Source organism: Nannobrachium achirus (assembly GCF_963921795.1).
Source record: "Nannobrachium achirus genome assembly, chromosome: 20".
In the NCBI taxonomy this organism is placed as follows: Eukaryota; Metazoa; Chordata; class Actinopteri; order Myctophiformes; family Myctophidae; genus Nannobrachium; species Nannobrachium achirus.
The window spans coordinates 32,092,159-32,164,247 of record NC_137827.1 but is presented as its reverse complement, the minus strand read 5'-3'; the positions used below and the strand labels follow the sequence as shown (position 1 = coordinate 32,164,247).

The 72,089-nt window shown below is 42.2% G+C and overlaps 3 protein-coding genes across 4 annotated transcripts; 2 read left to right on the top strand and 1 right to left on the bottom strand.

Moving 5' to 3' along the window:
- Nucleotides 1-18,938: 18,938 nt before the first annotated feature.
- LOC308305752 (glycogenin-1-like) lies at nucleotides 18,939-28,662 on the top strand. Its single transcript, XM_080750609.1, has 7 exons — nucleotides 18,939-19,072; nucleotides 21,201-21,339; nucleotides 22,022-22,196; nucleotides 24,403-24,565; nucleotides 25,399-25,525; nucleotides 26,586-26,796; nucleotides 27,295-28,662. Exons 1-7 carry the CDS (start codon nucleotides 18,940-18,942, stop codon nucleotides 27,460-27,462), a joined length of 1,116 nt encoding a protein of 371 aa, XP_080606735.1. The 5' UTR covers nucleotide 18,939; the 3' UTR covers nucleotides 27,463-28,662.
- A 565-nt stretch (nucleotides 28,663-29,227) lies between these two features.
- LOC308306086 (helicase-like transcription factor) lies at nucleotides 29,228-46,984 on the bottom strand. The gene is made up of 25 exons (XM_080750986.1): nucleotides 46,915-46,984; nucleotides 45,037-45,242; nucleotides 44,546-44,712; nucleotides 44,268-44,413; nucleotides 44,054-44,139; nucleotides 43,785-43,856; nucleotides 42,530-42,721; nucleotides 41,927-42,001; nucleotides 41,725-41,767; nucleotides 41,556-41,622; nucleotides 40,838-41,010; nucleotides 40,687-40,728; nucleotides 40,323-40,433; nucleotides 40,146-40,234; nucleotides 39,474-39,617; nucleotides 38,429-38,561; nucleotides 37,394-37,529; nucleotides 36,564-36,743; nucleotides 36,263-36,378; nucleotides 34,994-35,175; nucleotides 34,447-34,563; nucleotides 33,312-33,424; nucleotides 32,254-32,434; nucleotides 31,542-31,622; nucleotides 29,228-29,755 (listed from the first exon to the last, which is right to left on the bottom strand). Exons 2-25 carry the CDS (start codon nucleotides 45,229-45,231, stop codon nucleotides 29,612-29,614), a joined length of 2,985 nt encoding a protein of 994 aa, XP_080607112.1. The 5' UTR covers nucleotides 45,232-45,242; nucleotides 46,915-46,984; the 3' UTR covers nucleotides 29,228-29,611.
- Nucleotides 46,985-52,390: 5,406 nt separating this feature from the next.
- LOC308306366 (serine/threonine-protein kinase PAK 2-like) lies at nucleotides 52,391-70,429 on the top strand. Of its 2 annotated transcripts, none has more exons than XM_080751323.1 (15): nucleotides 52,391-52,474; nucleotides 60,544-60,719; nucleotides 60,813-60,919; nucleotides 61,648-61,795; nucleotides 62,061-62,077; nucleotides 62,266-62,379; nucleotides 62,578-62,698; nucleotides 63,025-63,088; nucleotides 63,207-63,255; nucleotides 63,522-63,634; nucleotides 64,283-64,400; nucleotides 64,565-64,664; nucleotides 64,908-65,104; nucleotides 66,837-66,974; nucleotides 68,789-70,429. In XM_080751323.1, exons 2-15 carry the CDS (start codon nucleotides 60,560-60,562, stop codon nucleotides 68,873-68,875), a joined length of 1,533 nt encoding a protein of 510 aa, XP_080607449.1. In that variant the 5' UTR covers nucleotides 52,391-52,474; nucleotides 60,544-60,559; the 3' UTR covers nucleotides 68,876-70,429. The 2 variants fall into 2 exon arrangements, with proteins under 2 accessions (XP_080607449.1, XP_080607448.1); XM_080751322.1 differs by lacking the exon at nucleotides 52,391-52,474 and adding an exon at nucleotides 52,506-52,546.
- The last annotated feature ends 1,660 nt before the right edge of the window (nucleotides 70,430-72,089 follow it).

Genomic DNA, 72,089 nt, shown 5'->3' with positions numbered 1-72,089 from the left:
TGTACTTGGTCCGTTCTTTCCCCCTCCCTCTACAGCAAATCTCTGTAGAGGGAGGGAAAATAGCTGATCAACAAGTTAACAACATGTTGTGATTATTTTCTGCAAATGCTCGCTACAGAATAGGGATGCCAGGGTTCAAGTGGTTAAGGAAGTATGGAATGTATGTTAGTATGGAATGGAATACTTTATTAAGTAGGCAATTAGTAGTTTAACAATCTGCCACGCTCATAAAGAATTGTTCTAGATTATAATCCCGTTCTGACATCACAGGTAGATTAGATAGACATCATGCTGAGTAATGCTAAATTCATACTTGCCACTCACGGGCCAAAAGGAATCAGTTCTTTTTGGCAGGCAACACTGTTGTACTATGGGAGTATAATGAGGTTTAAGGCTGAGCTGGTGCTCAGTAGTAAAAGCCCCAGGAAAGATGACAGGGTGCATGCGTGTTTCTGTGTATGTAATATGGAGTTAGAAAAAGAGCATGAGAGATTAATTGCGCACACACTCCACAAAACCTGATTAGCGAGTACCTTCACATGAGCACACGTGATGTCACTCAGTCCTGTCCTGTCCCTGCCAGTGATACAGGCCTCTCAATGTCGGTGTTCTGGCTGCGGCTCCTAGTGCAGGTCTGGGCTGAGACCAGGACTCTGTCAGAGCTCCAGCAAGCTCCAGAGCGGGGCTGGGAAGGGAAACGGGTCAGCTGGGTCTTGTAGTGTTAAGGACCTGGGTCGCAGTCAGGTGGAGTTAGCGAGGAGAAGCATGAAGTGGACCTTTGGCCAGCCTGGACCCTGGGATAGGCGTAGCCAGAGTTAACATTTAACACTTCAGCTGTGTCATGTGTCTTCCTTTCTGATGACACCTAATAGCGCACGGCGCGCACACACACACGCACACGCACACACACACACACACACACACACACACACACACACACGCACACGCACACGCAGGGTTGTTAAGTAACGGATTACATGTAACGGGATTACGTAATCAGATTACAAAAAACAGGTAACTTGTAAAGTCTCAGGTTACATTTTAAAATGAGTAATCTGGATTACAGTAACGGATCTGAATGATGGGGGTTACATGCTGGATTACATTCTCCCCTTGCCCTCATCAATTTTACAAATAAGTTATAACGCCAAACAATAAAATAATCGAGTCGAATCAGCGTAAAGTACTACTTCGCTTAAGTAAAATTTGGTTGTCCTTTTCCTAATTTCATAGGCTCAATATTCTTGTCTAGTTATCAAATGGTAAAACTTGTTTTATTTAATTAAAGAGAGTTTTGCTAAAAAGTAATCCAAAAGTAACTGAAAGTAACTAGTAGTTACTTTTTAAATTGTGATAATCAGATTACGTTACTGACTACATTTTCTTTGCAAGTAACTTGTAATTGTAGGGGATTCCTTTTTAAAAGTAACCCTAACAACCCTGCGCACACGCACACGCACACGCGCACACACACACACACACACACACACACACACACACACACACACACACACACAGGAACAAACACATACATGGACATACAGTATATAGCCTAGTATAGTACACATACATCATTCAGGAACATGCACCTCGACTCATGAATGCATTTGATTCTAACATGCATTCTGCTCCGTCTGTGGGTGTATTTTGTGTTTCCAGCAGACATGTTTAAAATATGAGGCCTCTGTCTTCCTAGTCGCCTCCCCTCGTTACCTCACAATGCCTTGTAACCTGAGGCATGAGGCCAAGTGGCCAACAGCATCACTTAGATTAAACAGCCCATGCACTTCACAGCAGTCACACCGCCTTACCACAAATGTAAGAGCTAATTATTGTCATTATGAGGAATTAGATTATTAAAAGGGGCATTTCACTTTAAAAACACTTCTGGGGTCATTTTAATGTCCACTCTGGCTTTTGTCATCCTTTTTAAACGAAAATGTTTAATTCAATTAAAATTAAAATAAATAAATAAGTAAACAACAAATTAAGGGTTCCGAATGAATTGAAGGATGATATCAGTCACCAGAAACAGTCTTTTCAACACGTTTAACATGATTAACATGGAGTTTGAAGTTGAATTTGCTAACAGTATGGGGGGTGCGTCATTGTGCGTGTCTGGTCAATTGAATATCAAATATCTAAATATTGAATCAAGGGACTGAAAAACTGTCTGGGGTACCCGAGTAGACATTAAAAGGACGTGCTTTAAAGAGAAATAACCGTTTTGATTGATTGAATACTTTAGTGATGTTTTATGCAGGCAGTACGAGTTAGAAATGCAACAAATGGATGACATAAAAAGCCAGAAGCTTGTTTACATTGAGGTTAATTGAGGTTAAAATATTTAACAGACAAAAATGTAGAAAATCTAAATATACAGTAATGTACCTGATTAATTTCATGATATGGAGGATGCCACAATTTGAACGTTTGCGGAGCCTTTAGGTCAACCTTAAACCTATTAGTTCTGCTATAAAATCTGCCATAAATTCAATGAATGAGAAATTTGCAAATACTATACCGATACCATTACTATAATATATGTTTAGGGTCAGACAACCACCAGGTGACCAAGCTGGACATCCACGCAGCAACATTCAGTGTGAGAGTTAGAAACGGTGATGCAGCTGTAAAGTAAGACGTTTATTTTCACTCACAGGCAGGCTGAAGGATTTATACCCAAACACCGGAGCTGGGTGGTCCAATGCGGGAAGGTGGCTTGCTGCTAACCGGCTTCAGGCCTCTTGGTACCTTATTCTACCTATTTCCACCCCCTCTTCCCTCCACTCCGTTTCCGTTATGCCCTGTCTCCTACCTCAGCTCACCTTTTGCCTTTCCTTGCTCTCCTTTCACTGTGTCCACTCCTCAGAAGCACACACAGGGTCCCATAATCAGCCTAAGCCAGGGAAAAAGACTCGCTGAGTGGTACAGTACTTTGCCTTCAAGGCTCAAGCACATACAGAGATTTATATAGTCTGGTTTAGAACAGCTACCTCCTATGCAAACCTGAAACATTCTCTACCAGGTCAACTCTTAGTTTTGTCTCTGAACAAACACAGAACTGTCTTATCGGTAAGTTATCGCTCCATCGTTCCTTCAGATCTGCTGTTTCCCCGACACCTGATCCTGTGAGTTTCACTCCAAGGCCCTCTGGGGCTCTCTGGTTACCCTCTCTCACCTAATCACTGGCTCTACCTCCAACTTCCTACGTCATCCCATGTTTGGGCCCTGGGCCAGAAACTGGGGTTTAAGGGGTTAAGGTCGCAGTGGGGGAGAACACTAGAGACTTTCCCATAAGCCCTATAGTCTACATAATCGCCCAACAGTAGAACAGTAGAATAAGTGATGCACATGCATATGCATGCACACACTTGTGCAAGTGTGACACACACACACACACACACACACACACGCACGCGCGAACACACACACACACACACACACACACACACACACACACACACACACACACACACACACACACACACACACACACACACACACAAAGTAAAACACATCCTGTGGCAGACACTGGATGACCTTAAAGGTGGTGTATAAAAAGCATACAGTATTTGAAATGTAGACTTACATGTAGCCTACTGAAAGCATTTGGTTGTGAGACCGGAAAACCTTGAGGTTGGGGTTGAGGTTGAACACAGAGGATTTGCAAGCTCACAACTGCGCACGATAATATTTCTGAGACATTTCGCCTATAATGACGTGCCCGGAGAGAGAAGAACAGCAGTGTTAATGTGGTTAAATACATTGTAGACAAATGGCAAAAATGTGTCCCACTTTGATAGTGACGAAAGGGCCCTGCGATCACTAGGGCTGTCACGATTATGACATTTTACATAACGATTAATTGTCACTCAAATAATTCCGATGAACTATTTCATTGTGTTTTTATCGTTGACAATTACATTTCTGTTTGGCTTTTAGGCTTTGAAGTTGCACTTGGCAGATATGAAACATAACTTAAACATACAAAGAAATGATTGACATATTTTACAAGTTTATACTTTAAAAAGAACATTGATAGTGGAAATAGCTCAGTGGATCTACAAGCTCACAACGCATCACATTTTTTAAAATGTTTGAAAATATATGAACATCTTTCAAAATGTAAATGACGATCATGTAATAATTGTGACATCTAACATGCATAGTGATCACTGGATTAGAGCGTGACTGGATTGGATATGAACACACAGTTCACTCACTGGAATATTATGTTAACACCACACATGCACAATGATTAGGAATGTCCACTCTCTAGACTAAACCAGGTTGGCCCAGGCCGCTGGTCAGCAATCAGAGACACTGTGCCCTCTAACCTCAGTTACTGGGGACTGCATGGTCTGGTCCCACACCCGCACACGCACGCAAGCACGCACACAACACACACACACACACACACACACACACACACACACACACACACACACACACACACACACACACACACACACCAATACCATCTGCAATGTACTCCCCTTTGCTCTGTCAAGGAACTAAGACAAATGGACAGAAAGGAACAGTGAGTCTCAACAAAATCCCTTTTGGATATCCCAAACAAGACATTAAACCTCGTTGTGACCTTTGAAACTGCATATCCGGATGAACGGTAATAGCCTACTACTCCTTCCAAATAACGGGAACCTCTCTGATACCAGCCTCTCTCAAGAGTCTTTTTCTCACTCCCTGCATACATGTTTTGATAACTCTTATCAAACAGGTGTGTGTTGTGTAAATGGAACATTGTTTTTTGAAGTGCAGTGTAATTACAAATGTTATGGTAATACTCGCTCTAAGGTCGGTCAGACACTCACTCACTTGCTCTCACTCTCAGTCAAAGTGAGCATTCAGCAAACATTACATTAATACACTGTGACAGTCCCAAAAGAAGATTGGATGTAGCCAAGCCAACTGAAGAAGAAAACTTAATTAGTGGTCTTCCTCTGGAGCGTGGATTATAGTCTACTTGGATTCGTGGAGAAGGGCTGAAAGGCATCGCAAGGTCTGTGCTTGTCATTAGGCATTAGGCAACAGGTGCACTAAACTAAACGTCTTGTATTGATGAAGTCTCTTCTCTTCTCTTCTCTTTCATTCTTTCTCTCCTTCTATTCACTTCTCAAAGCTCACTATAGTATAATCAGCCCATAGGCCTATTTATCTCACATAAAATAATCTAATCAGAACACAACGGGAATTATATCAACATTGCTTGTAATGACTTGGTGTTAGGCCTATTCTTGTTCAGAATGTTCACGACACACACGTGCGGTGTGAACTTATGTCATCTTATTTCTGTGATTGAATTTGATTCTTTTGTCATAATTATATGTCTGTTGAATGATTATTGACCCTGCCTTTGAAAAGAACTGTATTTCTATTAGGTAAATGAGACTGATCTATAAATTCATATAGATCTAACATTAATCAAATGATAAATTAGGCTATCCTTGATTTCTAATTAGGCTAATGGTAATTAAGGTGGTATAGGCTAATAATGGTATGGTTGCTACATTGGTGCGGTCGTGCGAAGCAAAGGTATATTCAAACATTCAACATCATATAAACTTTATATTATCCTTATATGTCCTTTATATTATAAAGGATTGACATATTGGTGGCCACTTGAGTAAGACTGAGGTATTTATAATTCATGTAATAATAATTCTAGATACATTTCCCTCCGAGGCAAGGCAGGTACTCCCTGACGCTGGAGTTACCTGTGCCTGCCCTTCAGTGTTTTGTCGCCCTCTTGTGGACAACTAGGGAAACTGCAGCCTTAGGATCTCTCTCCGGCTTCTCTGACCTGCTTTATCTTAAAACATTTCAAGTTGTGCTTGCTTGTTGTGACTTGTGAGTTGTGAGCCCTATTAGTACTTTACACTCCTCTTAATCAATGCATGTAATCTAAATATCAATTTACACGATATATTAAGCAAAAGAGTATAACCACCTTTGTTTTAATCACTGTTTGTTCTCTGTGTCAACTCATAACTTGTGTAATCCTAGCTAAGCTTTACCAAAGCAGCAATAATTAGCCTACTTATCAATACCAATAGCTGGTATTAATCTACATTGCTGCTTGCTAATCTCTTTACTATTACTATTTTGATTAACAGTAATTCTCAAATTATCAGCAGTGTACTACATTTATTCAAGGGACATTATAATATCTGTGCTCCTGTTTAACCAAAGTGATTTCATTGTTCTTGCCACTGTATATTTAACACATAGCACATATTACACCAAGCTACTTTAACTAAATTTAATTTGAACCCTTACCCATTTTCAGCCGCTTATTCAGAACCATGCCACAATATAACGTTTCAACTAATTCACATTTGGAATTAAATTAACATTTTGATTCAATCTCATAGACAAATGACTCTCCCATTGCATCTGCTCTATCAACCAGGGGACCTAAAAAGGGCCACCACGTACACTACACCAGTGGTTCTCAACCTTTTCAGGCCGCAACCCCCAAAATAATCATATTTTAAATGGGGACCGGGACCCCCAACCCTGATAAGCAAGAATTGAGGCATTACATTTTGTTCTAATCTATTGTGAATCTACAGATCTATGCGTTGCGAGGCGTTGTGATAGATCGTCTATTTTCACAATTTCCGCCTCTAATATTTGACAATTTGACCAATGTTTAATTTGTCATTAAAAAGTTTTAAAATGTCCTTAAATTGCTTGTCACTTTAGAAATGTGCAGATACCCTCTGTCACTTAAACTTTATTTTGGTTTGTATACTGTTGAGTGAGAAAACAATGTTGCACATTAAGTTAATGATCTGAGGACCCCCAAAATAATTTGGGGATCCCTCTGGGGGTCCTGACCCACAGGTTGAGAACCACTTGCACTACGCAGCAATATTTGGACGATCTGCATGACCACATAAAATACGCATTCGCGCGAAAACATCTGGAAGCCTCTGCAATCGGCTGTAAAACCTATTACTACAAACGAGCGTCCTATGACGAGCTCCAGATCCTTGCCCCACCAGTCGGCTCCCCAAACCAAACCACTGGCCGGGACCGTATGAGATTGTAGACTAACTGTCACCCGTAGCCAATCGAATCCGTATCAAGAAAGGCCAGAACGAGCCAGTGATCAAATGGGTTCACAGGAACCAAATCAAGTTGCATAAGGCTCCCAAAAGGTTTGAAAGAACTGAGACCCAAGCTCAACAGTCCAAATAGGACCCGGCCTAGAAGTCAATCCGACCTACATCAGGTTTCTTAAGCTATAGTGACCCAGTCTTAGCATGAACCACTAACCTGAAATGGTTTATATTATCCTGTTTGTTTAAATATAGTGTACTGTACATTAATATGGCAACTCCACTAATTGGAGATTATTTTGTTTGGTTTTGTTCTAGGATGGAACGCCTTGCCTTGCATGCAATCCTTTGCATGGCAACCTTAATTGCGGCTCAACCCCAGATCGAACCCGGGCCCGACGCGGGTATTGCCCTACGTGACCAGCAGGGTTTGCTTATCACCAACTGCCAAACCATCACCCAGAAAGTCTACGTCCAGCTTCAACCACTGGAACTGTACGGGAAACACCTCAGTAATGCTCTGACAACCCTCAAGCTCGAACCTGAAGGCCAGGAATGGGTTTTATTAGGAATTATCAAACATGCTGAGGCTGATATCGCTCACATGCTAAGCCAGTTAGAAAAGTTCACACTGACACGCGAGGACCTCACCGGGTATGCCATTCATTCACGAACACGCTCAGATCTGCCAGAACGACGAAAACGCTTTGTCGGCTCCCTGTTCACCGTAGCCGGTGCCCTAACCTCCCTGTTCAGTATCGGAATGTCAAGTGTCAACATGGTCAGCATAAAAACCTTGAAAACACAGGTGGGGGAAATCCAACGTGACCTCCCCCTCCTCCGGCAACAGATCAATGCCCAGGCCTCCCAGATCCATACCCTAGGTGGCACCCTTAGGGACACCATCCTCATAGTCAACTCACACTCCGAGCTTTTGAATAGAACAGCTCGCACCATGCAGTCCCTCCAGAAGTTGATGGGGGTTGACTATGCTCACTCCCAGATAACAGGCATGCTAATGGCTGACTTTCTGAGAGAGATCAGTTCATCTATCGACTCTCTAGCACTGGGACGCATCCCACCTTACCTGACCCCTCTGAGCTTGGTCCAAAAGATCCTCACACAAAGTACTGGAGAAAGCGTTAGTGAAACACAGGCACATCTTGCCTATTCCCTAGGTGGGGCCATCCCATTGGCTGTAGATCCCATGAGAAGAGAATTAGTTTTCCTCCTTACCCTTCCGGTAATTCATAATCAGAACATCTATCGTTTAAAGGACGTCGTTAATGTTGGGTCCTGGGAAGGCGACACCCATCTTAAGATCGACACCCCCGCTGTCGTAGCTTATCATGATACCAGTCCAGATCTGTACCTAGCTCCCAATCTCAAGCTATGTACCTTGACCAAGGAAATTCACTACCTCTGTCCTAGCAAACCGTTTATTCAGGACAGTACCAACGGCATCTGTGGGATCCAATCCATGCCAGACCAGGCACGCTGTCGTGCCCAGGCCATACCAAGGCAACACGTCTCCCAAACTCAGGCTGAGATCTTGGGCGACCAGTGGCTGGTTAATACCCCTTCCCGGACTGCCACCTTCCGGTATGAGATACATGACAGAGCTAGCAACATTGATCTGCCTGACCAGACCTTTCTGCTCACCATCCCCGAAAACACAATTGTCCAAATAGACGACCTCGTACTTTACCACTTGCCTTCTGATGTGTATGCCAGTGACATTGAGATGTCCGACTTTTTCCAAAAGCACAAAGTCAAGATCGACCCCGTCACCTACCAACAGATCCTATCTGGAACCCAGACAATTGATTTGACAGCTCTCGATGAAGTCCTTAAGACCACTCCCACTGTTCGCAACGGCATGTACACCCTGGTCGACTCATGGTCCACCCCTGACTCTGTGTTGTGTGTGCTTCTGATCCTAAGCTACACAGTCGTCATCGTTGTCACGTGCTGGGTCGTGAAGCGTTTCGGTAGAGTCCGCGAAGCCACAGAGAGACTGGTTAATTGGCACACCCTCCTCAATCGCGACAAGGCTCCTACAACAACGCAGACGCTGTCAATTAGCAAGGCTACACTTTCCAGAAAAATATCTAGCGGCCAAATCCGCCATATTCTGCCACCAACAGAGAAGTAAAAGAAAACTCTAGCCATGTTCTCTGTATTTAGCATGCACAACTAAGTTTGATTGATATAGTTTGGTTTGCTTATTTGCGTTTTGGTTCAAATCCATTTAACCTCTCTCATATCACCCTATATCTACCTCTTCTCTCGTCTACCTCGAACTTTCCTTTCTACCTCTTAAGTGTTAGGGTAAGATATCAAACACCATCATGCCATGTCACACATGATTAATGGTTAAACAGCACCTGATGATCAACCTTGATCACCTGCCCTCCTGCGGTCCTGATAAATTAAAAGATGCTTTTCGAAACACCTTTTCATTTAGGGGGGAGTTGTAGCCAAAGGGCCCTGCAATCACTGAACTAGAGCATGTGACTGGATATCAAACATATATGATACACATAGACATTTCTCTCATTGGAATATATGTTACCACATGCACAAGGAATGTCCCCTCTCTGGACCAAACCACCCAAACATGACAAAAGACAACTTTGCCATCAATTTGTTGCGACCGTCAGGGAGCAGTTTACTATGAAAACCTCCACCGGCCGTCCGTCGGTCGGTCGGTCGGTCGGTCGGTCGGTCGGTCGGTCGGTCACACGTCACACGTCACACCTTTGCCCTGCTCATATCTCCGCATCAGTATATAGGGCTTGTTTGTTTATTGTATGACATCACGCCACATCATCAGCTGTGGACTCTGTGATGTCATCGTATCGCATCAGTATATAGGGCTTGTTTGTTTATTGTATGACATCACGCCACATCATCAGCTGTGGACTCTGTGATGTCATCGTATCTCCATATATGGCCATCTCCGTATATGGAGATATAAGTCGTCCATGCCCAAGTATGGGCTGGTGAGGTCAGACTTTGTGTGATGCGTAGGTTATCTCCATATATGGAGATTCAACATTCCAGGCAATGCTCTCTTCCCTGGTGAGAATTGCCCCTTTATATAGGGCTTGTTTGTGTATTGTATGACATCACGCCACATCATCAGCTGTGGACTCTGTGATGTCATCGTATCTCCATATATGGCCATCTCCGTATATGGAGATATAAGTCGTCCATGCCCAAGTATGGGTTGGTGAGGTCAGACTTTGTGTGATGCGTAGGTTATCTCCATATATGGAGATTCAACATTCCAGGTGTAACTATGGCTACCCGTATGACGTGAGAGGTGGAGGTTGTGATATTTGTGGAGATAAGCGACCAACGGTCGCTTATCTCCCGATTAGGGAGTCTTACTGGTTATTAATCTTGATAAAAGAACCTTGTTAATTGATAATCACATGGACAATCTGAAAGGAACTTTCACCGTGACAGTTTGCAAGATCAACAGAAAACAGACTACCTCAAGAGATCAAAGCTAAGGCAAGCTATCACCTAATTACAAACGTTGTTGTGATACACGCTCTTAGCGTTGACATTTGCTCTCAGTCAAACGTCAAAGTGAGCAAACTCTAATACACTATCCCAAAAGATCATTGGATATTTCACATTCAAAAAAATGTTTGGTCATTTTATCGTCTAATCAGGCTTTTGTGACCACCCTGGACAGATTTTAAGTTGATTCAGTATTTAGATGTTTAATATTCATTTTATCAGGTCTGTGATTGTCATTAATTATTATTAGTAATTATGGTGCACAGTTTTTAAACAAAGTCTTGTATTGATGAGCCTCAGCCAAAGAACCTGCATGCAGCCTTTCCTCTTTCATTCTTTCTCTCCTTCTATTCACTTCTCAATCATAGGCGGACTTTGCCATTTGCCCTAGGGGGGGCAGGCTTGAGCAGCAACATGCCAATTGTCAACCAACCCCTCAACACTAACTTATCACACTGTCCAACTACTGTTATTTATTGTGTCCACCAGACCACTAGTGTACCAAATAAAACACAAGTACAATTATGTGTGGTTAGAGCAGTGTCATTTTACAAATTGTGTTCATTATTAAGTAAAATAGCTACTTTCATTATTGGAAACACAGTTGCAGCTTACAAGAAATGCCAATAAGAATAAACCATTTGATAATCTCAACTATAATTTCTAAATGGCTACAAAACATTTTGTTTGATGCAGGACAATAATTATTGTAATTTAATTTATTTTAAGTAATGAACAATAAGGGAATATCAGTGAATAATAACTTAAAAAAATAGATATTTTTACATTTTAAACCCCTTTTTAATTATGTTTCAAGCCTAATATGTGTAATATTTGTGTACAGTTTGGATATTGCAGGTATGTTCAGGTATATTCATAGTCTGACAACCCCCATTCTTAGCAATGCTATCTTCAGAGAGAAATCACTTAACATTCCAATCAATCAACTTATTGTCGCCAGCTGGTCTCTGTGTGATGGGGAGAAACCAGTGACTATTAGTTGGTTAATTCTTTAAAAAAATCATAACTCTTGACAGGAATGGGCTAGAGACGTACTTTTTTTTCTAAATGCTCAGAAATGCACCCCCATAAAGTCCGCCCATGTTCTCAAAGCTCACTAGTATAATCAGTATTTATCTCACATAAAATAATCTAATCAGAACACAATGGGAATTATATCTGAAACATTGCTTGTAATGACTGTTGGTGTTATTATTCTTGTTCACGTGTGGTGAACCTATGTCATCTTATTTCTGTGATTGAATAATAAACTTTCTTGATTAAAAATAGTTCTTCTTTTGTCATATTTATGTCTGTTGAATGATTATTGACCCTGCCTTTGAAAATAACTGTATTTCTATTAAGGTAAATGAGACTGATCTATACATTCATATAACATTAATCAAATGATAAATTATCATTGATTTCTAATTAATGTTAATGTATTATTAAGGTGGTATAAGTGGTAAAATTGCTACAACCCGAAACCAATGGCAAAACAATGCTTTTTAAGGTTGTTGCGTTGCGTCTTCTGTCATGTAGGCCTACAACTGTATATGTCCAGCGATTTAGTGCTTGTGAATCTTATTGATGACATACTGTATATGATATAGCCTGGGGGATGGTTAATCTAAGTTCAGCCTTAAAGGAGTAGTTCACCCACAAAATGTCGTTTTTTTCTCTATCGATTACTCACCCCATGGAGACTTGAGTTCATTAATATTGTTTTATTTTCATTTTTGTCGCATTCCTATGCCAATAATTTGGGGAGACTCTTTGTAGGCCCATCTATTCCCAAATGCATTTGGGTCTCCATCCGGACTCAATATTGGCATAAGAATGCGACACCAATAAATATTATTGAACTCAAGTCAGGGAGCTGTGTGAACTCAAACTATGAACAGAGAACCTTTCCTTAATTGTCATGTCAGTCTCTTTCACACTATTTACTTTCACTTACAGGCAATCCAATATAGTGTGGGCCGCAAAGACCAACAGCGTCTGTCCAGTGAATCAAAGCGGCTTGTTCAGAACAAAAATAAATAAACAAAAATCACACCCAATGTGAAGTGAGCGGTGGTCGTGCTTGCATAACGTCTTCAGACTAGGATTTGAGTCTAGGATGTACAGGCTATTCTACACACACACGTTTTGCTATGGCAAAACGCTGAGGGAAAAGGCTACAGACATACGACATATGACATCACTAGACAAACATGATGCTACGTACACACATTTTCTATGGCAAAACGCTGAGGAAAAAGGCTACAGACACACGCACAGCCACTAGGAGCGGTTTGCACCACTCAAAAAATAAATAAATAAATGAACACACACACACACACACACACACACACACACACACACATACACACGATGCAAGCCACATGCAAGTATATGTAAACATAGTACATATTTTTCACCTGTCCGATTTATTTTGTTTTACTTGTTGCATCCCCCCATCTTTATTTTAATAATGTATTATTTAGAGATTATTATTCCTTATTCCTTTTCTATTGTTGACAGGATAATCGGGACTGGATCCCCACATTCCACAAACCCAGACAGAATCTCAATTGTATCTGGAAAGTTAATAAAGGAAAAAAATAAAATAAAAAAATCCCCCACTTCGTATGGTATCAGACACGACACACATGCATTGCATATCTCCTTGTATGGGCCGTTCTGTCCATGATGTTAGTTATCTCCATACATGGAGCTCCGTGCTCACACACATCCACGCTCATTCCGAGCCCATACACACAAAGCCAGACGTAGGAGCGGTTAGCACCACTCAAAAAAGGCTGAACAATTATCTTGGAACATCCTGCATGGGGTGCTAGCCCCTGAGTTCCCCTCTCCTGCTTCTCTGGAAGACATTCACAAAGCGATCCCACCTATGGCGCAGCCAAGGTTTGCATTTGTGACCGTGGACACCGTACCATAGGTCTCCTCCACCATGACATTCACCCTCGACTGAAGGGGCCAACAGTGGCGACTCCCCCACCTCGTCTAAGTTAAGTTTAGGTTTCTGCTCTGCAGAGGGGAACTTTTCCTCAGCCTCCACAGGAAGGTCTTCTGTATGTTCATTATTCATGATTGCTTTGGGGGCTAACTGATGTTCCTGAAGCTTGGTGATGGATGTTGCTGTGGATTCCTGGTGTGGAACATCTAGGTCTAGAGGACACTTACTGTTGTTGTCTTCTCCTTTGTCCTCCACTATGGCACGTTCGTTCTCAACTGAAGGGGGCAACAGTGCCGACTCCCCACAGAAAGACTGTGTTTTTATATTTGCTTCATCTCTATTTGGCTCTATCTCAATCTCCAGAAGGTCCTTGAGGTCAACAATAGAGCTGTCACGGATCAAGGTGATCAATGTTCTTAGTGACACGAGTTCTTCTTGCTTCATCTGCTCCAACGTTTTCCACAGGTCTTCCATTTGCTCACTTTGCTTTTTCCAGGCTTTCTCCTTATCATTCAGCTTCCTGTTGTACCTCTCAGTCTGAATGCGGAGTCTCTCTCGAAGGCCAGTGATCTCTTCCTCCTTCTTCTCCAAACTCTTTTGAAGTTGTAGGATGGTTTCTACCCTTGCCTGCTCTTCCAGGAGGTCCTCTGTAAGAGTATTCATGGTTGCTTTAGGGGCTGGCTGATGTTTCTGAAGCTTGGTGATGGAGGCTGTTATGGTCTGGTGTGGAACACAGAGGCCTAAAGGACACTTACCTTTGTCTTCTCTTTTCTTTTCCACCACAGCACTGTCATTCTCAACTGAAGGGGGCAACAGTGCCAACTCCCCTGAGAAAGACTCCTCTTTTTTTCCATGTGCTTGATCTCTATTTAAATCTACCTCAATCTCTTTCTGGTCATTCAGGTCAACAATAGAGCTGTCACTAAACAAGGTGATCAGTGTTCTTATTGACACAATCTCTTCTTGCTTCATCTGTTCCCAGGTTTTCCACAGGTCTTCCATTTGTTCACTTTGCCGTTTCCAGGACTTTTCTTTCTTATTCAGAATTCTGTTGTACTCCTCTGTCTGAATAAAGAGTCTCTCTTGAAGGCCAGCGATCTCTTCCTCCTTCTTCTCCAATGTCTGTTGCAGTTGAACAATGGTTTCTTCACTTGTGTGCAACTTTGTTACAGTTTCCTGCTCTTCTGTGGCTTTAAGCTTCTGCTCTGCAGAGAGGAATTGTTCCACAGCCTCCAGACCCACCGGAAAGTCAACCGCAAGATCATTCATGGTTACTTTGGGGTCTGGTTGATGTTCCTGATGCTTGGTGATGATGTAGGCTGTGGTCTCCTGGTGTGAAACACCTAGGCCTAGGGGAAACCAACTGCCATTTCCCAATGGGGGTGACAGCGCCGAATCAAGAGCAAAGAAAAACTCTGCTCTTTCATCTTTATATAGCTCTTCCTCACTCTCTAGCTGGTGCTTCAGGTCAAAAGGGCTGTCACCCATCAAGGTGTTCAGTGTTCTTCGTGTCATGTGCTCTAGTCTCATCTGTTCCCGAGTTTTCATCAGGCCTTCAATTTGCTGACGTTGCTCTTTAAAGGATTTCTTTTTCTCATCCAGACTCCTGTGGTACTCCTTTTTCTGAATGTAGAGTTGCTCTTGGCCAACGATCTCTTCCCCATCATCCTTCTCCAGCCTCTTTTGGAGGATGGTTTCATTCCTTGCCTGCAACAGCTTTATTGATTTTCTCAGCTCTTCTGCGGCTTTAAGCTTCCGCTGCTCTGCAGTAGAGATTAATTCTTCTGCCTCCAGAGCCACCTCTCGTTGTTTAAGAGCATCTATGGGGGCTAATTGATGTTCCTGAAGCTTGGTGATGGAGGCTGCTATTGTCTCCTGATGTGGAACTGTTTGCTGCTGATCCATGTCCTCATCTGTTGAGGGATTTACCCTCATGTTGTGTCTACTAGACAACAAACGTTTCTTGCCCAGCAGTCTGTTGAGATACATTTTAAACGAACCCTCTTTAAACCAAAATGAAATGAAATAACTACTCAACATCTAAATTAATTATTTTCCTTTTACAACACCTTATGTGGACTGAGGAGAGCTTTGGTCTGACATCACACAACACAAAATGTTGCCATGCCAGCTGATTTGGCAGTCCCCTGGCAAGTGCGTCAAGTCTGTGATTTTGTTGCCTACAGCCTGCCCAGCAGCACTTGTATCGTATAATAAGGAAAGATCTCAAAAGGTTAAAATAATATGATTATTTTAATAAATATAGGCTACTGACTGACAACAACTATAAAGGTTGACTGTGGTGGCTGTTCTTGTCATACTGTGCATAGTGATCACTGATGGGGAACTATATTTGTATTATGGAAGATGATATTAGGACATAGTGAATGTACTAACTAGGGGAGACTGGGGTTAAAATACTCTTCCATATGCAGAGAGAGGACCCTACTGAGCATGTTCAGAAGTCTCATCTCTCAAGTCTAGCTTTCTGATTAGAATTATTGAGTGTGTTACATCTTCTGTTACATCATAAAGCACAAAAGAAAACATATTGTGGGAGTTGTGATGGTTTCTGATGGTGGTTGCCCCTCTAGGCGCACCTGGGCACACATCCCCAACAAGGTGGACACGTTTTTTTGTTTGTTTGTTTGTTTATTTGATTGATTGACTGATTGATTGCTTTGTTGATTAAATAAAAAAAGCTCTGTCCCAGTATGGGCATAGGAAGAGAAGAATACAATATATAGGCCTACAGTAGGGGCCTGTTGTTCGGCACAGCAAACTCCGCTGTGATATACACAGAGCTTCTGTGTCGATTGGTCATAATGGTTACTTCTCGAGATGTATAATAATAAGGGAAAATATCAGCGTAATTAAATGTCAAGGTAATAGGAGCTGGCATGTGCTACTCAAAAGCATGTGTTTTTAATTATAATATGATGAATTATTAGCTTTGGATTGTTAACTTACAAGTGGATTAACACATTTACATTTGTTTTTCTCTTCTAAAATAACATGTTCTTTTTTTAAACAAAAGTAACAGAGTTCTCTTTTTATTGTTTTAATCCAAGCTAAAATGTGAGAAACTCTCTCTTGGTTCTTTCTCAACAAGTTGTATAAAGCTTCCTCTATGTCAGGAGTTCTCCACTAGAGGTCAGAAGTGTGCTACAATTCACAGATCTGCAACCAATGGATAGAGTTGTTACTTCAATGTCTATATTCAAGCCTTCCTTGGCTTGGGGAAGCATTGAATACTCTTCTATTTGTATCAATAGTCTGATCTTCAACTATGACAGGTAGTACTGAAAACAGATCATTGATAAGCTGAAACCTGTACCCAGTGGTTTCTATCAAAATCACTCATTCATTGGTTCATTTACCCACAGCATCTCCCTCATCCTTCTTAAACAAGGTCAGTCAGATGGGTGGCTGAGGTGGCCCCCACGGAACCTGATGGGACTCAACCTATTGACCCAACAGAAGAGTAGTAACCCTTACTGAATGAATGAGCTCAGAATGGATATATTTGAAATGGATAGAGTAACAGATCAGGTGGAGACAGTGAGACACACACACACACACACACACACACACACACACACACACACACACACACACACACACACACACACACACACACACACACACACACACACACACACACACACACGCACACACAGAGGCTGCCCCCCAGCAGGTTTTTGTTCAATCATGCCAAACCTGTATACATATACACCTTTCCAGCTTATTTTATTTCTTCTTTTACAGTCTAGCTACAGAGACATTTTACAGTTACATTGAGGAAGTTGAATAACAAAGCTACAGATTGGATTTCAACATCCAAAAAACATTTTTATGTTGTACGGATTGTGGGAAAGACAGATTATTTGCAAAATAGTCTTATTATATACTTTATGTATTGAAAACATTTGTTTTGTGTGCTCTTACTGACAGTATGTGCTCTTAATCGGTGAGAGGGCCACCTTAGATTTAAGCCTATACCACTTGTCCTGCAGGGCTCTTTACAGCAATGAGACTACTAGTTTTACAGGCCAGAACTCCTCCCTAGCAATCGCTCTGAGACTGATGAAGATTCTGGTGACTCTTAACAGAATACATCAGGTGATAGTGTTTTACTATGCTTCTATCAGGTCCATGCTTCTTATAGTGCATGCATCAATTTGACCTTGAAGAGCAGTGTACATCATTTCATAACCTTGGTTGTTAAACATGGATAACAAATAAATTGGAACATCTTTATCCTGTGAGTAAGGCAACCAATGTTTCCTCAAAAGGTGTCCAGTTTCTGGAATTGGTGAACTGTTATTGTGTGTCTCTTTGGATATGTTGTCACATGTGATACGTTGTCACAAACAATGTTTTGTGATTGTACAAGTAGTTTTATTCTTTATCCATCTACTGCATAGCCAGCTGAGAGCTTTCTCACGTGTTTTGATGCTGAACTGCATACTGTGAAACTGATTAAATAAATAGCCTATAGCCTGTGTAATTAATCCAATATAATCATAGCACAAAATCATAGATTCCAGGATTATATTTTGATAATATGTGTATGGTTTCGTCCAGCATATCAAATTAATAAAAGAAAAGGGTATTGAAGTAGAAAACATTTGAAAGCAAATTGTTTATGCTAATTCAGTGTATACACATCACAGGATTGGTGCTGTGTGTACACAGACTTGACCCCTACCTTGTGTCCAGCAAAAGCATGTTTAGGATGTTTGATATTTACCTGGTTTAGGTGAGAACGGGGTAAGAAGATGACCCAGTGGGTAACTTGACCCACCCTGGCTGTGAAGTTGTGAAGCACATGGGAAAAGTTATTTTACACACAAAAAAAATGTCAAAGCAAATGTATCCAGTGTTGGTGGTGATGGTAGGCATGTGTGGGGCAAAATGAACCAAATGCTCTGGGTTAAATTGAGCTAATCAGAGCAATTTGAGCCACATGACCTCTTTTCGTTTTAGAACTTTTTATGGGCCTTTGTCATATTCAATTTCAATTGATAGCAGACATCCATCAAGGAGAACTTGAACAAAGTGACAAAGTGAAAAGTGTTTCTTTTTTTTGTTAACTCTTATTTACTTTACCGTTTTCAATCCATCCAAATTTTGCACTTTTAGAAGCTCTGGATAATAGAGAGAGAGAGAGAGAGAGAGAGAGAGAGAGAGAGAGAGAGAGAGAGAGAGAGAGAGAGAGAGAGAGAGAGAGAGAGAGAGAGAGACATACAGAGACAGAGAGAGAGAGAGAGAGAGCAGACGCGACAGGAGAGAAGTGAACACATCAAGGGGGGCGTGTACGTAGCTGCCAGTGGTCACGTGACCCGGAATATGAGGGACTACTTCATTATTCCTGACTGCTTCCATCTGCTGAACCTCTGCCCGTCGCCCTGCTTCGGAGCATCAAACCACCCTTCCAAAGAAACACAAACCTGGGCCAGATCAGCTCCAAACACCATGGCGGGTAAGAAAGCCACCGTGGCAGCCTTTGACACGTTAACGCTACGATGACAGCGGGCCTGGGAGAGATGCTGCAGCACCACTAACCGCACGCAACGTTTTATTTCACCTCCAACAATGAATCCACCATTAAATAAAGCCAAAACACTGCTTTCGCGAGTGTACGAATGGCATAGTGGGTTTAAATGACTAACGGATGGAGATGATGATGATAGTGGCCAGACTAGACCTGGCTGAACACAGTGTGCTTTTAATGACAGAGTTGCTGCAGCAGGACAGTGCGTACGTGCGCTGTATAGTGCGCTACGGTACGGAGTGGCCATCATTCTGACTAGACTAGAGCACCATCTTATTTATGGGTCCCTTAATATTTTTGTTTCCTACATTTTGTTTTTAATATTTAAAAAAAACATTCCCCATAAAGCTAATATTTGCATAATAAAACGATTAATTCGTGAGTAATTTTTTAAACAAATGAAAGACTAATCTAAGAAATTCCATAAATTTGAAAAAAGTTTAAGAAGTAGTGAAAATAGCCGATCTACAAGCTCACAACGCGGCGCGATGAGACACGTTGTGAGCGTGTAGATCTGCTATCTGCTACTAGTTTGAGTCCCGGGCAAATGTCTAATTTCTCTTTTGTGTCTGGAGCTAAAATGTTTGGGAAACACTGATTTAGAGAGCTTTGTTTGCACATAGTCCGTCTTAATGTCCGTTAAATAATAATTAACCTCAAAGACCATGAGGCACGTTTGGAAAGTTTGGTTGTAATGTGGCGTAATGCGCTTCCTTGCAGCCTTGCTTCACATTTTTGTGACATCCCCCTAGCAGCCTTACAACACGACGTGTTAGGTCAAGTTTACCGGAGGAGCAAGTGCATCATCATCATTCTAGCGAAAGTCTAGCGAAAGGAAACGCGGTGGAGCCTCGTCTGTTGTCTATATATAGAAAATGATCATTAGACGCACATGAGTTGACAATCTGTTTGTAGCCTACCATTTAGACTGGGGCTGGGCAGTGGTCACACGTTGATGGTGTTGACTGTTGAACTGTCACACTCATTCAAACTAGGTGATGGTGAAGGATGCTTCCAGTTGATTGTAGGCAGAGCTGTTAGGCCTTGCTTTCTATCTATGAGATTAGAACATGGCAGCATTTACAGGAAAGCATGTACACACACACACACACACACACACACACACACACACACACACACACACACACACACACACACACACACACACACACACACACACACACAGGTAGTCTGATTTAGTCCTGTTTTTGATTTGTGAGAAGATAACAATGTTCTTAAAGGTACACTCATAAGCTAATACAAATCCCCATCTATACTATAATTTTGCAAATGTCTGTCTGTCTGTCTGTCTGTCTGTCTGTCTGTCTGTCTGTCTGTCTGTCCCAGCGTTTCTCCTCGGTGGCTGGAGCAATTGATCTGAAATCGCATCACCATAAGCATATGAACACACCTGACATAACTGTGAAGGCCGTTTGTCACTTTCACAAATCGTATGCTGTATATTAGCATTTTTATGCTGTATCTACTATCTATTCTGCATCTAGCATGAGGCACATCTATTCTGCATCTAGCTTGAGGCAAAATGTTTAACCAGCTCTGTGTGTGTGTGTGTGTGTGTGTGTGTGTGTGTGTGTAGGCGGGGGGGGGGGGGGGGGGGGGGGGGGGGGGTTGTTGTCTGGCCCTGTTACAGATGTTGTCCAAAAATCATGCAGATCGGTACACAGTATCTCTGTAGCCATTAAACGAAACGGGTATTTCTTACATTGATGCTCCAACATATTATCATGCAAGCACCAGTTAAAGTTACTTTCCATCCCTCATATACTGTGTGCACAGTGCACACCCCATAACCCACACACTGCACATCATTTCGGAGCTCATATCTTTGAACGGGTAAGGACTATTAGTTAATTAATTGAATAGAATACTGTAGATATTAGAATAGATAAACCTACTGTGTATTGCCTACCATGAAAGTACAAAAGTGTATAGTGAGCGAAGAGCCCATAGAGAAAATAACAGCCATGAAAAGTGAGTGACAACATTCACATGATGACAATCATGAGATGACGGATTCTTTGTGTGTGTGTTCTAGCTGACCAAGCATTTGTGACGTTGGCCACTAACGACCACTATGCCAAGGGAGCGATGGTCCTCGGTCAGTCATTACGCAACCATAAGACAACCAAGAGACTGGTGGCTCTCATAGGACCACATGTTGCAGAGCAGTGCCGGTAAACACTTTCATTCTCTCACCTCTTTTGTCTTTACACGCACACACACATGCAGCACACAATACACTGTACAACATGCTCATCTTTCCATATGTAACGCCTGGGACTCCAACGCGGTTCTCCCATGTGGAAGTCTAACATCTTAACCACTAGACCAGGGGTCTTCAACAGCGGGTCCTCAGAGTTACTACAGGGGCCACCAAATCTTTGTGATAGGATAATTCTTTTAAAATAACAACTTGAACCCTCGCATCCATATTGTGAGGAGAACTTTGGCCAAAAATAGCAGATCTAGCGCGAGGCGTTGAGAACTTGTAGATCTGCTATTTTCGGCATATAGGTTTGGTGTAGAGGTAAAAAAGAACAGGCCAAGTACAGAGTGCAAGGTCAAGTTAACTAAAAATCCAATCCAACATAGACTGATGACAGTGCTGTCAAACAAGTCTATGAATCTATCTATGAAATCGATGAATCTGCATCACACATTTATACAATATGTAGAGGGGTCCCTGCTTCATCTCTCTCTCAGCTAAGGGGTCCCTGGCCTGAAAATGTTGAAGACCCCTATGTACCCTATGGACCGGGGGAGATAGACTTTTGAGCCCCTGCTAGCATCTGCTACACATACACTACATACTCATCTTTCCATCAAAAGTAAATCATACTGTGTGTGTTTTTTCAGGAGTGTGTTAGATTCCATCTTTGACGAGGTGTGTTTGGTAGACGTGAGGGACTCAGGCGACACGGCCCACCTTGCGCTGATGTCGCGTCCAGACCTGGGAGTGACCTTCACCAAGCTGCACTGCTGGACGCTCACACAATACAGCAAGTGTGTGTTTATGGATGCAGACACACTGGTGAGCAACATTACTACTGCCTCTTCTGTCCTACAAGCACAACCAGCTGTCAACTCAAGGATGCGCTGAATTTCATGTCAGTGTTAACTTCAAGTTAATACTTACGGTACTAAATAAAAGTAATTCTTATGCACACCAACATAAAATGACACACAATTGAAAAGGTTTCAGGCAGCTTGGCACTTGGAACACCAGGCTAAGACTACACTTTCCCGAAATCAGAGTGACAGAAGTTGGCTTTTCCGTTCACAGAAATATATTTGAAAATATCAATTTCTGCTAATTGGCAAGCTATATATATATATATTCTTAGACGATTTTGATTCATATTCAGATACATTTTGCGCGACTGTAAAGACGAGACAGAAGTGGGGAGGAGGCTTCACATCCGTTTTATATTTTACTCGTGATCAGAGCTTCTGTTCTCCAGACTGTATGACGGAAGCATTTGAAAATTGTGGGAGGCAAAAGTCTGGCCATGCAAGACTACTTTGACTTTGGCTCAACACACACGCCACGTCTGTCTATATCCATCTGTATTGACATGAACACATGGTAGCAGGTTTTGGTGACCTAGGTCACAGGTCCAGGCCACAGGTCACTAGGTAGAAGTTTATTTCAAAAATAAATTTGATTAACTACACACTGGTTAAGCTGGCTACACATCACCAAGTATGTGCTTTGTGTTCATATTGCTGAGCTTTAATTGGCATTGCAATGTCAGCTGTGTGCTAGTGTTGCTGAGCTGTGATTGGCATAGCAGCGTCAGCTGAGCTGTGTTGTTTGCTCTATGCACAGGCACAGCACACTGCAGCTTGAGCTGCGCTGTGATTATTCTATTTTGGGGGATGTTCAGTACAGATGGTCTGCTTTTGTGGGGACATACCTGTACAGCACATACCTTAGGCACCATGCTGTAAAAGGCCTTTTGAAAAAGGTGGCTTTGTAAATAAAGTATTTAGAATTAAATGAAAAATGTGTTTTTCATACGATTCATTTTTTGTGTATTATGTTAAACAATGTAATTTGTGATGACATCAGGTATGAATCATTATTTAATTCACCTGCGTGAATCCCATGTTACTCTAGAATAAATTTCCAGATTGGTCTGGAACTCCTCTGTGTGAATTACAGTTCGCTCACCCCAGAGTTGCGAGTGACCAATCAGAGCCCATTATCCACAACTTTCCAACATCCCATCGTGCATTGCGCAGAATGTGCAGGCAGCTTCCGGCGCCGCAGCCGAGGGTGATCTACAAGCTCACAACGGTTGCATCTGCGACGCGACGTGAGCTTGTATGTCTGCTGTTAACCAGAAGTGTCCCGCAAATAATGCTACAGTAAATTCTCGCGGAAACAGGTGAATAAAAAGTGGGATCCCTCCCCCCCCCCTTTTTTTTCTGTAACATTTGAATCGGTTTTCTTCCACACCAAAGTTCCAGACTAATAAACATTATGTGTAGACATGAAACAAATTAGAAGCTGACCAGTGCTGAACTTATTTACTAGTAGCAGGGATTTTCTTTTTGAGTCAAAATATCAAAGTGTGTTATGGATATGCAATGTGATGCGAGAGTGCATATTGTGATGCAAGTGACTCCTGGATCTCAGCTATCCAACATTGGAGTCGGGAGCGCTGCAGTGTTGCTAGCTCCACTATCACTCTAAAGTGTGTCTACAGTATACTGTTGGTGGTTGGCTCCCACAGTTTGCTCGCCATCAGTTTCAGCTTCCAGCCAGCCTCATCCTATCTCATTGACCTTGTCCATGTGGGAGGCCTGCATACAAGTCACAATTTTCTGCCCATTTGACATCAAGTGCCGTTCGTAACATTCTTGTGTAGACGCCACCCAAGACCTTTTCCTTCTGTACTGTACAGCAGTAGTGATTTTACTATAGCCACGAAAAGTCGCCTCATCCCGTACAATATATTCTAGGCAAGTGTCCTCTTCCGGACATTCAGATCATGTTCCATCATGGCAGTCCAGGCACAGAGATATTTAAAATCCTTGACTACCTCGAGCACCATCCTGCTGGCACTGTCAGAAGCAATGGTCCCCCCCCCCCCCCTTTGTGTTGAATGCCATTACTTTAGTTTTTTTTTAAACCAAGGTTATTTATTAGTAAAGTGATACACAGAGCCAAGGGAATTGTATTTTGAGATATTTGCATTACATTTAAGGATGTCTTTATAAATCTTGTACAGGTTCTATCAAACATAGACGAGCTGTTTGAGAGAGAGGAGCTATCTGCAGCCCCTGATCCTGGTTGGCCAGACTGTTTCAACTCGGGTGTGTTCGTCTTCAGGCCATCCAATGAGACATATCAGAAGTTGCTCACATTCAGCAGCGAGAACGGCAGCTTTGACGGTGAGATAACTAGGACTGAATGTATACTTAGGTGTGCGCGAGTGTCGCACACTGAAAATGGCAGATCTAATCTACAAGCTCACAACTTGTCGCATTGCTTTATTGTTTGTACTCCGGTTCACACCAACTACCTTGATAAAGGCTATAGCTGAGGCCCATTATGAGAACTTTTGAGAAGGGAATTGTATGGAAAGCGTATATATTGCACAATGACTGATGACATTATGACCCATTTTCATCTCCCAAGCCCTATGTAAATATTGTTTCCCGGCCATGTCTTTGTCTTCTAGTAGATGTGATAACCGTGGCCACATAGGTCAGTTGCAGTCAACTGAACTGGAGACTTTGTCCTTGGAGGACCCCCACACACAGACAGACACACCTGTGTAGACGCCACCCGGTTGCTTTTATGGTCTGACACGACCTAACCTTGGCCTGCATTTTTCAGCACTGGTTCACCCCTACCCTTCGTATTCATTTGTCGCAGTATATCACACAAGACTTCCCGTGTGAAAAAGAGACAACCCACCGCAGGGAACAGGGAAGCCTGAGTTCTACTTGGTAGCGATGCATTGTGAGCGTGTAGATCTGCTATTTTGGGTGCATCACACCAATGCTAAAACACCCTCGATTGCATTTCGGTCTGTGGGTATTATCCAGTTGTCGTGGTTCCCCAAATAAAGGGGAAGAGGGATATAATATGTGTTTGCCAGTTAGAATGCAGATGGCGATCGTTGGCAGTAATGATGCATTAGACACACGTCGCTATGAATAAGGGCGTCTGCTAAATCCTGTAATTGTAACTGTGTATGTCCATCCATCCATATGTGCAGGTGGAGACCAGGGCGTTCTTAACAGTTTCTTCAACACCTGGGCGACGGCAGATATTTCCAAGCACCTCCCCTTCATCTACAACCTCAGCAGTATCGCCATCTACTCCTACTTACCAGCCTTCAAACAGTCAGTGTATACACACACGCACGCACACAGTTTGCTCAAATTCCTTCTTTTTTTGCAGTCTTTGTGTCCTTAATGCCCCATATATATCAGTATGTATTGTAAGGCCAGTCACGGTCAGTTGAAGGGGTGTGCGTTTGTTTGTGCCTGGGTGTTTAATTACAAGGAGTTGCTGAGACTCTGACCAAATGTAGTCTATCTTCACCTGCCTAGAAATGGAGCAGCCTTCTGCTCTGTTATACTCTGTTGTCTGCCTCTTTAATCGCTGCCCATTCCTGTCAGTTCAACTCAATGGGTCCTTTATTTGCATGACACTGAGATTCTTGTACATCATCAGAGTTTAAGGTATCACTATTGCAAAATATTTGAAATTCTAATGATCAAATCTAATACCCATTTAACTCATTCTGAGCCCCAGACATTAACGGATTATAATGTCCAAAGTGCCTCCTTCAGGTCCCATTCACTTGCGTTGTCTTATTTTGAAGGCCAGAAGTCCACAGCGCAATCACTTCCGGTCTGACGTCATCGGGTCGTGCGCCGGAACCGATCATTGTCCACGTGGAGTTGTGTAATGGCCGACCGGGAGCTTTTATAACTGTGTAACATAAGCGAGCATCTGCCTCCATCCTAGCTTCTAAAGTGTAGTTTTGAGATAATGGACATTAAAGATGAGATCCCCCGTCCACCTCAATGTTATGGATGGGACTATTTTGTGCTGGAGGAGCCGTGATGATGCGAAATCAGCGGCGGATTTCGTCTCCGGACCTCCGCCCATTGTACTCGGTAATGTATCCGCCGTTACAGTAATATATTACTTTTCGCGAGATATCTCGGGAATGGCACTACAGATACTCGAGTACATTTCGCGAGATATCTCGGGAATGGCACTAAATCGGTTAAGATGGGCTGCGCCGGTAGCTGACCAACATCCCCAGCAGTCAGGAGAATGTTATTGCATCTCCTTCCCCCTCTCTGCCTGCAATTTCGTCATTATACTATTCCTTCTGTCTCTCACACTCACCTTCATATTCAACCGCATTTGATATTATCATTCCTGCAGGTACGGGCGTGAGGCCAAGGTGGCACACTTCTTGGGCAAAGTGAAGCCATGGGACTACTCCTATGACGCACAGACTGGGGAGGTCCGAGGTCACTCCATGACCCCTGAGCAGCAGAGTGACTTCCTGGTCTTGTGGTGGAAGCTCTACTCTGCCTCAGTGCTGCCTCCACTACGTCTGGCATATGGAGAGACTCCCTTCCACACTGGCTGCGTGAGTGTTTTCCCGTGTTTGTCTGAGATGTTCCTTGTGTTTGTGAACATGTGACATGCATGTGGGTTATATCTACCTGTTACCTTAGTTACTTGGTAGCATTTACTTGTTTTCTTGGACTGTTTTCTTGGTGTATTTGACCATTTACCATTCATGCCATTTACTCAGATTGTGCCCTTTGCTCTGGAGTATCTGCTAAATTGTACTATTGTTTATAGGCATCATGGTCAGACTCTGCTGTGCTACGTTGAATCCTTGGAATGGCTGGTTATTAGTCCTGCCAATTGGCTTGCGTTACTTCACAAACTCTTTAGACAGCCAGAGACCCTTGATAGTCACAGGGATTACAGCATTCTGGACAGGGCCCACAGATATTGCCATCCTTAGAGCCCTTCCGTTAGCGTTGCTAAAATGCAACTATCCATTTAATCTATCCTTGGCGTTTTACACTTCACCAATGCACCAATGCTTATTCTCCCTTCCATGTGTGTCTTACAGGATACAGCTCAGGCGGCCATGAAGGATGCGTCAGCCCCCACGCCTCCCCCTGCCCGGCAGTTGTCATCAGAGGAGAGGAAAGAGAGGTGGGAGGCTGGTCAGGCAGACTACATGGGCGACGACTCCTTCGTCCACATTGAACGCAAAATTGATACCTTCCTCAAGTAAGGGACCATGCGTGGGAGACAGAGACGAACAGAGAGAGAGCGGGAACCAATCGTAAGCCACAGACAGCTCTGTGGTGGTGGGGGATCAACTGCCAGCTCGACCAATCAGAAAATCTTGATGTGACCGATTGAACCTCGCTCTCTGTCAGAATGTCCAGTGAGTGAAAATGGCGACTCGTGCACTCCCCGCCCTCACCTCCATTTCTCTCTGAAGTGTTTCTTGTCAGTGTCTGATGGAATCGGGTGTCTCTGTGGTGCACATTCATGGTCTCAACCAACTAGTCTTCCAATAGACAATCCAAGCTGTTTTAAATACCAGTTTGAAGCAGCTCACCTGATTCCCCATTGCAGTACCGATTATTCCTCCTTTTTTTTTGCCCCAAAAAACAATCACAGGCCACTTTGCAATCTCCCAACAGTGTTCACCTCAACCAGAACGCAGATTTGGAGCAGTAACTGTGGCTTAGAGACTTTTGACCAGCTGCCTGTGACTCTAGCCTTGTAAACCTGCCTCCATGTTATAATAGATGTAGTATTGTTCTTTGCATGGCACATATAGTAGTGACCCCATGGGTCAGTTACTAAAGGATTTCAAATCTCACATGAAAGGTGTTATTTTCCATCTGTGATACTGTAGAGTACATTCATGATGTCCCAAGAATTCTGTATCTATAAACTGTATTTGGGTTGTGCATGTACATTTCCGCTTGTGAACGTCTAAAGGCATTTTTGCAGCCAGTCCCACACGTGGTTTTACATTTGTGCCATGATTATTTCATCACCTCCTGTCCCGGTCTATAATAATGCAACCAGCTGCCTTACCGTTCTTCACCGTTTACAAAACCTCACTTCCTGTAACTACTGTTATAGCACAAGTAAAATATCCCAACCTGACAGCTCCTTTCTATTTTGACAAAACACCTCCACACAGTAGCTCTGTGCTCCCATCAGTTGGTCCTAATTTGTCGCTTATCTCCCGATCAGGGAGTCGTACTGGTTTGTATCACTCCTAACTGCTCTTAACACACCCCACATGCTGGCAACATAGGGGGTCAGGGAAATGTATGTTATTTTTGTGTGGTCAGACTACTGAAAACTGAGTAGGCAAGTGTTGAAAAGTGGAACATTGTAATTGATATTCCTGCACTATTGTTCCCCTTTGCTGTATAAGTTCTGTTAAAAGCGCTAATAAAGAACTGGTGAAGCCACGTCATGACTCAATATCATACTTGATAGTGAAATGTCAAACCCACTTTACGTACAGTTGAAGATTTTGTGCAAAGCAACTCTTATATTGTTGGAATTAGGAATGGAAATTTCTATCCGATGTTAATTGCCGTTATGGCCAATAACTGAAACTGTCAATCTCAATTTAGTAAAGGGATGCACGTTATTGGAATGTTGACCCACATCCCAACAAACAGCTTAATTTTTAAACCGGTTCCAACTTGTTGACCCACTGAATCTGTAGCCTTCACAAGGATTTTTTTTCAAATATCAGCTAAATCAGATTGCATTCAAGGCCAACATCGGCCGATAATTGCCAATCCCTAATTGGCACATACAAAATAAACACCCACAACCTGCTCATTTTTTGATTATTACAACTTTTATTTCCACTTGTAAAGGGAATTTAGTGTTGCAAAAAAAAAAGTTCGCCTGTTTGCAGCGATGGAAACAAAACACGCTAATGGTCTTTTCTTAACAGGCAATTTGTACCGTAACACGTGGGAAGTCAAAATCCCTCAAGTCAACTAATACTGGACCAGTCTGCCATCCCCTACGTCAGTAGCATTACAGAAATAAAATGTTAAAGTAAAAATCTTGCACATGCAAAGAATAACTGGAATTACACAATATTCAGTACACTTAAGGATCACAACTGAACAGAAATAAAATGTTAAAGCAAAGAAATAACTGAATACAGCATGTAATTAAATGACAAAGCATAAAATAAATCAGACCTTCAAACATTTCGCAAAGTCTCAAACGAGTTGGCAGATCTCAAAACGTGTACTGAATGAACTAAACAGTGTTAAAACTTTTTTTGAATAAGCAACTGACAGGCATTTATGTTAAACTTTGATTTGTTGAAATCCCTCACTGTAAAATGAACGAACTAACACAGGATTTTGCGTGAGCGGCAGCTATTACAGCTCCATCAGGGCTCTGATGTCATCAATGCGTGACGTCGTCTTCTCTGCATTCTTCTTACCGAAGGCCTTCTCCACCAGGTCCTGCTTCTGCCTCTGGATCTGCACCATCTTCTCCTCCACCGAGTCCTTCACAATGAACTGGAGACAGTGAATAGAAAATCTAATTAGTCTCAAATCTTTTAAAGGAGAATTCCAGCCTAGAAGCCTTTCTTACAGTTAGTTGGTTTTATTTACTCCCCAAAAGACTGATCCAGATGTTTTCTTTTTTAAACAGGCAATCCTGTCCATTCGCCCGACCCGACCACAGGTCCTGAGTCTGACCGGTACAGTTGGTTACATCTGTGTATTTCTTTTTTGTCCCTGTAGATATCATACATAATGACTTCAATGAGTCAATACAGACTTTTGTTTCCAACAGAGTGCCGCCATAAGAGCAGCTGCGCAGATCCAATAGAATTCAGATGTCTTGCAAGATGAGATTTCAAAGTTCACGGCTTATAAACAACAATGGCTGGGCCCAGTGGGAAAATGTACACGGTATAGCGAAAATGTTAAAATAAAATCTTGATCAGTCTCCTATTACACTAAAACACGGTATGAGGCCAGATTTGAGCAAGTGTTACTCTTATGTGATTATCAACTGAACAATTAAAAATAAACCTTCCAGCTTGCTTTGCTTGCCATTTCAGTAACCAGGAGAGCAGAGAGTTTTACCTTTACTTATTGTGTTAGTAATCTATGCCTCAGTGTTTCACTTCCATTTTCAAACCATATACAGTAGTATACTTATTGTATTTTGTAAAGCACTGTGTGGGGGAGAACTCAAAAACTCAAATTAGGACTTGGTCATACAATCATTTTAATTTGAGCGATTTTATTTTTGCTTAATCCATGTGGTCTGCAGGGAAGCTTTTTGGTTTAAGGCGTAGAAATAAGAATTTATAATAAACTTCATTTATTTACTTGTATAGCATATATCAAAACATTATTAAAGCAATATGTAAAATGACGTTTTAGTAATAATGTACTGCCGTTCTACATACTACCAACCAGGTGAAGAAATCACAGATTGGGGCTTTAACCTTAGCTTTTATGAAATATCACAGACTTAAGATTTTATAGAAGATGCTTCTGAACATCTTGCTAGTTTGACCACTTCAAATGCTGTAATCTTTAAATAACCAGCTTGGTTTGTGCAGTGGTAAAGTAGCTGCCCAGCACCACAGACCGTGGTGCATCCGGCATTGACAAACGTCTACACACAGAACACTTGTTTGGGTGAGAGCAATCTGGGAACCCATCGTCAAATGAAAAATCAAACCTCGGTTCGAAGTGGAGCGGTGAATCTGAGCAGCTATACCCTGTGTGTGTTGCTAAATGCCTAAACTGTAAACTGTAAACTGTGCCTGTGAGTGAGTGGTGAGTGTGCCTGGCCTGCACAAGCCACTCAAGGTATTGCCAGGCTACGGACACGGCCAGCCAGCCAGCCACCCAGCCACCCAGGGACATACCCACGGACATACCTGTCTATTGGGAGCGCTTTCACCGCTCCAAAAACAGCGCCCTCTCTGTTTTGTTCAGAGAATCTGTCTTGAGAGATTAGCGTGAGAGAAGCCGGGCGGAGAGGGTGATGATTGGCAGTGCACGTAGCCCTACGGGCCGGGGCGGCAACTGTCAGCAGGGAGTGATGGATGGGGGCTGTGACTCACAGCTGAGTCAGTAGGATCAACAGTAGTGACAACACAAATGTGTGTGGGGAGGAATTAATTGGCACGACTAAATTGGGGAGGCAATAAATATATAATACACAGAATTTGTAAGAGATTACCAAAAATCTAACAATGGAGAGCTGCACAACATGCCAAATGACTGAAATCAATCATGGCGACTGAGAATAGTTGCAAATCATCCACTAGTTTCTGACCTTTGTGACCACGACCTTCCTCGTCTGGCCCAGGCGGTGGCAGCGGTCAATACATTGTTCCTCAGCTGCCGGATTCCATGCCTAGCACACAAAACGCATACAACACACACACTTTTTAAAACAAATGCAGTGTTCCACTCTTCAGGCCTTGTGGTAGGAGCCTAAACAAACCGTAGCAGGTACAGCAATCAGGATGGCTTTTATTCGCTTATTGTTCAAGACTTAAAGCGACTACAGGGAGAGGATAACTAATGCAGTCCATTTGTGGCATACAAATTAAGCAATGCAAATCTATAGGGTTGGGACAATAACCTCTCCGGCTATGTGATGAGGTTGGATCAGCTCTTTTTGACAAGCAACACACATTTATACGTCGTACGTACAAATATGTATTTATATATGTACGTACAACCAAGTATAGATTTGGCTTCAGGGTGCCTACTGAAGGGAGTTGAGATTTGTGCCAGTCAAAGAAGTGTTGCCTGAGAGGTTCCACACTTCTGAAGCCTCACAATCGTATCACACAATTGTTTTTGTTGGCCTCATGGCACAGCAGGCCTGTACAATTGTTGGGGAAACACTGATATCTAATAATAGCTCAAAATGTATCATATTAGAATTTATTTGAAATGACCATTTTATTTGAAACAATATATCATTTGCCACGGCCACCCATCAAATTATCCGGCTTCTTCTCAGTCAGAGAACTCACCGGATCCATGAGAAAGACGTGAGATGCGGCAGTTAAGTTAAGCCCCACCCCACCGGCTTTGAGAGACAGCAGCATGATGACAGGGCTGTCGGGAGCGGGGTTCTGGAAATCCTTGATGACCTGGGCACGTTTCTTCTGGCTCATGCTGCCATCAAGACGAACAAAGCTGAAGCCTTGCTCCCTGGGTAAAAGAAAAGAGAGTGTCTTAGTATGGGACGTTAATGTGCTCGCCTGTTCCAACATGCCTCTTGCTGGTATTAGTTTAAATCATGCCACAAGACTTTTCGGTCAACTTCCCGTCAATCTCAGAAATCATTGGCTAATACCGGTACTTGAATTGTTCAATATTTTTGCTTCTGGGGCTATGGGCACTTCCTCTTCCCTGCATACTGTAGGTCATCGTTTACAACTTGAAATGCGAGAATTGAGTTGGAGTTGAGTTGACAGAAGATGTCTATGAAATTAATACTATTTGAGAATGGTGTCACAAAGAGGAAGTGGCAGTAGCACTAAACTTTATCCCACAAAATTGTCCATTACCCCCAGAGGCTAATCATCTGAAAAACAATATGGTAAATGATTAGCTGTTGGGTTCTGAGATTGACCTCCCTTTAGTCTGCCTCAAAGAAAACAGGACCCATCTTAAAAAATAAACTAATGTAATTATTATATTCAAAAACAGGAAATCTACAAATTATCATTACACTCAAGTCATTTCAGTCAGGAACAATCCCACCATTATACGTCTGTATTGCACCAAATTAAATAATCCAATATAGACCAGGGCCGGGACACGAATCAGGGACCTTGTTTCCAAGGCTCTCTACCCACTCGTCTACAACCTGCCCATATACAATACAGTTATACTTAGTGCCGATGCCAGGCTCCCTTTAATTGTTCCTTTGATTTACTTTTTGGTTCCAGCACCTCACCCAAGTCTACCGGCAGATGAGCTGTGTTTTTTTCCTCCACTAATTTGTCTGAAAAGCCAACGGAAAATCTAAAATGACACAAATGCTTTCCCGCGTTTAATGGGTGGTTGAAGGTGCTTGTGTTACCTGAGTGGGATCTCCAGTATACTGAGGAAGCGTGTGAACTGAGAGACAACCAGACATTTGATGGTGCTGTCCTCATTCCGCAGACGGAGTAGATTAGCAAACAAAGCGTCCACCTGTACACACACCATCCGCAGCACGCAAGGAAAAAGGGGAAGGATATATTAAGACGAAGACTAGGCTTAGTAAACCAGAGGGGGCTTTCAACACATTACAATACTACGCACTGTGAGCTTGTAGATCAGCTACATTTCCCCACCCCAGTTGTTTAAAAGGTATGACAAGACAGACCAAAGGTCAGGATACCCCTCCTCTTTATTTATTTGATCAGAATTCAGATATGAAATCTAAAATGTATGGGTAGTTATCTGTTGTTGTGGGGGGAGGGGGCGGAGTTGTGCGTGCTTATCATATCCCTGAATCCACAAGCCTATGGGAAAATTGCATCATATCATTGCTCCCTATCACAAGTGACTCATTGATATAATATATATTTATAGAAAAAGTGATTTGGGGTTTCATGAACCTTTAAAGGTGATACACCATGCATTTAAAAAGTATTTATGTCATATTGTTTATGTCCCAAAAAAAAGTTTTTCAAAAGGTTTGAGGCTAAATTACCACTCCTGAATAGAGCCTCTCTCATTTTTGAATGGCTCTCAGAGCATTTTCAGCTGCAGTACCACCTTTGGCCTGAACTGCACCACTCCCCCAAATTATTTTTGAAAAAAGACGTCAGCAAATCTGGACAGCCTGTTTTGAGAACCCGTGGGATGCTTTTAACCTCCGCCTTCCCAAAACCAGAGAAAGACACAATGGTCAGAAATGGGACTTAGAAGGTGCTAGTGAGACCCCCAAAAAAGGTTTTAAAATAGGAAAAGTGAAATTTCATGGTGTATCAGGTAAGTAGGTTAAGTAGGTGAAATGCATTTCTCTGGCTTGGACTTTTCTTCTCTCTTCTTGGAATGTATTAATGACCAAACTATTGATTAGGATTCAAATCATTCATTTACCAAACTATTGATTAGGATTCACATCAATAAAATGTTTGGTCATTTTAATAGAATTGAATTAAAATAGGATTTCATCATGAGAAAGCTGACAGCTCCAGCTCTCACAGAGGTGTGTTTGTGTGTACCTTTGAACTGGTCCTCCACAATTGCATTTCGTCTTTCTCCTCCAACTCCTCTGGTGGAACCTCCACCAGTTGGTTGGTCTTAATGTCACTTCGACAGAGAGGACAACGTGCCCTGTCCTATACCCACATGCACATGGACACACATGATAATGGAAAACAAAGAGGGTAATCATTATTGACAGAAACATTTTCAATTAAAGAAGGCCTGACTACATCCACATGGCACACAGACTGACCTACAAAACAAAACAAAAAATACTCTTTGGTTTTAGTGGTTCTGAAAGTGGGGTCTGCAGACCAGGGGGCCCCCAGCTAAATGTGTTAACACATCATCACAATCATTTTAATCACTTAATCCATATCCATTCCATATTTTATACATTTGGCAATTCAAAAATAGCAGATATAAGCTCAAAGCGTGCCACTTTGTGCCGTGCTGCGAGCTTGTACATCACATCTGCTATTTATTTTTTGTGGGGTCCATTACATAACAAAGTTTGAGAACCACTGGTTTAACCGTGCGTGAGGACCTGCTCTGCCCACAAACCTGTTCGGAGCTGATAACCCGGGCGATGCAGGCGCGGCAGTAGACGTGGGCGCAGTGTGTGATGACAGGCAGATGCACCGAATCCAGACACACAGAACACTCCTCGTCACAGCCGCTGGCCAGCACCAACCTCAGCTTCTCTATCAGACGCTCTCGCAGCTCAGACGGCGTGGCAGACTCACCTTGACGGAGGAGGGAGGGATGCACGGTTAATGGAATAACTGTCACTTTTTTTAAATTTACGCCAGAACACACTCATCAAAATATAAACTATTTATTGCAACAATGTTACACAGTTGTTTGTTTTTTGGCAGAGCTCCCACAATAATCCAGAACGAAATCTGTGCAAACATGACATAAACTTGACTGAGCTATTACAGAAATAGTGTAAGAAGCAGAAAAACGCTGCTCTGGTCTTTGGTTCTATGATTGGTCACGAAGGATTCTACTATCTACCTCATGGGCTTTTAAAACCCATTCCCAGCCAACTTAAAATATGGATGTGCGCTAATAACGCCAGGAAATATTAATATTTTAATGTGATCAATTGTGTGAGTTTGAACAAACAACCACCACCAGAGCGCGCCATCGTAACACTGTAAACATCACAGCTGTGTGAAGATCCCCTCCCAGCCCCTCCTCTATGGGTTTTAAATGGCTGCGGGCCGGAGCACACTACGCGCTGGATCTGCACGATTCGTGGCATTTCGTTCACATTGACCTATCGTCCGGGCAAATGGTCGGATGCAGACGCCACACAAAAGAATCGGAATGAAAATCCGACCTACTGAAGCAGTGTTATGGATATGGACAGTATGTTAGCAGGCTAACGGCTGGGAGCTGCCATCTTACATAGACAAGGACTGAAAACCAGTGACATCATCAGCTTATCCTTTTTTTTCCACGGTCTAACGTCTCAACCAGTACAAGGTAGGGGGAACCGTTTGCGCCGCTAATACAATGAAAAAATTGCTAAAAAATTGCTTTTATATAAAAGTCGATTTGAGAGTCGATCGGCAGGGACGTCCATAATAACAATGTCGATTTAGAAGTCGATCGGTGCTAAGTGAGTTAAAGGAATATGTGAACACGCATTCAGCCTGGCTTTATGATCCTGGCTCGACGAAGCAGGCTTTGTCAAACCTGGATTTGGCTTAAATCCTGGCTTATTTAATTCTACTTTTGTGTAACGGGCCCCATATGAAGCTATCCAATGATAAAAAAAAAAAACAACGAACCAACAAATGAACCAAAATATCCCGTCTTTACCCAGCTCTTTGAGAATTTTGGCCACCAAAGCAGGGTGGCAGCAGTGCTGTCGAAGCCTCATCAGGATGGCCAGCACATCAGCATAGTTCCTCATCACGGACCCCTCAGCCTCGTATCTACACACACACACACACACACACACACACACACACACAAATACACACACAGTTGTTTTCAAGAGCCCTAATTCAAGAACCTCATAACAAGGCGTTTAGTGAACGGTAACACCTGATGCAACCCACACTAAGAAATAACTATTTTTTGCAAAGTTGACACACATTCAAGATCCTTGTACCCTTACCTGTTAAGGATGGTCTTTCCCTCACTGCGTGCCAGCTCGTACTCGTTTCTCTCCTGAGAGGTCATTTCAACCTGCTCCACACACACCGTCTTTTCAGGCAGCGACACCAGGCGTTGCCCATTCACCGTGCTGGACTTGGTTCTCCTCAGGGTGATGCACTTCACCAGAGTCTGGAGGTTCCTGCACAGGGCATCCAGGTTAAAGGCATTAATATAAAGAGGTCTCTGTATCTCTGCATCATCATCTCATTTTCAGTATAATCCGACTTTGTGGTCATCTTTTCTTGCGGTGGTCATCTTTTTCTGTACAAGCATAGAGACAGTTCTTCTATGGAGGCTCCTTCCAAGTCTCAGTAACCTGAAAGTTGTTGAGTAATGTCTTTTCCCTTAGTATGTTATTTACATACAGTAGTGGGGTGAGATCAATAAACTTCTGTCTATCTATTCATATATTCAAATTAATTAATTAATTTATATATTTGCACATTGAGTAGCATAACATAATTGGTGGTAACATGACTGGAGATCACTGAAAACTCAAAATCATCTTGTAAACATTAGTCATTGCTATATTTAACAAGCCTATTACCTGGTAATACTTTACACCCCAGTAAAGTTTGGGCACTGTTAAATGTCCCAGCCTGGATCAACATCAACAAGAAAGTTCTAAGTACCAAAGTTGGATTGGTATATTGACAAGACCCACAAGACCCACCCTCCCACCCTGTCTGTCCTTTAAGATCCAGATGTTCACACAGAGGACAGAGTGGGGTATAAACAAAGTCATGAATTAATATGTAACTGTAATGTAATGTAGTGACAGCCACTCACTTGAGGCCAACCCTGTCTCCCTGTTGGACAGGTCTCTGGATGACCCTCTCCCACCACTCCTTCACATCAAAGGGCTTCAGACATAAGAAGGCCAGCAGCATCCACAGGTCTTTCACACTGTTCTGGATGGGCGTACCTAGACGGATGAACAGAGTAAAATCCTCAGTGTTAAACTGCAATCTGTATGTTTGATGTGCTACCTGTGATTGGAAATACCAACCTACCTCAGTCAAGATGGAATCCCAGCTTGGCCAGGGGAGATATTGTGCTTAAAAACTTGAAGCAATACCATTTATCAACCAGCAGGTGGCCCTACACAACCACCAGAGTCTACATTTCTCAGTGTTGGAGGAGGGGGCCACATCCAAGTCCAACTACTGCAGATGTACTAGTTATATTAGCAACACTCTAGACTCTACCATACAGAAAAAAACAAAAAACTTGTATTCATTAAAATAAGATCTGGATTGCAACTTTAACAGTGGTACTGTGTGATTTATACTGAATGAATACAGTACATTGTGACTGACGCCCCATCCACACACCGGTTCATAAAATGGTCTGTTCCTACACACTCCCCGTGTTCCCAGCTGGTCATGGGAAGCGATCAAGAAGAAGGAAGTGTTTGTCTACCCAGGGATTTGTCCTTCGGGGCTTATCTTGCTGGACAACTGACAGACAAACTGACTTGATCCAGGGAGTACCGGTAAAAATACGAACCCTGTGGTCATTTGTATCTTGTTCAGGGTCTTACACAGGCGTTTTGCTGTTGTCATATTGTGTTATGTGCTTATTGCTGGTTGGGTATTAATTACAATATTTACCAACTTTGACACTTTCCATTGATGGCTGGCTTAGACCTGACCAGCACTCTGACTTATGATACCAGTATAGTGTTAATGTGTGTGTATTCCTCAGAATGTAGTTCTGGCTACAATGTGTCCGTGTTGCATTATTGAAGACCTGTTTATATAGGTATGTAATGTACATATGCATACAGGTGGCAATGTTAAGTGTGTGTGTCTCCAATTGTACCAGAGAGTATCCAGCGGCGATATGCTTTCAGCGCAAGCACAGCCTTGCTCATCTGTGCATTGGGGTTCCGTATGACATGTCCCTCATCCAACACCACCCTCAGCCAATTGACCCCATGGAGGGGACTGTTATTCTGAAAGGTAGAAAGAATAAATAAAATCAGTTAAAAAACATAATACCGGTAATACTTCTTAACAGAAGGGACATACAGTACAGCGCCATTCTGTCCCTAAAGGCTAATGTACAACTGATATCAGTCAACAACAGAAAAGTGTCAATATATTTGTCAGTTCAAATCAGTTGAACAGATGGCAAAAATCATGTACAGCAGGGTTTGGCAAGTAAGCTTAGCCTCAGGCCAATTAGAATGGTCACTATCTAATAAATACTGTAGCCATTAGATGGTGGTCCAGAACATAATCAATGGCTAATTTAATTCTCTTATATAACAATAGCAACATTGCTATAAAACAAAGATTTATGTGGTGTATAACTGCATACTGATGTAACTACGAGTGTAATGAAATTGCTACTGGTGTAGATGGAAAGGCTTGTGTAATCATTCTGTGCAGGCCACATCCTTCAATGTTGCATTTAGAGGACATTCAGTTAATTAAAACGTTTAAAAGGAACATTTTATCTGGAGACATAGGGAGTTATACTCCCTTTCCGTCAGAGATAAAGAGTTATTTCAAAGAACATGAGCTCAAGGTCTCTTCTTAGATACAGAGAGAGAAACAATGCATTGTTTAAAAGCATGTGAAACAGCTCCCTGTCGTTCCCGCTCAACATGAATAAAAGCATTCTTCAGGTGAGAGCAGGTTCTCTATTTGGTTAATTATTTACAATATAATTAATACAAAATAACTTGAGTGTGTGGGGGTGGCTAGTTTATGCTGTGTGCACCACAATGAATAACAGGTCTGTCTGTAGTTAAACCTAGCTTAGAGTACCATCTACAGTTTTTCATTTTTATCAAAAGAGCAAAGTATACATTTTCCACAAAGTTCCTACTGTACATACATGTAACCTGGCTTCCACTCACCCCGAAGTCAGCAGAGAGGACGTTGTAGGTGGTCAGCACAATGTCCTGAGAGGACAGGAAGGCTTTGTTTCTGTTGCGGTCCGACCCGTAATACAGATACACATTGAGCTTCACATCAGGATCAACATGCTGCTCAAATTGGTCCTGAACACACCAGAGGGAAGGGGATGAAAAGGCCTAGTTTATTGATTGTCAACTTTTTTTTTTTTTTTTTTTACCTATTCTCAACCTATTTTCAAGGACCCCCAAAGTCTGATATGCATTAGGCCACACAGAGCACCATTCCATACAATTTTGTATCTAACAGAATGTGCAAATGAATTTGGTTCCATATGTATACTCCCTGAGTTACAGACTCGTATTAATTATTTAAATCATTTAATCATTGCCAAACTGCCAAAATTATATATTATTATTATAATGATATATTATCGTGATAATCAAAATATCCCCAACATCCATTATCCTGGGACGGAACTTTTGCCAAAAAAAAAAAAAAAAAAAATAGCAGTAGGGTTGAGCTCCCAAAAGTGGGATACTAAAATTCAGGTCTGTTCCATAGAAAGGATAGCCTATAGAACAGTATTTACAATGGAAGCAAGTTTTCAGAAGCACTTATAACACATGTGTACGTGATAGTGTACACACTACAGTGTGTGCACGCACACTTACCAGCCAGTTACTAAGCACAGACAGAGGGCAGATGATAAGAGTGGCTCGGGCTGACAGGTCCTCTTCAGGGTCAGTGACACATTCCACACCTACACCCACACAAATATTTGTATTATTAAATAGTCTTTCATTTTTAAGGAAAAGGCAGAATGGTACAAAGAGAATGTCAGAACGCACCAGAATTTGGAGTGGGCCTCTTAGCAGCCTTCTTGGTCTTTGAGCTTCCATCTGATGTTAATCCAGTCAGCACTTGCATAAATTCTACATCCTCGTGCAATGCTGGGGCCTCTGCAAGTCAGACATGCAGAGTTCATCAGTAAGACAATTGAAATCAGGCAGATGGTCACCTTTTGGTAGTGTACCGTTTTAAATGTAGCAAAGCTAAATTAAATGAAGATTAAACATAAGTACAACTGCAGCAAAACTGCTATCACACTATAAAAAGCTTTGCAATATGCTACTTTGTCATTTCAATGACGGCTGCTGTGACACAAAGAGCTGGGAGTGTGGATGGTTCCTATGATGAGTCATTCTACTTTACCTTTACTGGCCTTTGACTTGGTGGCTTTACGCTTGTTCTTTTCTAGAACAGGAAAGGACAAGTTAAGTATTCAGGTTTAAGAAACATTCATGTAGCAAGAACACTAACTTGTGAATGTAAGACAGTGATCATGGGCAATATTAATCCTTACTTTTCTGTGGCTTGCCAGAAACGTCAAACACCTCTGATGAATTGACGAACACCACATCATCTTGGCAACTGGCACCAACCACCTCTGATGAATTGACGAACACCACTTCATCCTGGCAACTGGCACCAACTACCTCTGATGAGTTGACGAACACCACATCCTGAGAACTGGCACTGACACACAACATTGGTTTTCATTTACTTAAGCATAAATAGATTTTTTTTGTCAGAAATAACAGGAAAATGCATAGATTTCTGTCAAATAAGGCAACGCAGACTCATTGCCTTTACTGTTTCACATAGTCATGACCCAAACGCATCATGCTTTACTCTCATACATAGTCACACCCCAAAGGCCCATTCTGAGCCAGGTAAAACACTGTAGTACTACACATTAGAGTAGCTCAACCAACCCCTCTAGTGACCACAAGAAACACCAAGGCTGGGTTCAATTCAACATCTATCCACAACTTTCCAACATCCCATCGTGCATTGCGCAGAAGGCGAGCGGCATTTCCAGCGTCACAGCTGAGTGTGATCTACAAGCTCACAACGGTTGCATCTGCGATGCAAGCTTGTATGTCTGCTATTAACCAGAAGTGTCCCGCAGATAATGCTACAGTAAAGTCTTGCGGAAACAGGTGGATAATACAATAAAAAAAAGTCAACAACCAATGCATAATCTTAGTGCCATATTAGAAAATATATACAGTACTTACTGGTCTAAAGAGACAGAGCCTGATGCTGCATTTTTCACTTCAGTGTTGTCCTGTTGATCACTGACTCCTGCAACAGAAAACATTAACCACATCTGTTATTGCTCCTATACAGTGAACACATGTACAATTTAATTTGAATAAAAAAGATAAGAAAAAAAGTGTTGACTACCATCTGGTTTGAGCGCCTTCTTTGGGCTGGCAGATTGTGCCCCCTATATTGAAAAAACAAATCCTCAACACACTCAATTAAAATGAATAATGGTGATCTAACATAATTGCTTACCACCAGTCCCATGAATCCTGATTATATCAATGCAGCCATGAAAAATACTTCTCGAAAAGAATTAAAATCCCAATCAGCATATACTTACACACTTCTCTAGAGGCAGGGGCTTTCCCTTGTGGAAGTTAGTGAGGATTAGAGCAATGGTTGTCAGAGTTTTACCCTGAAACACAAAAGTTGTCAGATAAGTCAGTTTAAGGTTGTCTGATTACATGGTGGATGCCCAGTCATTTATCTCAAGTGTGTGTCTTCTAGAAATACATTTCAAAGTAATCTATAAATGCAAGGAATCTGTATGTGTGTGCCTGTCTCTCACATAACTCAAGGACTGTCTGACTAATCGACTTCAAACTTGCCACGTGTATCACAAAGTGTATTCGATTGAGAAATCTGTTGGATCAGCACTTATCCAGAACCGACAATCCAAGTGTCTCTGTATCTGTCCTAGTGTCCGTCCCTTTCATGCCCATATATAGAGATCCCTGTATCTGTCTGTCTGTCTTAAGACTGGCCTCCAAGTAGTATGATAATGGTTGCTGTATTAAGTACTCTGACAAGGGGTACAGATACAACTGGAAATGCTTAACCAGAGCGGCATGCCTTCCTAGCGTGCATCGTTCACAGTGGGAATTGGCGTGGTTAAAATGTACAAAATAAAAAGCTATGCTTTTGTGCATGTTGTTTGTCTTACCAGTCCCATGTCATCAGCCAGTATACCCCCACGGACTCTCTGGGGCCTTTCTTTGGTATTGAAGCATGTGATGCTGTTGTAGTATAACTCTCCTTTCATGGACCAGAATGGTGGCAGACCAGTGTTGTTCTCACATGCACACATCCAGGACAAAGCCTGCTTCTGGTGGGCCAACAAAGGAGTGCACACCGACTACAGAAAGATGGCAGGGTAGGAAATAGAAGTGACCGACAAGCAGAAAGACAGATAGTCAAAGGTGGAGAGACAGAGACAGTCAGAAAGATGCATAGAGAGCATGGCAAATTATAAACAGACAAGAAGCAAGACGGTTTCATCACTAACTTATACAAGTACAAGCAGCGGGCTTGTTCCGCAAAGTGTACTTATATTTGAGCCCAGGAATGAGCTTACACACATGTCCACCGTCCAATGTTGATAAATGTGACGCAGCCTTGCCCCAAAGAAGCGGAATACGGCTGAGAAGACGAACTTCTGTGTGAAGTTAACCCACCAATCATCTCCGTGGATTCACACAGAACACACGCCTATCATATGAATGGGCAGTCAGACCCGATACAGACACATCCAATAAGAAAATATAACAAATAAAACAAATAGGGCCACAACAGCGCTCATGTCAACTCTACCTACAATACAGTAACTATCAGGATATATCCTAAACAAAACCCTGAATGATGAATTAAATAATATAAATGGCCTACATGCTGTCTGTTTCCCGTAGGCCTACGTTGTTGAATAACACCAATCACATCATCATGATTGGAATAAGCTTGGGTTTAATTTAACCCTTAGCAGCTGAGTGGAGACTGAGTTTTGCGAAACAAAGGACAATTACGGTGATCTCAACGTATGTCCATTATTTGTCTACACACCACTTTAATAAATGAGGGCCATACTCTCTTTCGGGTGGAAACCTCATAAGTCCAAAACTGTTACTCTTCAGGATTTAAATTCAAAAATAGCAAAAGTGGCAGCTCAAAATGTGCCACGTTTTGGGCTTGTGGATCTGCTTCTTTTGAGTGATGCTGTAGTAGGACTAAAATAGAGCATTTACAAAACACAAAAGGTTTTTCTGCCGAACAGCAATGATATACAAAAGCTGATGTAATATAAAGAAAGGCAATTTGAAGCCATTATATGAATCCTATCTAAAATAATCCAAATGGAGTAGGATTATGCTTTTAACTGCTGCTCACCACATAGACCTACTGGTTAACTACTAACAGACTCTCACCTCTGCAGCTTCTTTCTCTCCTTCTTTACTCTCCATCAGACCTTCAAATAGATTGTCAAAGGCATTCTTCAACTGTAAAAGAGTACATTTTGTTAGTCAAGTAGCTAAGTTAAAAAAATAAAGTCTCTGGGACAAATACATGTACGCCTATAAACTGTGACTCAAGCACCTCCAGTGGAAATACCCATACCTTAAAAGTACAACACACAACCTTTTGTTTCACTGTTAATGCACAGCTCTAAATAGCTATATTTATTTTATTGTCTCACCTCCTCTGCAGACAGTGGGATAATTACACGTCGGGCCGGGGGAGCACGCAGACCCCGGGCATTGGGACCAGTCGTCATTAACTTACCTAAAACCAAACAAAATAACAGTTTTAACACATATTCTAAGAATAGATACGTCTGCTGCTGAGGGAGGCTGTGTGAAAGTGTGATAGTTTGTGAGTGTGCGTTTGAGTGTGCGTGTGTGTGTGCGCACCCCCCATTGGTTTAGTTCCAGGTAGGTTTAGTCTGAATCCATGCCGTGCCATTCGTTCAATCACAGCATCTTTGTGCTCTTCTTTCCCCCAGAAAGTCAACATCACTGGCATATTGAAAGCGTTGGTTTTTCCCTTGTGCACCAACCTGGAAGAGCAATCACACAGTCAAGCTCCCACTTCTTTAGCACAATGTCCTAATATACGAAAATTTAAAACGTTTGTGTCCAAAGAAAAACCCCAAATAGAGACAAATACACTCAACACTCAACTGACTTACCCCTCTATCTTTGCCAAGTTGTTGTCCATGACAGATGCCATGGCTGCTGCCAACTCTCGTTTGATATGTCCCACCTGGCTGCCGTACATGTTAGCCACCATTACAGCATTACGATCATATGGATTTCGTGGTTCCCGTACAAGAGCGACCAATTCCCCTGGGTTCACCTGTCAAGAGTGAGACACAAAGAACAAACTTTTAATGCAGAGGTTTGAAAGGGAACCAAAATTAACTGGGTAACTGGTTTACTGCAGAGTGGGCTACAGTCAGCTACTGTGGAACCACCTTTTTAGAGTTTAACTGATTGGTGACATGCTGCTTTGTTTCTGTTAAAATGTCCTGTCCAACCAAGGTATTCTGGTCTCAGCACTGCTCCAACAATTAACCAAAGGCCTAACTGTTGCAAAATAAACTTCATTTTGTTGTTGTTTATCAACTGGTTGACCTGAATTCAATTGTGAGCAAAGCCAAAATGTCCACTCCGTACTCACCTCTCCAGTATAATATCTGATGCCAACCACGGTGCCCTGCATCTGCCCAAACTGCACACTGCCATCTGCATCTGGCTCCTCAGACAGTGCAGCGGTTATAGCCTGGGAGAGGGTCTCTGTGACCTCATGCCGGTCGGTGTAGATGTCCACATTATACAAACTGTCCCTGTCAAAGTGCCATCTGCGAGAAGTCATTATGTCTGGGCCTGGCACACACAAAACAAAAGACGGAAAGGAAGAAAGAAAAAAAGAAAAACAGTAATCAGAGCTGTGCAGTAAACATGGGTGAAATGGAATGATGTAAACTATTAATTATCAAAGATAAGGTTGGTAGGGCCCATTGTAGCTTAAAAGATATGTCAGTGAATCAGAATTTTTCTTTGTGCATCACAATGTTTGCTGTGAAAAGGTACATTGCAGCAGAGCAGTAACCTATGACAACCATAAAAACACTGTAAACTAGTACTGCTAATAATAACTAATGAATAAACTCTCAAGCTCTCTCAAGCTCAAACTTTTGTTATTACAGTCAGTCGGATAACCCAAATACAATGGGTCAACTATGTGCATTTAGGCTAAATGCTTTTCCTCTTTTCAAATTACGAAGCCATTTATTTTCAATTCCATTCGACATCTTAATTCATTGTTTGTACTCCGAAAAGGATTTTTTTGTGTCCATCCTTTTGATGATGACTAGCCCTTACCCGTTCAAAGATATGAGCTCCGAAATGATGTGCAGTGTGTGGGTTATGGGATGTGCACTGTGCACACAGTTTATGAGGGATGGAAAGTAACTTTAACTGGTGCTTGCATGCTAAATATGTAGGAGCATCAATGTAAGAAATACCCGTTCCATTTAACGGCTACAGAGATACTGTGTACCGATCTGCATGATTTTTGGACAACATCTGTAACAGGGCCAGAAAAATTGAAATTAGTATAGTCGGGTCTAATACCTGCCTTATGCATCGCTGTACAACGGTGCCACTTACCCAAAGGAACTGATCTATAACCGATAGCTTGTAGATCATTGGTTCTCAAAGTGTGGTCCGGGGACCCCCAGGGGTCCTTGAGCTAGTTCCAGGGGGCCCCACAGCTAAATGATGTTAGGAACCAAATGGACCCTTATCCTTATTATGGGTATGTAACTCAGAGTGTACAAATGGAACCAAATTTGAAATTGATTTCACAAAAACAATTGGGGTCTCAGATAGAAATGCCCTTAAATGGTGGTCCGTAGCCATGCATGTCAAACTGGGGGTCCTTGAAATTAAAATTGGTTGGGTATACCGTATCATCACTGCTAGAAGATTTTTCTTATTATGGGGGTTCCTGGCATATCTTTTCAAATGGGGGTCTGTGGGCTAATAACTGTAATAAGTGTCAATTTGGGGATCTTTGACATGAAAATGTTTGAGAAGCACTGTTGTAGATCAGTTATTTCTAGCTCTGGTTCATATAGCGTTTGAAGGTGTTCACCTTAACGCTATCACTATGGCTCTCTGATGGAGTATGAATTAAACGTATGTTACACAGCTGCAGTTAATTTAAGTCAACTACCAGCTAACCCACTTCAGGTAAACCACTTTATTCTAAAGCAAAGGGCTACATTTATTGCTTGCATTTACTCGAAAAACGGTGTCTGTCTCAGATGCGTCATGTGCAGGTGCTGTTTATTACCTTTATTCACGTGTCAAGTAAACAACTTTTAAAATACCGTAGTATTACCTCCAGTGGAAAACATGCAAAACAGTATGTATTAACGAAAATTGTGTCCCTGTTTCTATCAACAATGCGATTTCCCTTGGGTTTTAATATCGTTCACCCTGCATTGTACAATGTATTTGAGTAAATTAGTTAATTAATAAGCTCACTTACGGTTTTAGTAGCCAGCTATGGTTGTTTTGACTCCACTCAGTCAGCTCAGCTGCTCTACTCTAGAATTAGCTGTTTTGCTATTAGCCACGTTTACCCGCCTTCTCCTCCCAGCGGAGTTTTGACCAATGAATGCACAGAGCGATTCAGTTCCTTTCACGTTCATTGGTCAGAAATCTCACAATGACTTTTCAACGACATTCCGTTTCCGCCCTGTCCGGGTTTCCCTGGATTCCTCTCCCCAGTCCAACAGAAAAGGATAAAAACTAAACAAAAAAAGCTTACAGTCAGACTTGAACTAGTTTGACACGAGACAGTTTAGTTTAGTATCACAATTTTGTGGAATGTGTAGTAATGGCCAGGCCAGGGCAAACCTAAACTTTTGGCCAGGGCAAACCTAAACGGCAGCAGCCGTTCACAACTGGTAAAAACCTAGCCCAACCCTACCCTCCCTGCCCCTTCCTTGTATATACTGTACATACTGATTGTTTAGACTTACTGTTACCTGCCCCTTCCTTGTATATATTGTATATACTGTACTTACTGATTGTATAGACCTACTGTTTTCTTTTTTTCTTTACATATCTACTGCATAGTACTGTGTTCTATTTGTCTGTCATTCAATGTTATATGAGATACTTTAATGGTTTCCTGTTGAAATAAGCTTAGTCTTTTCATGGATCTCCTTTTAGTAGACCTTGTACCAGTGAACTGTACCGTCATGAATCTGTACATTTTCCTATGCAAACTTCTAATAAAGCCTTCAATCAATCAATCAATGAATGTCTGACAAATAACGTAATTACTTGCATGTTAATGACATCTAGTGGTGAGATGGAAGTAGTGCGCAGCAGATGGGAGATTTCTCTTGGAAGAGTCTTGGAAGTGAAATAATACTGGACTTACATTTTGTCTTATGAAATGCGCTTCACAAATAAGATTAATTGACATTTGATTGATTTGCGATTGACTGGTTGATGGGGTGTGGGAGGGATGCTTGCGTTCATATAAATGTTACAGGGTGAGGGGAGTGTGTGTATCAGCAGTCTCAGAGCTGACTCACTGCCAGCAACCTGAACCTGATTGGCCTCAAAAGTCTACTGTCTATCTCCCACCTGGGAATCCCGGGGTTTACATATGCATAGGAGTGATGAGGACAAAATGTAAAGCAGTGTGAATCAGACGATTTCCCAAACTTTCTTGATGGATCCACTAATCACACAACTAATTTGATACACTCCTTTATGATTAAAATAGTTTACCTTGGCTTTCAGTAATACTAATACATCATCATTGACAGCCAAATAACTCAACCTCACTAGGATACTTGAGCCAGAGTAGTATATACTGAAGTTACCAACTAAGGGTAATACTAAGAGTTCAAAATGGGTCCACCAAATGGAAATTTTAGAAGTAGAGTTGCCTTTCTGCCTTTGACGTTTCAGCCATCTTCTTTTGGCAGCAAGACTTCTTTTGTTCCGGCACGGCATCTACAAAATAACAAAGGAGAATAAAACAAAATATCCATTAATAATAAGATAAGTCAAATGTCACCCTAACAAGGTACTATCACATACCAGTAAGACACCCTAAGGGCGAGAAGCAACCTCACCCTAAAGGTCGAGGTCGTGCACATAGGTGCGTGCATATGGTCACGTGCACGTGGCTGCTTTGGCATGTATGATGTATACCCAGCTTTATCCAGGAGTCTGAGATCAGATGTAAAGGTATTGACCAGCTCCAGGCTGGCGATGATCGTATGGGCAATCCCAGATTTGGGCTTATATTGATTTATTGGAATAAAAGGGATTCTATTAGTGTGGTTGGCCTAACAGGGCATCATCTGGGAATAAGATGTAGTGGTCAGCTGATGTATATGGAGATCTAAGTGATGATCCAGCCGTCTCCATCCATGGATATCCAGGGTTTGATGAGGTCAGTGTCGTTATCTTCATATATGAATATGCAGATGATGATAGTCGGCAGTCTTGATTTGCAAATGAATTCTGTCTTGGCCATATGGAGAGTCCAAGGGAATTGCCAAATATGGGCTTAATATTGATGACATCAGGGATCTACATTACATATATGTATGAATACCAGAAGAGGCTGTCTTGGTCAACATGTGATCTCACAACAGGTCAGCTAGAGACATTGAGGCGTTACTGACGCGTGATTATGGATCCCACTGGGAAAGATGGATAACCACGCCCCGGACTCATTTTGAAGCTTGTGATTGGCTGAACCGGACGTAGGGAGCGCTCCGTTGTAGTCTCTTGGACCGCGCGAGGTGCACCAAACCCCAATTATCATTGCGTTTATCGTGCGCTTGCCCAGGCCGTAAATAGAACGATTGCATTCACCACGGCTTCGTAACTCGCGCTGGCCTTCGCGCCGCTTGCAGTGTCGTGGACAATAACTGTGAAAACGAGCGCTCTATGCCGTTTCCATCCATCTTTCCCAGTGGGATCCATAATCACGCGTTACTGACCCACTGACACTGACGTAGGGACAGGATATGCCGGGTTTCATAGTAAAGAAGGTAGTCTCGCGTGGCCAGACTGTTGCCTCCGCGATTTGGTCAAATGCTCCCATTCAGAGATTGTGGAATAGTTGTCTGGCTATGCGAGACTATAAAGAAGGTGATGGTCTTCTTACCACAGTTCCTTTCCCTATTTCCTGTTTTCAATAACAAATTTAATTTCAAACAAAAACTCAAAACATTCAACAAATGTGGTGGGATAGCCTTTCTTAAAATTAGGCCTACGCCTATACTACATGAACCCTGGCATCAGAGTATCCTAACTTTGGGCATGTCATTATAGGCAATAATAGTCCAATAATAAAAACAACAACAACAACAACAACAGCAACAACAATAAATGATCTAGGCCTGCTATTGAATAAAACACAAATCATACACAAATGATAGGCTATATCCAATCCTACTTAGCCGCAAATTGCAACACTAGATTTTTTATAATCGGATGAATCTAGGGTTGCAATACCTCCCATAGGCAGCCAATGCATCAAAACGTTATTTTGCTATCTGATTGTATTAAACGACGTCAAACTCACCAATATTGCGGCTCTATGGAAAGCTTGGAATTTACTCTTGCTATCTGCAAAGTGTTTGTTTCTGAAAAATCCACCGTATAATTGTTATGATTTATTTTCTGTCAAGAAATCCGAGCAGACACGGTTTATTTTCTAAGTGTTGAACTTCGGAAGCGCTCGTCTTCTATATCGCAACGTCCCGCTGCCTCCTGCATAATGTGACATTTAGAACCAGGTGGTCACAGGACCGCTGAGGGATTTTCCACGAGCGCTTCCAAACTCCAGGACTTAGAAAATTATCACCTGAACCAAATTTCTAGGATAGAAAGTAACTCATAACATGTCTACTGTGGATTTTTCTGAAACAAACACTTTGCAGGTAGAAATAGTCAATTCCAAGCTTTCCATAGAGCCACAATATTGGTGAGTTTGAAGTCGTTTAATACAATCAGATAGCAAAAAACTGTTTTGATGCATTGAATCTCTATGGGAGGTATTGCAACCCTAGATTCATCCTAGCCGCAAATTGCAACACTAGATTTTTTTATAATCGGTTGAATCTAGGGTTGCAATACCTCCCATAGGCAGCCAATGCATCAAAACAGTGTTTTGCTATCTGATTGTATTAAACGACTTCAAACTCACCAATATTGTGGCTCTATGGAAAGCTTGGAATTTACTCTTGCTATCTGCAAAGTGTTTGTTTCTGAAAAATCCACCGTATAATTGTTATGATTTATTTTCTGTCAAGAAATCCGAGCAGACACGGTTTATTTTCTAAGTGTTGAACTTCGGAAGCGCTCGTCTTCTATATCGCAACGTCCCGCTGCCTCCTGCATAATGTGACATTTAGAACCAGGTGGTCACAGGACCGCTGAGGGATTTTCCACGAGCGCTTCCAAACTCCAGGACTTAGAAAATTATCACCTGAACCAAATTTCTAGGATAGAAAGTAACTCATAACATGTCTACTGTGGATTTTTCTGAAACAAACACTTTGCAGATAGAAAGAGTAAATTCCAAGCTTTCCATAGAGCCACAATATTGGTGAGTTTGAAGTCGTTTAATACAATCAGATAGCAAAAAACTGTTTTGATGCATTTGCTGCCTATGGGAGGTATTGCAACCCTATTCAACCGATTATAAAAAAATCTAGTGTTGCAATTTGCGGCTAGATTCATCCGATTATAAAAAGATCTAGTGTTGCAATTTGCGGCTAAATCCTACTGCTGGTTTCAAATCAGTGTCTAGGCCTGCACGGTATATTGTAGTGATTGTTGTAGCAGACTGTTTTTAAACCAGTGTTTTGGTTTACTTTGAAGCTACAGTATAGTGTTGAGTGTACCAACAACTGTTTCAACGAGTGTTTGAACTGGTTTCATATTATTAGTCTACAGACTACAGTAGGCCTATGCTTATAGTGCTTGTAGTCTACCAACTGGTTTCAAACCAGTGGTCGATTGATTTGAAGCGTTGTGATTTCACCAACCTGTTCTGATCCAGTTTTCTTCTTCTTTGATTTTCTATGTTTGTGTGTAGCAGAAGTCTTCATATTGTGTACTTCGTTCAATCGTTGAATATTCGCTCATTCATTGAACTTGAGTGTTTGTTTGATAATTCGAGTCTTACACCGTTTGTTTAGTAGCTCACTGCGCTCCACGCCGCCCAGCCCCCTGCCCACCACGCCGCCCAGCCCCCTGCCCACCACGCCCCTCATGCCTCCTGGGCCATGAAGATGTGAAAAAACTAAAAAGAGAGTTATTTATTTTTACCAGTGCCACTAACTGCACCAATCATCTGAGTTATCGGACTAACGTTAAAAAAAGCACAAATGTATTAAGGTTATGTTTTGACGTCAACGTCAAAACACAACATTTATCAGTGGTTTTCAAGTCCATTTCACATCAGGGACCATTATTTATTCTGCATTTGAGCCACGGAACCTGTATGTCATGAAACTGTACTGTACCATTTCTATGCAAATAAAGTTTTCAATCAATCAGATGTTTAGTGAAACCAAATGGTCCATGTCATGTCTCCATCCATTTGTTTCTCCATCATTTAGCTGGGGACCACCTGGAAGGCTCCCCCCCCCCCATCCCCCCCCCAAAAAAAAACACTGATTGGGGGGGAAACGGCATAAAAGGATGAGAGAACTGCTATAAATGTTGCTCTTCGCCAAATGTGAACCTTAATGTTTAAAGCTCCAATCCAGACACAGACACGTGACTATAACCGAGGCAAACGTCATCATTCAGTTATTTCCGCACCAACAAAGCAGGGCAGGCTTTAGCAGTGGTAGCATAGCAGCACTGGAAATTAATGATTAGTGATTTTTCGGCGCATGTGTCCCTGCTTCAGTGTCTGACTGACTGCCATAAGCCACTAGAAATCTGCACCAAATCAGAGGGGTGTTTTTTTACGAGAAGAATCAGCGCGCGTGGCCGGGGCGGGGTTTCAAAAGTTTGCCTTTTTCCACTTCTTCTTTTTCGCGTCTGACAAACTGGTGAGTTTTGGCTTTGTTTGTGAATCAATGAAGAAGGGATAGCACTCATCATAGCGGGGTTTATACATAATGGTGAGTGAGTCGTGTTCCTCATTCGTTTACTTTAATACTTATTATCAGACTGGCTTGAACTTTGATCACCTGATGTGATTATTTATTCCTTGATCATTTATATCAATCTGTCTGATCACAAATAGCATTGTGTTTCCTTGACGTTTTGCTCCGAGAGTCCGAGACTGCACATTTCTTGACACGTGGAAATTAGGTTTTACACCAGCAACGTTTTACATCGAGTTGTACATGAGCAAAGCCCTTTAAATAAAATATAAGTGGATGCAGAGACAGATAGTAACGACCCTGGCTGATCTTGTCGGTCCTATAGCACCGTGTTCAGAGAGGAGCCAGAGGCAGGTTTTCAAAGTTAATGACAGACCAGGGGATTGTCTGTAGCCTGTAGTAGGCTATTAATATAGTAATAACAACCCCTCTGTGATTGTATTTGTACGGACTCCTTGTCTTGTATGACACGAATGGAGCTTTTCATTTGGGATAGAACCTACAAGTACAAGAGAAGGAAAGTGAAATATTTGACTCAGGTAGTAGTGTTTACTTCTGAATAACTCTGCTTAATGTAGCCTACTGTCAGAACAAGACAAGTTGTCCTTACTTGCAATTACAAACAACATTGTATATAGATACTTGACTTTCTATGCTCTGTGGAAGTGCATGGCATTCAACAAGCATTGTTTTAGGAAATGTATATAACAGTACATCAATAATATTGATATGCCTACACACATTGAGTTCATTTGATATGAATTACGTGAGCCTAAAATGAGCCCACCTGGGTCTGTATCTTGCCAGGAGGCAGGCTGCTTTGGTTGGAGAGCTCAGGCTGGCTGCCAGGTTGGTAATTTTATCAATCAAGCTGTTGACATAGGGGAGTGGCAGTTGTTTGAATAACAGGATAAGATGTTTAGTCACTAAACACCTGCAGCAACAAACACACTGGCCAGCTATACACTAAACTTTAGTGTATAAGGTGTTGCCAGGCCCTTAATTAGTGACAAGTCTTCTGTTGTACTGTGTGAGTGTGAGTGTGCGTGTGTCACTTATGCATATGTTTCTGTTAGTGAATGAAAGGGGGGAGGTGAGTTGAGAGAGTTCTGATGGGCGGCGGTAGCGGGCAGGCCTACTACATCACTCCTTCCAGGAAGTCCTGTGCAGAATTTCCTTTTATAGAAGCCAAATACAAAAGCCTGCTGTTCAGTTCACTTCCTGTAAACAGCTCAACGTCTGTGTTTGCTCTCGTTCCGTTGGTCAGCATGGCCGTGTGACCCTCTGGTGGTCAGGGAGTTCCAGGATGAGGAAGTGGGCTACCCTTAGAGACCGCCAGGCACAGGGAATCGAAAGTGCAGCAGCAGAACAGAGCGAGCAGAGGAATGAGGAATAGAAATCAGAAAGAATATAATTTTAGCGTTGGGCAAGGGAAGGAGGTTAGAATGTTGGGGTGTTTTTGCAGCGTCTGAGTGAACATTCCTTTTTCTAAAATGCCATGATTTGAGAGAAGCCATGTGGTGGGGTGGTTGCCGTTGGAGGCCAAAAGTTGGCACTGCAACAGCTAGCGTGGCAGTTTCTGTCCATTGAGCAAGCGCTTTTTTAAGCATACAGTATACTAAATCTCAGGGGATATAAAGTATAAGTAAGACAGGGCCTAATAACGGTGTGGCATGCCTGTGGATCTCTGACAAGTGGGCAGTCTATGATGTCAGTCATCTATGGTGTTAGTATTATGATGTCAGTCATCTATGATGTTATTATTATGGCATCAGTTCTATCTCTAGGATGACAGTCATCTTCATATTTGACCAAAGTTTCAGCCCAGTCTAACCCCATTTGACTTCCAGTATGAAATCGTATTTTAAAGTTGGCTTGAGAGGGGACCAGAACCAGACCACGTTGTCACGCTTGTGTTGCTATAATAATAATGATAATTAATTTTATTTGTATAGCACTTTTCCAAACAAAGTTACAACATGGTTAAAAACAACATACAGCAAAAAATCACACAACAATCACAAAAAGTTACAACAAAGCATAGAACAATTATAATATACAGATATCAATGTACAAGAGTATACTATAACAGAACACTACTTTACACAATTTATGTAAAACATTTGGTGTAAAGATAGGTTTTCAAAAATGACTTGAACCTTGGCAGGGACGGTGCTAGCCGTAGTTCCACTGGCAGTTCATTCCACAACCTGGGAGCCCGAGCGGCGAAAGCACGATCGCCCCGGGTTACCAGGTTAGTACTTAGGCATTTTAAAAGGCCCTTGTCCGAAGACCTAAGGATGCGCCCTGATTCACGCGGGGGCAGCATATCCCGTATGTAGGCGGGGGCCAGGCCATGCAGGGCTTTATAAGTAATAAGTAAAATGCTATGACTCAGTCATAACCATATAAGGAGTTCCCAATGCAGCTATGGCTAAATATGTGTTGTCTAACCTCAGTCATGGATGGCATCAGATGCATTTATTGTAAGTCTGCTCCATATATAAAGGTATCTATCTATATGGGCACAAAAGGGCCATATATGGGCACATGCTGATGACATAAGCAATCTCCATATAAATAGCCATAAAAGGGACAAGGACTGACAGATACAGAGATCTCCATATATAGCCATATTGGTCAGATTGGCGGTGCAGCGTAGGGCTGAATAGTGGCCCGAACTTATAAAGTTCTATAAAATTAAAAAAAATACATTGTGTACAAAATAACAAAATATTCTGGGATTTACTTCCTTGACCTACTGGCAGCATGCACAAGAACTGTGTGATTTGCTGCAGACAAAGACAGACTCATCACAGACACACAGATAGACCCTCTTCCAGATGTCACACCTTCTAGTAGGAGCCATGCCTTAAAAAGGAAACCTGAGAGAACCACTGGGTTTTTAGACATCCCAAGAATGTTGCAACCATTCACCTGCTTGCTCACCTTGAGAATGTGCTGTTTCTGTTGAATCAACAGAAACATGAAACACGATGAACACTGACTGAACTAAGCAAGCCCCCCGGTTTCTGCACTCTTGCAGCAAGTGAATGCACTTGAGCTGGGGCTTGGCATACACTTTATGGCCATCATGGAGGACACACCCACCCTTCCCCTGCAGCTATGGAATTCCTCCCGAGACAACATGTCTCAGCCTGGCCCACCAGCACCCATTAGTCAGTCCAGCATGCACGCACGCACGCACGCACGCACGCACGCACGCACGCACGCACGCACGCACACACACACACACACACACAATTTGAAGATGCACATTAAGGCTGGGCTGGGCTCTAATTTTACTTTGCAGGGACAAGACAGTACTTGTTGTCTCCTGGACCACTGAGGAATGAGCCAGCCTGCTATAACCTGCCCTGCGAATAGGGAGAAAGAGAGAGACCTAGAAGGAAGTAGTAAGGGAGAGCTAGATAAAGGAGCGAAGGAGAAGACCCTACATGCTGTACACTCGACCAGGGAATATAACAAAAGCTGTTATTGTTTTTACTAGTCTTCTGTAAGGCACAGAAGAGGGAACAAAGGGGTAAGTATCCATTAGCCCAACTAGTATCCATTAGCTCAACTAATGGCCTTCTTCCTTGAAAAGGAGGAAGGTGACCAAGAGGTACTTTAGGAGAGCATGGTATGTACGTTGACTGAGTGCTTTCTTTCCAATGTCATGGCTTGGTGTAATTTTGCTGTATTTCAAGATTTGACTAACAATTAATGCTACTGTCACAACCTGTTGCAGACAGGCTGTCTTATCACATAGTTATCCTGATTCTGAACTGTACCAGGGTACTACTGACCTATTTTAGGTTTACAACTTATAAGCTTACACTACATGAAATAGTTGTTGGAATATTCAGAGTAGAATATTACGTCTGAGTTTATTGTTTATTTGGATCCCCATTAGCTACTACCTTAGCAGCAGCTACTCTTCCTGGGGTTCACAACAGAACTGTACATTCTGCTCATAGGCTGAGGAATAGGTTATTATATCAGCCAAATAATCCAACATGAATAAACTCGTGGCATTTTCATAAGATTAGGCCTATACTGTTGATGTTGAGTCACTGTTCAAGGTTATCTTTCTTACCCCCAAGGGTCAATTTGTAGTACATTGTAGTGTAATACATTGTTAAATACTGACAATGAGAAACGCACAAAGCAAAGCCTGTAGCAAGGAGATCACCCCCTCAGTGGAATGTAGACCGGCATGTTTGGCTCGCTGAATTGACCTGCACTGCTTCAGAATTTGCATTAAGTTTGAAGCATAGTAGGTAGCAGTACAAGGCAGCCTGCATGCTAACATGTTTGCTCCATGCAATATTTGTGGCTTACCTAGTACTGGGCCAGCCCACCTGACTCAGAAGCCACATTTGTTATCCAGAGAGACTGTGTCAGCGGGATCAGACACAGGAAGTGAGGAAACCTTTGTTTGCTTCCTGTTTCTTGTCTGTGATGTCACTAAGAATGTAGGCTGTGTAGTTGGCAATTTGTGTGTGTGTGTGTGTGTGTGTGCGTGCGTGTGTGTGGGGGGGACGTGCAGAGAATGTTAGAGAGGCAGGGGCTGACATTTCTAAAGGGCCTTTTGGTGGAAATATTGAAAATAGCATACCTCCAAGCTCACAACATGTCGCAGAGCTTGGAGGTCAGCTATTTTCGGTGCATGATACCACACTGAACTAAGCATAATCAAGTCAATACTGGAGATGTGGTGTACGACATGGATTTCTACACAGAGAGGGCAATTCTTTCAACATAAGATGCTGCATTAAAGTTCAGGAGAGTTTGGACAAGGCAATTCTCTTGCCTTCAGGTATGGCATGGAAAGGGGGCATTTGCATTTCTTTCACCATAGTAAAAAAATCACACCTTTGTGAACTGAGCGGTGGAGGCTGTGCACCGCTGGGTGAGTGGAGCAGGGGTTGAGGTATATGGGTAAAATACATGCATTACGTGTGTGTGTGTGTGTGTGTGTGTGTGTGTGTGTGTGTGTGTGTGTGTGTGTGTGTGTGTGTGTGTGTGTGTGTGTGTGTGTGTGTGTGTGTGTGTGTGTGTGTGTGTGTGTGTGTGTGTGTGTGTGTGTGTGTGTGTGTGTGTGTGTGTGTGTGTGCATTGCATTGCAGTTGATGCTCAGGCTAGACTCAACAGCACCCTCTCTGGTCACCCAGGAGTACTCAGGCTACATACTGACATACAGACAGATACACACACGGCAACGCTATGGAGACCGTGTGACCACCGCTCAAAAATGCATTCATGGTCTGGAGTGGAGAGGGAACTTTTTAGATACGGATAAAAGGGCAGGGGCTCAAGCGTGTGTGTGTCTAATCTACAATTTTGGCATTTAGCATAGACTAGTAGACTACTGTGTATACAGAGCAACTGTAGGGTCAAGGGTGCATCATGCCTTGAAAGTAATGCGTAGTACCATGCCCTTGACTGCCTTGTCGGTCATCAGCAGTCTTTTGAACCAAATACACACGTGTACATGTGTTTATGGACTATGGAGGCGTATATGTGTTCGAAGCAGGTTGTCATAAGTTCACCTTTTTATAAGGACAACTAATAAATACTCAGAGACTCAACCTTGAGTGCAAATGTTATGCTTCATTGCTCAAATTAGGAGAGTGTAGAGATTAGACACAAATCCAAGGGTAGACAGATGAGAGAATGACGGCGGCGGGAGCGTGTCGATATGCAAGGGATAACATCTCGCTCAGCAGTCATTATCGAGTGATAGGAGCCCGACAGGTTGATGAAGGGCTCCTGTCACTCGATAATGACTGCTGAGCGAGATGTTATCCCGCTTATTACCCGGCTACTAAATAAAATTAATAATTTGACTAAAAACTAAAAACAACAAAGTATTTCCTTGTTTACAGACGGCTGAAAGTGCGTCCCCCCAGCGTAACACGGTCGCCTTGGAAAACAAGGAAGTGCTGGTCAAATAGAATCCATTTTCTGTTACTGCGTCGTCTATTTCTCGCCTAAAATGTTTTTAAAGACATTCTTCAGGGCAAAGTTTGGTTGTAAATGACGCTGTGTGTTTGTTTACATGGTAGAAATGTTGGATACATTCACACAGCTCAGCCTGAATGCAGCAGCTGCTCTGAGCCGTTGATTAGGCAGCTGTGAATTATAGAGCGGAGCGGTCATTATACGCTCATAATTCACCGCTGATTTCAGCGCTCGACCAATCGGAATCAAGCATCCAAACAAGCCGGGTAATAATGTGACATAGCATCTGTTCGATGGTTCATTCTTTCGACACAGGTGAATGTTAACCTGGTGAATAGCTAACCTGCCGACGTGGGTGAATATTAACCTCTATGCCTAAACCTAACCCAAACCCTAACCTAGCTAACCTGCTGACTCCCTTAGTCGAAATGATGGGACGTAGAAATAGCGAGATTTCCCCAACGGCGGCTGGACTCAAACCCGGGTCCACGCGGCCCACAAGGAGCACGCGGTCCGTGCACTGCACCAACAAGGCACCCAATAATAGTCTAACTTTATTTATGTACTTCTTTCATAGTCTTTGTCTTCCCCACACTGCTCTGTATTACATCCCTGGTCTTCCCTCCTTGCTCGTTCTATCTTTTACTCCCCTCAACAAACCCAGTCTCTCACTCAAGAGTCAGTGATATTCTTTGCTCTGTCTCGCTCTCTTCCTTCCTCATTCATTTGCAAAGACATGAACGAGACACAACACGTCACATCACCCTGTCAACTATACTTCCTGCTATCTCTTTCTGTTCCCTTCTTTCAAACATAGAGTAGGAGACCAGACCAGACAGCAGTGTGGCTGGCAGACATACGTAGTAGGTGTGAGTTTGAGTGTGTCTTGTCTCTGTACTTAAGTGTGTCTGGTTCAGCTTGTTTTGATAACGGTATAGTTCTGCTGTGACCTTGTTGTCTTGTTGCTTGGTTGTTGTTTTTATCCTTTGGATAAAGGCTAAATGTAGATGTATGGAGCACTGCTTCTTGTGCTTCTTTGTTACCTTAGATTGTATTCTGGTTGTATACTTCAACAACTTAAACCATATATACTTAGTTTGTTGTATATCAACAGCCATGTGAGCCTGTAGATCTATTTTTGCCAAAGGTTTGCCAATTATTTCCAAATCTTTGCCTATTTTTGCTGAATGTTGGCTATTAGTATACTAAGTTGGCTATGGCGCAGGTTAAGTATCTATGATTGACTAGGCTGATGCCGTTGGGAACGCTGCCAAACATGCCCCTCCAGTTATGCAACATTGTACACGTTGTCAGGCTAGCTGTAATATGCCTCTGTGTCCCTTTATGCTCATATATGAAGATCTCTCTATCTGTCTATCTGCATGTGTCTTTTATGCCCATATATGGAGATGCCCATATATGGAAATCTCTGCATCTGTCTGCATGTCTGTGTCCCTTGTATGCCCATTTATGGAGATGCCAACAGCTGTTTCGAGTCGACCATAGATGCGTATTTGCAGGTTCATCAATATTCTTTGGAGACCAACCTCTCGGATCTCGGCCACTGCACAGTTTGCAGTCAATGGTCGATCGATTATTGGGATACGCAAAGCACAGATACGCACATAGGCAGAGATGTTGTGCTTTTACGGTATTTATTTTAGAGATTGACAGTCTCAAAATTCTCTTTAGGATGTGTGCGTCTGTAGACATATCGTCGTTGTCGGGTGGAAACCGTGTATCCAAGTTTCAAATTTGTACGTTCTTTCGCCAAGTAAAGCCCTGCTTCATCGTACAAGGCCATCGCACAAAAGTAGTGAAAACAGCAGATCTACAAGCACACAACGCCTCGCGGTGCGAGGCGTTGTGTGCTTGTAGATCGGCTGTTTTCACAATTTTAAATCCTTTTTAAAATGATAAATGCAAAACAAACGGTTTTGGACATACAAGGTTTTCACGCCACAACGACAATATAGTGGGTGGCGTGCGTGCATATCTCTGTGTGTGATCGTGCATTTACGTGTCCGAATCTCTTTATCTCACAGGTGTACATGTGTGTAGATGTGTGACAGCGGAGTGTGTGAGGACAAGCCCCCCGCCCCCCCTGTCAGGATGAGCAGCCAAGGAGGAGGAGCCAAGGACAGCTCACGGCCGCTGCCCTCCGTACCAGAAGAGAAGAAGTCCAGAAACAAGATCATCTCCATCTTTGCCTCGGAGAAGGGTGAGAGAGACTGTAACGCAGAGACAAGCACACAGTATGAGAAGCCAAAGAACCTATAGGCAGGTCTTAACTTGCCCTGACCTCTGTCCGCAGGAGGCAGAAAGAAAGACCGTGACAAGGACAGACCGGAGATCTCTTCCCCCTCAGACTTTGAACACACGATCCATGTTGGCTTTGATGCCGTCACTGGAGAGTTCACTGTAAGTGGCTGTGTGTGTTTGTCTATATAGCCTATATATCCATGTGAACGTGTCTTCTGTGATTCTTTTGTTTCTGTATTTTTAAGAACCGTGACCTCCAGGTCACAGTTATATCTGGGTTATTTGAAAGTAGCTGATGTAAAAGCTCACAACATGTCGCAATGTGATGCGTTGTTAGCTTGGAGATCTGTTATTTTTTAATTCCAGGACTCCAGGGGGTTCCCAGCAAAATGAAGAACTGTTTTAAACACTGTTATTTTTGGTTATTCTTTTAAGTTCTAGATCTTGACAGATCTTTTATGGTGTCTAGGGATGTTACGATACCATTCTTTCCTTGCCGATACGATATCCCATAATCCAAAAAGTCTGTTGACCTGACTTCAATCAAACGTGCACTTGTTTGGGCCACTCTAAGCAAACTCCACATGGCCAAACGTTTTATTTCCGTGCCACAGTGTCAACAGTGTCAACCCCTTACCCCTGTATTCGATCGGTGGAGAGTACAGTACTCGCGGCGAGTACGCCTGAGTAACTCGCTGCCTCCGGCATGCCCAAAAAAGGCAATATCGGAGCCCAATCCAATACCAGTATCACTAATGGTGTCCCCAAAACCTTTTGAAATGGCGATCTACAGCGGAATACATTGACATGAAAATGTTTGAAAAGTACTGTATGAGGACCAAGAAATAAGCGTGTGTGTGTGTGTGTCTCTCTGTCTCTGTGTGCAGGGCATGCCAGATCAGTGGGCCCGCCTCCTCTCCTCCTCCAACATCAGTAAATCAGAACAGAAGCAGAATCCTCAGGCTGTCCTCGACATTCTCAAGTTCTATGACTCAACCAGCAACAAACAGAAATACCTTAGCTTTTCTGCCTCAGGTCCGTGCCTCTGATATCTGCCTGTCTCCTACTTTGACTAATATACGCTCACAGTGCATTCACAACGCGTTGTGAGCTTGTAGATTGTCCATTTTTGTGGCATGAAACGGTCATTCTCTAAAGTATAAATTGGGCGTAAAAGTGTTTTGTCTTGTTGCAAGTCCTAGGTCTGAACTAGGCTTTACAGAGAATCCTGACCCTTGATATTTCTCCCCTATCTCTCTCTCTCTCTCTCTCTCTCTCTCTCTCTGCATCTCTCCAACAGATAAAGATGCACAGTTGGTGAGTAATTTCACGTCATCCATTCTTGCAAAAATGTATGAAGTTGAATGTACACTGCATGTCTTTTCAAGTGAGTCACAGTGTCTCTATGGAGCAACAATGTATTCTGAGAGACACTGTCATGAAAGTGAGATGTACTATTGTGACCTGTACTGTCTTTCACACTGTGTCCGTGCTTGTTATTGCAGATAGGTAAACAGGGTACAGACACCTCGCCGTTGAGCGGTAAGGATGGGGTTGATGACGATGACGATGAAGCTCCGCCTCCGGTGGTGGCGCCAAGGCCGGAGCATACAAAATCTGTGAGTCGTCCTGCTGACCGACAACTTCTAGCAGTTCATTTTCATCTGCGTAGTGGTGAAGAAAAGCATCTTCCCAAAGCTAATTAAAATGATGTGGGTCTGTATAATCAGCCCATTATTGTTATTTTATATCTATCTCTGTATACTTATTATAATGTGAAAGAGGAGTATGCATGTACCTGTGCTCTGGTGTGTCAGGTGTACACGCGGTCAGTGATCGACCCGCTCCCAGAGACTGACTCTGCTTCCAAGGCGGCTGACAGGAAGAAGAACAAGGGAAGCGGCAAGATGACCGATGAGGAGATCATGGACAAACTCAGTATGTACAACAATTTCAACCTGGCGTTTGCAAACAAAGTGTCACACTGCAACGTGATTTGAGCTTATAGATGATCTATTTTCACTATTGAGTGTACGATCAAGTAAATACTGTAAGGCTAAAGTGCTTAAACACAGTATACAGTATGTACATACTCAAATACACACACACAAATGGACACACAGGCGTATTACCTAACAAACAGCAGACACGTACAGTACACCTGCAGCACTGCACTGATATGTACATCCACGCACTGTATGCGTGCACACTTCACGTGTACTGTCAATGCTGTGTTTTCACATGCTAGTTTTGATGATTCTTAGGAACCATTGTCAGCATCGGAGATCCTAAGAAAAAGTACACGCGGTACGAGAAGATTGGCCAGGGGTGAGTTCAGGGTTATTTAAATAACAGAATACTTTGGCAGTAAATGTATTTTATAGCTTGAACCAAGCATAACAATGTGACTCCTGTTCAATTTATTTCCTTGTGGTTGTCCCTCCAGGGCATCTGGAACAGTATACACAGCCATAGATGTGGCCACGGGACAGGAGGTACGGTTACAAGTAACACTGTTGAACTATGCCATGAACATTTCTACAGTAGCACACGAAGAGGAAGTATTTTTAAATGTGATATGCACTGCTAAAATGTGTTTTCCAGTTTCTCTTTGGTGTGATTCTGTATTTACATAAATGGACATAGAGAAACGGGCCTACAAAATCAACATTATGTTGAGCTAGTATGCGATTTTTCAATTTAAACCATCTATCGGTATTTAGTTTGTGTTTACATACGTATGTGTGCATGTGTTTTACAGGTTGCCATCAAACAGATAAACCTGCAGAAACAGCCCAAGAAAGAGCTGATTATCAATGAAATTCTGGTGATGAAGGAAATGAAGAACCCCAATATTGTCAATTTCTTAGACAGGTAAATTGCTCATATTCACGCACGCTAGGGCATTCACCAAATATTCGAATATCAAAGTCACTATTCGACGTTGTTCACAGAAGTCAAATATTCGCTTTTTTTTCTCTCTCTCTCTTTAAAAAATATATAGTTTATAAAACATGGCTATAGGAAGTCATAAGAATGAGTTGTCAATGCCCCTGGTGGATGAATTTGTTAATGCTCTATACCAGGGGTTCTCAAACCTTTTTAGGCAGTGACCCCCCAAATAAACATATTTGAACTGGGGACCCCCACCCTGACAAGCACTTGGAATTGTAGGTATTACATTTAATGTGACTCGGTTCCGCAGATAAATATTGTGAAAATAGCAGATCTACATGCTCCAACGCAAGGCATTGTGAGCATGTAGATTGGCTATTTTCACAATGTTCGCCTCTTGCTTACTTAATATTTGGCCAGTTTGGCGAATACTTTGAGGTTGAATAATTCGAATACTAAAAATCACTATTCGTGAATGCCCTAACGCACACACACACACACACATATATTGTACTTCCGAGTGAGTAATGCCTAAATGTATACTCCATCGAACGATTTCCAGCACGAGACTCATCATGCGACAAAGTATCAGACTTAAATGACCGTCAACATCCTGTGTGTGTTTAGTTTCCTAGTAGGAGATGAGCTGTTTGTGGTGATGGAGTATCTGGCTGGCGGTTCGCTAACAGACGTGGTGACGGAGACCTGCATGGATGAGGCTCAGATCGCTGCTGTCTGCAGAGAGGTACATAAGAGACCAGGAGAGGAATGCAGAAAAGGAGGAGATGAAAGAAGTCAGAGTTGGGGTATTGGGGGAAGGAATGGAGGTTGAAGAGGAGGGTGACTTGGTATAGTAGAGGTTGCGTTGGACAAGCACAAACATTTGATTCTATGCCTCTCTCTCTCCAGTGTATCCAGGCTCTGGAGTTCCTCCATGCAAACCAGGTCATCCACAGAGATATTAAGAGTGATAACGTACTGCTGGGAATGGATGGATCTGTCAAACTTAGTAAGGGCACACACACACACACACACACACACACACACACACACACACACACACACACACACACACACACACACACTGTTGTCTGTTAGCACACAAGACACTCTTCTTTGTACAGTATAAAATTATATTAATAATGCGTTGAACTTCCCTTAACAATTCCACTAAAAGGTACCTCTGTACAACACTGATTAAACTGACCCCCTCTCTATCTCTCTGTCTCTTTTTCCTCTCTCTCCCCTCCAGCCGACTTTGGCTTCTGTGCCCAGATCACCCCAGAGCAGAGCAAACGCAGCACCATGGTGGGGACTCCATATTGGATGGCCCCTGAGGTGGTGACCAGGAAGGCATATGGGCCTAAAGTGGACATATGGTCCCTGGGCATCATGGCAATAGAGATGGTGGAGGGTGAGCCGCCGTACCTCAACGAGAACCCTCTCAGGGTGAGTGTGTTGGTGGACACTTAAATACAGTCCTGACCATCTAAAAGCCTGGCCTATAAACACTGTGATTCTCCTTACACCCAACTGTAAATTGGCCGAAGGGTGGTGCTAGAGGAAAAACCATGGGGTCTCTCAAATTGTTCCTCTTCCATGGAGCATGAATGTACTCTAGCCTAAACTTAACCCCTATGGAAGTGTCGCCACTCCGACAATAAGAAATCAATTTCGGAGTGGCGACATGTCGGAATGGAGAGCGACTCCCATCCTTAGAGTCCCATGGTTACTGGTCCTAAAGATCCTAAACATTATGGACCTTTTTTGTAGAAACGTATAGTTTGTCATTTCCCTGGACAGTCGTTATAAACAGGAAGTTCACAATGGTTGAAATGTTCAGGACAGTATTGTTATTGTTTACAGGATGAAGCTGCCTGTAATATATGAGTTGGTCCATATTCAAATATTTGTACAGACTTTTCATAAAAATGTACATGAAGAGATCCAACTGTCTTTGCTTCACTACTGGAACATAATGCTGTACTGTATACTATATTCATAACATCACAGACTTTAGCTTGCTCTCATGTTAGCACACAATAGGACATTTAGTGATGTGTTGTAATTTTTGGGTTTTTATAAGGTCTAAAACGTTTGAGAAAGAATCGTCTATTTACAGTGCACTCTATCATTGACAAGAGAAGTGGAGAATAGGGTGCTTAATGACTACTGCATGTATGGATTAATGCAAATTGAAATATTGGCAGTACATATGTTGTACATTGTTTTCAAGAAATTAAAATATCATTACTATTTGGTCACAGGGCAGCTCTTCTTAATACTTTTCATTGGTTAAATATATATAAAATCCACAGACAGATTTAACCACTTAAAATCTCTATACATGAAAAAAACTGAGTTGTCACTGTACTTGGTATGATCTTTTTCACTCTACACCAAACCTTTCTACAAGCTCACGTGTCTGCTATTTTTAGCGAACGTTCCGTAGCGATGCTGGGGGTTCAAGTGGTTAACCACTTTCACTTTGATTTTAAATGGCTAAAATAGCAGATCTTTCTGCATGACAGCAACGATAAAGATTCAAGATTGTCATATCATTGCATCTCATCTTGCTCTGTTTGTTTGTTGATTTCGTCTACTAAAACTGACGAAAAATGGCACTGACGAAACGTAAATAAAAACTAAGCTATGATGACTAAGGTTACACCCCGCCACCCCGACATGTCTCCTTTCTGACATGTCTCCATTCTGACACTAACCCTATCTCTAGCCCTAACCCTAAACTTAACCCCTATAGAAGTGTCGCCACTCCGACAATAAGAAGTCAATTTCGGAGTGGCGACATGTCGGAATGGAGAGCGACATCCGATGACTAATGGGAAACACACACCGGACAACCTCGTCAACAAATAAAAGCTAAGATGTTTACGGGGGAGAGAAGAAGTGGAGAATAGATTCATTAGAACTAAAAGACAAGTAATTTTATGTTGTGTTGCGCTCTGAAAATAGCAGATCTGCAAGATCACTGTAGATCGGCTATTTTCAAAATGCAACCACATGTAAAATCAGGCATTACGACACCATCAAGGCCCGCCAAAATACAGTTTTGTCGTCAACAACTAAAACATTCCAAGTGGCTAAAATGTGACTAAAACGAATTGAGATTTGCTGTAAAAAAGGACACTGCTTACCATACTAATGTGGTGTTGTCATACAGGCCCTGTATCTGATTGCCACCAATGGGACCCCTGAGCTGCAGAGTCCAGAGAAGCTGTCCCCTGTCTTCAGGTCCTTCCTGTCTCGCTGTCTGGAGATGGACGTGGAGAAACGAGGAAGTGGCAAAGAGCTGCTGCAGGTAAGAAGTGGTGGGGAAAAAAGTACCTGCATGTTTTACTTAAAGGACGACTTCACCACTTTTCAAACTATCTTCATATAATTGGTCCTCACTAAATGTTCATGATAAATTAGCATAATTATTTTCTACTCTGTTTGTGTCTCATCGATGGGGAATCCAAACTAATAGAAATGCAGTCTTTCTATGAGAGAGGGCGAGATCATTTAGCGACCTACAACCGGGTCGCGACGTGGTCGGTAGTTTTCAGCGACCGGGTCGCTAAATCGACCGACTGGGACGGTAAAACCACCGACCGGGACGCTAGAACCACCGACCGGGACGCTAAAACCACCGACCGGGACGCTAAAACACCGACCGGGTCGCTAAATCGACCGACCGGGACGCTAAAACCACCGACCGGGACGCTAAAACCACCGACCGGGTCGCTAATTCCACCGACCGGGACGCTAATTCCACCGACCGGGACGCTAATCCAGCGACCGGGTAGGTAAATCCACCGACCGGTGGTCGCTTCCACCGACCACCGGGCTACTAACCCTAACCCTAACCCTAAACCTAACCTCAGTAACCTTACCTCAGTTAGGCTAACCTGCCACGCAACCTCCCGACGGGGTCGCTAAATCACCGACCGCGTCGCTAAATCACCGACCGCGACTGGGGTGCAAAATCTTCCGACCGGGTCACTAGATGTACCAACCGGGTCGCTAAATCTACCGACCTAAAACTGCAGGCAGGTCGGTAGATTTAGCGACCGGGTCGGTCGATTTAGCGGCGCGGTCGGTGATTTAGCGACCCGGTCGCTCAATTTAGCGACCCGGTCGCTCAATTTAGCGACCCGGTCGCTCGATTTAGCGACCCGGTCGCTGAAAACTACCGACCACGTCGCGACCCGGTTGTAGGTCGCTAAATGATCTCGCTCCTACTGCTTTCTATTCCTGAAAAGTTGCAATGTTAATGTGGAAGCCATTGTTCTCGCGATAATAAAAATATAAATATTTGTTCAAATATATTGTTTAAAAAAACAATCTCTCAAATGTTGATATCACAAGACTATGGATTTCTGAACTTCCCACAGCTCTCCTAAAGGCCAGGCTACACCAAGCCTTTTTACGAGCGTCAGTGCATATGTGGGGCGTGCATGCGTATGCGCGTTTTGGAAAGATCCAATATATATCAATTCAGCCGGCTACACCAGCCACACGGATAGCGCAAACCATGGATACGCGTTCCCTAAAAATAGGATCGGTTCTATTTTGTGCGTGCGCATATGCATTTTGTACACAAACTCCCATGGTCTCCCGCACATATACTCCCTCCTTGGTGCAGCCAGGGGCTTTTCGCACACCCACAGACAGCGCACGCATACGCGCGTTTTCTGGTGTAGCCATGGACCGAGTAGATGTTTTTTGCATAACCTATCATATGACGATGGGTTGAAAAGTGGCAAAGTCGTCGTTTAAGTAAAAGTATCAAACAAGTAAAAGTCCGGAATTCAAAATGTATTTTGAGTACAAAAACTATTGGTATCAAAATGTACTTAAGTACCAAAAGAAGAAAGTACTCATTACGCAGAATGTCCCATTTCACTACTTTTCAAATGTATACAAAATAAATCTTTTGAAAGAAGATCGCTTGTCTCTGTCAAGTCAAAGACCTCTTTTTGCAAAGATCACATTTAACTACATAAGCCTGAATTATCTTTCATTGTACTTTATGCTGGAGTTGCATTGTGAGTTTGTAGATCGGCTATTTTCCAGTGTCTTTAACTTTGTTATATCTAATGTGAACTTTCTCTTCTCTGCTTGTCCCTGCAGCACCCATTCCTAAAAATGGCCAAGCCTTTGTCCAGTCTCACACCCTTAATCTTGGCAGCCAAGGAGGCAATGAGGAGCAACCGCTAAGCGGCAATGCCAGTGGATACTGTGCTAACTCTCATCTTCTACTGGTCTATTTATGATAATCAGAGCAGGAATCGAACTTTACAGACTAGGAGAACCTTCAAATAAAAATTACTACGTACTGTAACACCAGCCAAAAGACCACGACTACTTGTTTTTAGTTTTTTGCTGGAGGCTGGAGTTAATTTTCTACCCCGATGACATCCCTTAGCTTAGCAACTTTGAATGATTCTCGTGTCCGATCATTTGTTTGTGTCTCTGATTTTGATCTTCAAATGACTTCACACAATCTCAAGGGTTTCTCAACTGGTGCCCAATGTTCCCTTTCTGCCAATGTGCCTTTTTAGTCTGTGTGCCTTTTGTGCCATGTTCCATAGACTCATGCAGCCAAACTCTCTACTCCACATTTTGTCTGTCCGTTTCCAATTCATGTGTCCCTTCTTACCTGCATATTTGTGTTAGTGATCACTTGTCTGCAGTGCCAGTTGATTCAGATCATTCAACTCTCATGCACTCCGCACTTCTTCTTTTCATGAAGAGTTGATGCACAAAAACACAATTTTTTTAATCTCAAACCAACACAGACTTAATTCATTCCTTCTGTCAAACACGGAAACAAATGTTAACGTAGCGGTTGTTATGTGAGAACTGTTGCTCAGTTCTGACTGCCATCGTTGGAGAATCTACGTTTTTCCTCACCATCATGTTTGTAAAGGATGTTGTATTTTGTTATATCCTGTACATGCCATGCCTTGTTGGTTAAGTGCAACACATGTTGTATAACAGTGTCCCTTTGAATGCAAATAGTTGTTTTTCTTCTCTCTTTTTTAATACAGAACTGGAGGACTATTTGCATTGTTTTGTATATTATGTACTTTCAGCAAGTTTTTCTATCATTGTGTTATATTTACTAACTAATATGAAAGATGTCCATATTATGAACCACATTATTTGTTTTTCACATCAGTTCCATCTCACTGTATGTTCATTAACTCACAATGAACTGGATTGATAAGTGACGGCATCAGAACAGGGCAGAAAAAAGTCATAATTCCTTGTGTTTGTATTTTTAATGTGCTTGGAGTAACAGGTGGGATTTACCACCGAGGATAAACACTCCCAGTGAGACCATTATACTGTATGAAAGAATTTGAAAGTAAATTTCATCTACTTATTATGTTGGCAATTTACCAGAAACTATCACAACCGCTCTGATGCAGCAAACCCCAGTTACTGTATCTGGTAACCTACACAGGTCAGGACCATTGAACCCCTCAGAAATCCCATTTGATTATGTTTTCACAGAGCTCATGTTAGCCAGTTTTGAAGAACTCACTTGGTCATGGAGAGGAATATTACACTATTAAGTGACATAAGATTCCAGGCCAGAGCACATATTCCAGTCAAAAGGTTAGCAATACTGTTTGTTTTAAATAATAAAGCCAAGAACCCCTACTTGTGAATCGAAGCCTTGTGAAATCACAGCATTTTTCATGGAATACTCTATTGTCATTGCTGTGTGAGTAACATTTTTGGACTCCAGGTGGCACTATTGAACTGATACGCTATTAAATAAATAAAATTACTTCCCTCTCACTTGTCATCTGATCTAATCTCTTCTTAGTCTAGTGGTATTTCTGAAAAATTTGATTGTTAGAGGCATTTTGGGGTAAAAGTTGGTAACCAGTCTATTTTGCACAATTCAAGGGTGCTGAATCTGAAAAAAATGGTTACCAAGCAAAATTTTGAGTTTTTGACCTTCTAATTTGCATAACAAAATAGCTGCAGAATTGTCAATTTTAAACTATTTCTTCAAGGGATATTTCACTTTCAAAAAACCTTTAGTAATTTTATCGTCTAATCAAGCTTTTGGGAACACCCAGGACAGTTTTTGAGTTGTTTGATTCAGTTTAGATTTAGATATTTGATATTCATTTTATCAGACACACCCCCTTCCTATACAAACCCATTGTAACTTCAAACTCCATTTTAACCATGATAGATTTAATGAGAACACCCGTCCTTTTTTCTGGTGACTCCTGATATGCTCCTAATACGTGAGCAGGTTATGTTTTGTCAATAACATTTTTCATTTATCTTTAATAAGTTCTTAACTCATTGCATGCCAGGCCCGATAGTCCCGAGATTATTTCAATGTCTTTCCCTGCCAGGCCCGATAGTCCCGAGAATTTCCGCCATTTTGAAAAAAAAAAAAAAAAAAAAAAAAATCAAAACATTTTTTTTTTCAAAATTTTTTTTGACCCCAAAGAATGATAGAAATCGCGAAATTGCATGTTTAACCCCCATAGCAACCCCATCTATCAAACATGGCAGCCATCTTTGTTTACATTTTAGGAAAACATAATGGCTTCTATCTCATGAATGCCTGAACGGATTTCCATTCGGATTTTTTTGTTTGAAAGCTGTGAGCAATGTGGACACACGTGGTGCATTATCTAGGCATGGGTGTGCATGATCCGTGCACTATGAATTACATGGAAGTCTATGGAGACTGGAGGCATGGTAGAGTACGAAGGTATTGTTAAATGGCGGGGAATGTGTTAATTGTATTTTATTTCTTTCATTTTCCCAAATAATTATAGAAAATAAACTAAAAAGGTTATCGAAAGAACACTACCTGTTCGTGTATTAGAAGGGCATCAGGAGTCACCAGAAAAAAGAATGGGTGTTTTCATTGAATCTATCATGGTTAAAATGTTTTATTTTTATTTAAAAGAGATATTTCACTTAAATACAAAAACATTTTAACCATGATAGATTCAATGAAAACACCCATCCTTTTTTTCTGGTGACTCCTGACGCCCTCTTAATACACGAACAGGCAGTGTTTTTCGATAACTTTTTTAGTTTCTTTTTAATAATTATTTGGGAAAATGACAAATAAATAAATACAAAAAATAAATTATTTAAAAGAAATGAAAGGAGTTATCGAAAGAACACGGCCTGCTCACGTTTTAGGAGGGCGTCAGGAGTCACCAGAAAAAAGGATGGGTGTTTTCATAAAATCTATCATGGTTAAAATGGAGTTTGAAGTTACAATGGGTTTGTATAGGAAGGGGGCGTGTCTGATACAATGAATATCAAATATCTAAATATAAACTGAATCAAGCAACTCAAAAACTGTCCTGGGTGTTCGCAAAACCCTGATTATATGATAAAATAATGAAAAGTTTTTTGAAAGAGAAATATTGCTTGA

Excerpts from the sequence above, each read along its gene's own strand:
- LOC308306366 (XM_080751323.1), top strand. The coding sequence starts at position 60,560 with ATGTGTGACAGCGGAGTGTGTGAGGACAAGCCCCCCGCCCCCCCTGTC. Across the intron at positions 60,720-60,812 it reads CATCTTTGCCTCGGAGAAGG|GAGGCAGAAAGAAAGACCGT; the intron begins GTGAGAGAGACT and ends CTCTGTCCGCAG. Across the intron at positions 64,665-64,907 it reads GGATGGATCTGTCAAACTTA|CCGACTTTGGCTTCTGTGCC; the intron begins GTAAGGGCACAC and ends TCTCCCCTCCAG.
- LOC308305752 (XM_080750609.1), top strand. The coding sequence starts at position 18,940 with ATGAGGGACTACTTCATTATTCCTGACTGCTTCCATCTGCTGAACCTC. Across the intron at positions 22,197-24,402 it reads TTATGGATGCAGACACACTG|GTTCTATCAAACATAGACGA; the intron begins GTGAGCAACATT and ends AATCTTGTACAG. Across the intron at positions 26,797-27,294 it reads CTCCCTTCCACACTGGCTGC|GATACAGCTCAGGCGGCCAT; the intron begins GTGAGTGTTTTC and ends TGTGTCTTACAG.
- LOC308306086 (XM_080750986.1), bottom strand. The coding sequence starts at position 45,231 with ATGACTTCTCGCAGATGGCACTTTGACAGGGACAGTTTGTATAATGTG. Across the intron at positions 40,434-40,686 it reads CAAGTCAAAGGCCAGTAAAG|AGGCCCCAGCATTGCACGAG; the intron begins GTAAAGTAGAAT and ends TCTGACTTGCAG. Across the intron at positions 36,744-37,393 it reads GGAGACAGGGTTGGCCTCAA|GAACCTCCAGACTCTGGTGA; the intron begins GTGAGTGGCTGT and ends TGCCCTGTGCAG.